The 56,709-nt window shown below is 44.6% G+C and overlaps 2 protein-coding genes across 7 annotated transcripts in view; both read left to right on the top strand.

The window, feature by feature from the left end:
- The first annotated feature begins 11,311 nt into the window (after nucleotides 1-11,311).
- Nucleotides 11,312-52,073, top strand: samd14 (sterile alpha motif domain containing 14). 6 transcript variants are annotated; one of them, XM_060938754.1, is made up of 10 exons: nucleotides 11,312-11,486; nucleotides 34,963-35,016; nucleotides 40,456-40,732; nucleotides 43,529-43,686; nucleotides 43,794-44,397; nucleotides 47,787-47,874; nucleotides 50,454-50,522; nucleotides 50,613-50,751; nucleotides 51,530-51,613; nucleotides 51,703-52,073. In XM_060938754.1, exons 3-10 carry the CDS (start codon nucleotides 40,636-40,638, stop codon nucleotides 51,892-51,894), a joined length of 1,431 nt encoding a protein of 476 aa, XP_060794737.1. In that variant the 5' UTR covers nucleotides 11,312-11,486; nucleotides 34,963-35,016; nucleotides 40,456-40,635; the 3' UTR covers nucleotides 51,895-52,073. The 6 variants fall into 6 exon arrangements, with proteins under 6 accessions (XP_060794737.1, XP_060794735.1, XP_060794738.1 ...); XM_060938752.1 differs by having other exon boundaries at nucleotides 51,527-51,613; XM_060938756.1 differs by lacking the exons at nucleotides 11,312-11,486; nucleotides 40,456-40,732 and adding exons at nucleotides 15,639-15,699; nucleotides 15,827-15,872 and having other exon boundaries at nucleotides 51,527-51,613.
- Nucleotides 52,074-55,228: 3,155 nt separating this feature from the next.
- Nucleotides 55,229-56,709, top strand: part of med24 (mediator complex subunit 24) — a 42,725-nt gene continuing 41,244 nt past the window's right edge. The window contains exon 1 of the mRNA XM_060939328.1: nucleotides 55,229-55,330. The gene's annotated coding sequence lies outside the window, so the exon portion shown is untranslated. The remainder of the gene's footprint in view (nucleotides 55,331-56,709) is intronic.

Genomic DNA, 56,709 nt, shown 5'->3' with positions numbered 1-56,709 from the left:
ATACAGCGACGTAACTGATGTATACAGCGACGTAATGACGTGGCTTCCCTTAGCACCGCGAGCTATGGAAAAGCAAACTGGTTCTCAGCTGGCTCGCAAGTTGAACGAGTTGTGAACCAGCACCAGCACTGGCCCCAAACCAGCCCTGGAACTGATTTGGTGGAAAAGGGGTAACAGACAACCATTCACACTCACATTCACACCTACAGTCAATTTAGAGTCACCAGTTAACCTAACCTGCATGTCTTTGGACTGTGGGGGAAACCGGAGCACCCGGAGGAAACCCACGCGGACACGGGGAGAACATGCAAACTCCGCACAGAAAGGCCCTCGCCGGCCACGGGGCTCGAACCCGGACCTTCTTGCTGTGAGGAGACAGCGCTAACCACTACACCACCGTGCCGCCCACATGTACAAGTTACTTTGACGAATAATTGAAGTTTGCATGCTCTCTTAAACATCACACTGAATTCTTGAATCTCAAAAATATAACATTTATTTAACAGTAGTACAAGTGAGCTTAAACATTGGGTTGTAGTACATCTTAAACATGCCTTTGCACCTTGTTAGCTGTGATTAATACATGGGATCCACATGCACTTTACAATATTGCTTTGTTGGTGTTGTACAACATCATATTTCACCTCCTAACAGTAATTATTGCAAGAATAACACCAACATGATGATAACAAGACAGTCCCACATACCAGTGGAGTCTCTGCGGGGTTGTAGAGGGACAGAGACAGAGGAGTTGTAGAGGGACAGACAGACACAAGGTGACGTTGTAGACAGACAGAGACAAAAGGTGGAGTTGTAGGAAGAGAGAGAGATAAACAAAGGTGGTGTGGGACTGTACAATGAGGCAAATGTCAGACAATGACAACCGGTTCATAAAAATCTTGAAATAACAACAACTATGTTGCACACTGGGGCGGCACGGTGGTGTAGTGGTTAGCGCTGTCGCCTCACAGCAAGAAGGTCCAGGTTCGAGCCCCGTGGCCGGCGAGGGCCTTTCTGTGCGGAGTTTGCATGTTGTCAGTTTGGGTTTCCTCCGGGTGCTCCGGTTTCCCCCACAGTCCAAAGACATGCAGGTTAGGTTAACTGGTGACTCTAAATTGACCGTAGGTGTGAATGTGAGTGTGAATGGTTGTCTGTGTCTATGTGTCAGCCCTGTGATGACCTGGCGACTTGTCCAGGGTGTACCCCACCTTTCGCCCGTAGTCAGCTGGGATAGGCTCCAGCTTGCCTGCGACGCTGTAGAACAGGATAAAGCAGCTAGAGATGATGAGATGAGATGTTGCACACTGATACAGCTTAAACATGCCCTTACCATCCATTATCCATAACCGCTTATCCTGTGCAGGGTCGCGGGCAAGCTGGAGCCTATCCCAGCTGAGTATGGGCAAGAGGCGGGGTACACCCTGGACAAGTCGCCAGATCATTGCAGGGCTGACACATAAAGACAAACAACCATTCACACCTACGGTCAATTTAGAGCCACCAATTAGCCTAATCCGCATGTCTTTGGACTGTGAAGGAAACCAGAGCACCTGGAGGAAACCCACGCAGACACAGGGAAAACATGCAAACTCCACATAGAAAGGCCCTCGCCGGCCACGGGGCTCAAACCCAGAACCATCTTGCTGTGAGGTGACAGTGCTAACCACTACACCACCGTGCGGCCTATGCCCTAACCAGAACAGTTACATGGACTCCACAGATGCTGACAGCTGGGTTTGCTGGAGAAAGGATGACAGATGAGCAGGAACTGTACATTGTGGCAAAATATGAAATAACAGGTTCATAAACTGTCAATATGAACTAGAACAATGTTGTAGACCATAACCACCCAAAAAGCAGATGTATTAATCTGCTGCATCCCACATACGTTGAGAGTGAGAAAGATTGAGAGAGATAAGGTAGCATGAGGATCTGCAGAGACCAAACGTGGGAATCTTTGAGCTTCATAAAACCATACAATTAACTTCCATGTCAAAGTTTCCTTCAGCACAATTCTTAAGCAACACTGCATTTACGCAATACGATGATCAAAACTTCAGTTAAGAACAGTTACGGGTTTCACCTTTTTCATCACCCATTCTTGCTTTGTGCAAACTAAACTGAAAACGTACAATGTTTGTGCAAAGAAAAATGCAAGAGTCCTGAATAACAGCTTGCTCCTGCTATGGGCCTGAGATGTGCATTCATGCGTTTAAAGGCGAAATCTTAGCAGTTTATTTCTGAGCCCATGGATTCTTGCTGAGTACTAGTCTGGTTTTATGTTCATGATGACCCTCTGAAGCAAATTAAAGTATTTCATATCACGGGGGTACTCAAGGTTCAGGCAGTAGATTGTGCCCATTAACATGGAAAAGCCTGGGGGGACATCGCTAAGCTCATGCAGGATGATCCTCTTCTCTACTACCACAGCTACATTAAAGATTCCCAAAGGAAATGCATCATGCAGGAGGCCTTCCTGCCTTATCAACAGTCCAACTTGCATTCCTTTCATCATCACGTTAAGGGTTTCTTCGTGAGCCTGAAGACATGAAAGCATACAATACACTTCATAACTGACATCTCCAAATTTAAAGACTTTAAAATGCTCACTTAGAACTAATTTCAAAGACATCTTATGTAAACTGCAGCCTCCAAATTACCATTAAAGTACAACCCCAATTCCAAAAAAGTTGGGACGCTGTGTAAACTGTAAACAAAAACAGAATGTGATAATTTGCAAATCATGGAAACCCTATATTTCATTGAAAATAGTACAAAGACAACATATCAGATGTTGAAACTGAGAAATTGTATTTTATTTTTTAAAAATATATGTTCATTTTGAATTTGATGTCAGCAACACATTTCAAAAAAGTTGGGACAGGTGCATGTTTACCACTGTGTTGCATCATCTCTACTTTTAACAACACTCTGTAAATGTTTGGGAACTGAGGAGACCAATTGCTGTAGTTTTGAAAGAGAAATGTTGTCCCATTCTTGCCTGATGTACAATTTCAGCTGCTCAACAGTTCAGGGTCTCCTTTGTCATATTTTGCTGTGGCAGCGGGGGCGTGGTCAAGCGCCGGTCTGTGACAGGAGGGCGGAGTCAGGGAAGGTAAGTGGCAGAATCACTACACCTGAGAGCAATTAACCTGTGTTTGTGTCACTGGCGGCTCGTTAATAGGGGCGATTTGGGCGACGCACTCCCAAACAGGGAGGGAGATTTTTTTTTAATCTACTCCTACTACCAACAGTAATGTCATTGTCCAATCAGGCTAAGGTCGCGCCTGGTGTAGCCACGCCCTTTTGGGGCGATTTCTGTCAGGTTCAGATTTGCCCCAAAATCTCCCATTGACACTAATGGTACGTACGTTTTTTTCGAAAATCATGCTCCCAATGCATTTTCTATTAGGTTTTATGTGCTCGCACAAGCAGCGTGCTTACGTCATACGCCTGTTGCGCCGCGCAAGTGTTGCGAGATTGGTTTTAAGTGCATTTTGGCGGGTTTTGAACATAATTTTGGGCTGGAAAACGCAACTTGCGCGGGAAACGTGTGAACATTCTATGAAGATGGCGGCGAGTGTTGAGTGCAACAATACGATAGCGTCTCTGAAAGAAGTTCCCTTTAGTCGTCGTACCAATGAGGAGAAAATGGCAATCAAACAGCTAGGACCTCCTAGACCGAATTTAAACATCAAGCAAGTGTCTACGAAGGGGGAGAAGACCTACTCAAGAGGTTTTAACAAGAACTGGTACCACCGGAAAACTTGGCTAGCTGGCTGTGATGTAGTCAATGCTCTTTTTTGCTACCCTTGCGTTCTCTTCCACCCTGGAAGTAGCACAGCAGACGGTACAGTGATATCTGATATTTGAATTTACTAGGCAAAAGTTGTTTGTGTGTGTTTTACCAATGGCAGTTTAACATTGCCATGCTTGGAATATTTCAGTAGCCTCAAGTTCTCTCTGACTTGGTGTAAATTAAGCATATTTTCAGTTTTTATATATTGTACAGTATGTGTGTTCATTGGAGCCAGCAGCACCTTACCTTTTTTCCAACTTGTTAAGCCAAGTTGCACTGACTACAAAACCTTGTGTAACCTTGTGTGTGTATATAGCTAAATAACTAAAGCCTTTTGTGTTCATTGACAACTTGTAATACTTTAAATTTCCTTTTAAGGCATGGCTTTCTGGAGGAATTCTTGGGAAAAAAACTGCAGAATTTATTTAGAATTATTTGTTGTTAAAATGGTGCAATTCCATATAAAAAAACACATAATTAAGCTGCACATGTTTGTTTGATGGTTATGTTTTTCTTCATCTTTTTCAAAACTTAAATAAACACTTGTTTTGGATTTATATCCTGCCACTTTAATTGCATTCTTTAGAATTGAAGAAATTAGAATATGTTTATAATTAAGAATTTGTGTCTACTTATTATAGAATACTGGAATAATATGAGAAAATAAATGAGTAATGTAATATTAATTGATTGTGATGCCAAATGTTTTGCTTTGAAGGCTTCACAATGAATCTTCCTTAGTTTTAGCCTGGCAAGCCAGACTAAATGTGAATATTTGCCACTCGTAGGCAAAAATATTTTTGGCCGCTAGGCGGGTGGGTCTAGTTTACTAGGCTACCTTAGCTCGCGTTTCGACTACCAAAAAACAGCACGACTCAGCTCGCTTCAGCCCTGCTTAGCCCCTAAAACTCGCACCGTTTTGGAGTGGGGTTGAAGCGAGCCAAACCGTGCCGAGTGAGGCTGGGGGCGTGAGCAGACACTCCCCTGTGCACTGATTGGTGAGGAGGAGTGTCCTCACACGCCCACACATGCCCCACGAGCGCGCTGGGATCTGTAAACACCGTAAACCCGGAAGAAGGAGAATTACGAGAATTATGAAGCCTTATGTGCCTCGCCTCATCTATACGCTCTTGCCAGTATCTGTTGGCGTTGTCGGTGACAACAAGCCACAGCACCAAGACCAGCAACACTAACGACTCCATGTCCTCCATGTTTATTGTTTACTATTCGGGTCGTGAGACTACCGCTTAAAAGCTCACTGATGTCACTGTTTGCGCTGCTTAACGACATCACGTGACGTCCACCCACTTTCGCTAACTCCACCCAATGTGTCCAACCACTTCCAGCCAGCACGGTTCAGCGCGGTTGTAGTCGAAATGCAACTCCAACAGCCCCAATCAGCTCGACTCAGCCCAACTCAGCACGGCACGGCTCAGCCCGACTCAGCCGTGTTTGTAGTGGAAAAGCGGCATTAGTTTGCCACCTTTAACTTTAGTGTTGCCACCTAGTGGAGAGAAGAGATATTGTCTATATTGATATCTGAATTTACCAGGCAAAAACAAGTTCGGCCAATTGACTTGCTACCTAGGTCAATTTACTTCAGTCCTGTGGACATTTACGGTCAGTGTAGACATAACGGGGGGAAATTGCCCCCCCTGAAAAAAAATTCAGGAGCCGCCACTGGTTTGTGTGTCTTCCCAGTGACCGCACCCTATATCAGGAGGGAGAGCGAGAGCGGAAGGAGCTCAGCCCTGAACAAGACGCCAGTTTTGTGTGTGTGTGTCTGTTTGAGTGAGTGAAGTTGTTAAACTGAAAAGTCTAGCAATAAACGCTATTTTGAACCTGATCTCTGTCCTGCCGTCCTCTGTGTCCCACCAATACTGAACCGCTACAGTGGTGCCAAAACACGGGAAAGTGGAGCACCAACCCAGCAGCCCCATGGAATCCTCCCCATTCGCCGACCTGGTCCACGCCCTCGCCACGGCTCAGCAAAGCCAGCACCAGGAGCTCGTCACACTCCGAAAGGAACAAGAGCGGCGCTTCAAAGCCCTGGTGCTGGCCCAGCAGGAAGATCGCGAGGCGTTCCGGCATCTCCTCACGTCGGCGGGGTCCACCAGCGCTCCGGCCGCGGGCCCGTCTCCCCTCACTGTCACCAAGATGGGCCCGCAGGACGACCCCGAGGCGTTCCTCACGTTGTTTGAACAGGTCGCCGAAGCCTCGGGGTGGCCGATGGAGCAGCGTGCGGCGCGCCTCCTCCCCCTGCTAACGGGAGAGGCACAGCTGGCCGCGCTACAGCTCCCCGCCGACCGCCGGCTGGCCTACACGGACCTCCGCCGGGCCATCCTCCAGTGCGTGGGGCGCACACCGGAACAGCAGCGCCAGCGCTTCCGCGCACTGCGATTGGAGGAAGTCGGCCGGCCGTTCGTGTTTGGCCAGCAGCTCCGGGACGCCTGCTGGCGGTGGTTGAGGGCCAACGATTGCGACGCCGAGGGAATTGTCGACCAGGTGGTACTGGAACAGTTCATCGCCCACTTACCAGCAGGAACCGCGGAGTGGGTCCAGTGCCACCGCCCGGCGTCACTGGATCAGGCAGTCGAGCTGGCGGAGGATCATCTGGCGGCTGTCCCGGCGGCAGGACAGCAGATGACATCATCTCTTCTCTCCTCTTCTCTCTCTCTCTCTCTCCCTCTCTCTCTCCCCCTCCTCCTGTGTCCCGTCCTCACCCCATTCCCCCACCGCGGAGGCGGGGGCAGGCACCACCCCAGCCGGCCCGCTGCACCCTCCCGTTTCTCCCTTCTGTGTGTGTCTCTACCCCACCTCAGGTGAGTGAGCCCCAGGTCACTGGTGCAGAGGGAAAGCCCGGGCCGGTTTGCTGGCGCTGCGGGGAGCCGGGCCACCTTCAACAGCAGTGCACAGCAATGGAAGTGGGCGTGGTGGTTCGGATCCCCGACGTGCCAGAGGCCACCCTCGATCGGGCCGGATCGTATCGCATACCGGTGAGTATCCAAGGGGCTACATATCAGGCGTTGGTGGATCCTGGTTGTAATCAGACCTCAATTCGCCAAAGCCTGGTTCAAAACGAGGCATTGGGGGGAGCACAAGGGATTGTTGTGTGTGCATGGGGATGTTCACCGCTACCCTTTGGTGTCGGTCCACGTTATTTTCAGAGGGGAAAAATTTATAGTGAATGCGGCGGTTAATCCTCGCCTTACCCACTCTTTAATTTTGGGGACTGATTGGCCGGGATTTCGGGGTTTAATGACGCGCCTAGTAGAGAGTGGGTCCTGCCATTTGACAGGGGGAGGTCCCGGTGTTGCTTTGGCGGGAGCAGCTGTCACAGAGCCGTCTACGTCATCTCCGCGTCAGAGTGAGGAGCCGCTGGCTCCTCCTCTCTCTTGGGGAATCCCTCGCGGATTTCCCATTAGAGCAATCGCGAGACGAGACTCTGCGGCATGCGTTTGACCAAGTGAGAGTAATCGATGGTCAAACGCTCCAGCCGAACGCCACCCCGTCCTTCCCCTACTTCGCGATTATGAAGGATAGATTATACCGAGTGACGCAGGACACTCAAACTAAAGAGCGAATCACGCAGCTTTTAATTCAGAAGAGCCGCCGGGAATTGGTATTCCAGGCGGCTCACTTTAATCCCATGGCTGGACACTTGGGGCAGGATAAAACACTAGCCCGAATAATGGCCCGATTCTATTGGCCGGGGATTCGCGGCGATGTCCGTAGGTGGTGTACGGCATGCCGCGAATGCCAGTTAGTAAACCCAGCAGCCATTCCAAAAGCGCCTTTGCGCCCTCTACCGTTAATCGAGACCCCGTTTGAGAGAATTGGGATGGATCTCGTCGGGCCATTAGATCGGTCAGCACGAGGGTACCGCTTTATATTAGTTCTGGTGGACTATGCAACGCGATACCCGGAAGCAGTGCCTCTGCGCAATATCTCAGCACGCAGTATTGCAGAGGCACTCTTCCGCGTCATCTCCCGAGTTGGAATCCCGAAAGAGATTCTGACTGATCAAGGCATTACGTTTATGTCACGAACACTGCACGAACTGTATGGGTTATTGGGGATTAAGCCGATCCGCACCAGCGTGTATCACCCACAAACGGACGGTTTAGTGGAATGGTTCAACCGCACCCTCAAAATATTATTAAGAAATTCGTAAGTGAGGACGCACGTAATTGGGATAAGTGGCTCGAACCCTTGCTGTTCTCAGTGCGAGAGGTCCCCCAAGCCTCCGCGGGGTTCTTCCCGTTCGAATTATTATATGGGCGTAAGCCGCGCGGCATCCTGGACGTGCTGTGGGAAAATTGGGGGGAGGGACCTTCACAAAGTAAGAACGAAATTCAGTACATTATGGACCTGCACGCAAAACTCCACACACTCACCCACCTAACTCAGGAGAATTTGCGGCAGGCCCAGGAACGGCAAGCCCGCCTGTACAACAAGGGTACGCGCCTTAGAGAGTTCACACCGGGAGATAAGGTACTCGTACTGTTGCCCACGTCGAGCTCCAAATTGATCGCCAAGTGGCAAGGACCCTTTGAGGTCACACGGTGAGTTGGGGACATCGACTATGAGGTGAGGCGAACGGACAGAGGTGGGGCGCTACAGATTTACCACCTCAATCTGCTTAAACTCTGGAACGAGGAGGTCCCCGTGGCATTGGTGTCGGTGGTTCTGGAGAAGGCGGAGCTGGGACCGGAGGTTCAAAAAGGGACATTGGCATCACGTACCTCTCCGGTCCCCTGTGGAGACCACCTCTCCCCGACCCAACTCACGGAGGTCGCCCAGTTGCAGACCGAGTTTTCGGATGTGTTCTCGCCCCTGCCTGGTCGCACTAACCTCATAGAGCACCACATAGAGACGCCCCCGGGGGTGGTAGTGCGTAGCCGCCCTTACAGGCTACCCGAACACAAAAAAAAAGGTGGTTCGGGAAGAACTTCAGACCATGCTCGAAATGGGCATCGTCGAGGAGTCCCACAGTGACTGGAGCAGCCCGGTGGTCTTGGTACCCAAGGCCGACGGGTCGGTCCAGTTCTGTGTGGACTATAGAAAAGTCAACGCGGTGTCTAAATTCGATGCATACCCAATGCCTCGTATTGATGAGTTGCTCGATCGACTCGGCACTGCTCGCTTTTATTCGACGCTGGATTTGACGAAGGGATATTGGCAGATCCCCTTGACTCCACTATCCCGAGAAAAAACGGCCTTTTCCACACCGTTTGGTTTACATCAATTCGTCACCCTTCCGTTTGGGCTGTTTGGGGCGCCCACTACGTTTCAGCGGCTGATGGACAGAGTCCTCCGCCCTCACGCCACTTATGCGGCCGCGTATTTAGATGACATCATCTATAGTAATGACTGGCAGCGGCACCTCGAACATCTGAGGGCCGTCCTTAGGTCACTGAGGCGAGCGGGGCTCACAGCCAACCCAAAGAAGTGTGCGATTGGGCGGGTGGAAGTACGGTATCTGGGCTTCCACTTGGGCAACGGGCAGGTGCGTCCCCAAATTAATAAGACGGCAGCAATTGCAGCCTGCCCGAGGCCCAAGACCAAAAAGTGGGTGAGACAGTTCCTGGGACTGGCTGGCTATTATCGTAGGTTTATACCTAATTATTCGGACGTCACAGCCCGCTGACTGATCTCACTAAAAAGGGGGCACCAGATCTGGTCCAGTGGATGGAGCAGTGCCAGCGGGCTTTCTCAGAGGTAAAGGCTGCACTGTGTGGGGGGCTACTTCTACACTCCCCTGACTTTTCTCTCCACTTTATGTTGCAGACCGATGCGTCGGACAGAGGGCTGGGGGCGGTTTTGTCCCAGGAGGTGGAGGGGGAGGACCGCCCTGTCCTGTATATCAGCAGGAAGCTGTCGGTGCGTGAGGGGCGCTACAGCACCATAGAAAAAGAGTGTTTGGCCATCAAGTGGGCGGTTCTCGCCCTCCGGTACTACCTGCTGGGGCGCCCTTTCACCCTCTGTTCGGACCACGCGCCCCTCCAGTGGCTCCACCGCATGAAAGATGCCAACGCGCGGATCACCCGTTGGTATCTGGCACTCCAACCCTTTAATTTCAAGGTGGTCCACAGGCCGGGGGTGCAGATGGTCGTGGCGGACTTCCTCTCCCATCGGGGGGGGGGGGGGGGGGGGGGGGGAGTCGGCTGCAGGCCGGACAGCCGCCCGGCCTGAGTCGGCGGTGGGGGTATGTGGCAGCGGGGGCGTGGTCAAGCGCCGGTCTGTGACAGGAGGGTGGAGTCAGGGAAGGTAAGTGGCAGAATCACTACACCTGAGAGCAATTAACCTGTGTTTGTGTGTCTTCCCAGTGACCGCGCCCTATATCAGGAGGGAGAGCGAGAGCGGAAGGAGCTCAGCCCTGAACAAGACGCCAGTTGTGTGTGTGTGTGTGTCTGTTTGAGTGAGTGAAGTTGTTAAACTGAAAAGTCTAGCAATAAATGCTATTTTGAACCTGATCTCTGTCCTGCCGTCCTCTGTGCTCCACCCACCAATACTGAACCTCTACATTTGCGCTTCATAATGCGCTAAATGTTTTAAATGAGAGACAGGTCTGGACTGCAGGCAGGCCAATTTAGCACCCAGACTCTTTTACTACAGAGCCAATTAGGATTTTTTTTTTATTTTTTAAGCATTACACAACTGTTTCAGTCTTTTGTTGCCTCGTTCTAACCTTTCTGAAAAGTGTTGCTGACGTCAAATTCATAATGAGCACATATTAAAAAAAAAACAAAATTTCTCAGTTTCAACATATATGTTGTCTTTCTACTCTTTTCAATGAAATATAGGGTTTCCAATCTTCACATTCTGTTTTTATTTGTTTTACACAGTGTCCCAACTTTTTTGGAATTAAGGTTGTAAATAAAGCCCTCTGTCAAATAGATTCAATAAAACTCAACATTATTATGTTCACTGTTTTGTCCTAGAGTAGGTGTGTGTGCATGACTGAGGGGATTGGTTGTGGCATGATGTTGTTGAACTTGGAAGGACATATACAGTATATGTCAATGCTCATACTACTTATCCTATTGCCATAACTGTCTCACCCACGAATAAGAATTTTTACACAATTTAGTGATGTGTTGCTCATGAACAAGTCAACTCTTTGAGCCAGCTCTTTCAGGTAAACGTTGGGAGCTGATTCACATATCTGAAAAGGAAATGAGGATCCAGTGGCTCTCTCAGTGAAAATTCAAGGATTAAATTCAGGATTATGTGTCACATTGTGCTTTTTTTTGTATTTATTTAAACAGATTATTTGAAAAAAAAAAACTGGCAAGGAGCCATTTGGGAGCCAAAAGAATCGATTCTTTTTGATGAGCCAAGCCAAGTGCAGTAAAAAGAGCAGAGATTCCCATCAGTGAACTCGTCTTTAAGTGGAAATAGAGGATGGACTGATTCATGGACATACATTATGTTACCCCTCCTCCATCTCTCTCTCTCTCTCTCTCTCTCTCTCCCCCATATCATTTGATCACAGCCTTTGGGTGTGAACAGTGCTGCTGTCGTGAACCCTGATGCTCCTCTTGTTTCGGAGATTGTGTCTGTACGTGTGTGTGTGTGTCTTTGTGTGTTTGTGTGTATGATTGTAAATTAATGAATCAATTCAAGATCTAATCAGCATATCAGGCATATAAGCAACTCTGTGGGACAGCGATCCTAACCAGAGGTGGGTTCCCTCACTTCGTTCTCTCTCTCTCTCTCTCTCTCTTTCTTCCATTTGCTTTAATGAAAAATGTATGACTTTGTGGTGCTTTCAGTTCAGTAAAAAGGAACTACATGGGAGCTCTTAACTGTCTCTCTAAAGGTATTTTGAAGAATGAGAAAAAAAGATCTGTACTATCAAAGAAAGCAACACAACCTCTTGATTTGTTCAACACAACTATAGTAGTATAGAGGTTTTGTACCAAAGTAATGCCTTTTGACTCTAATGAAATGTGGCTTTCGATTGTCGTATTGTTTCAGAGCCACTAAATATTGTGCTTGTTCTTTTTGTTTCAGTCGTTGTCACTTTTGTTGTGTTTCATTTGTTTTTTGTCTGTCATGTTGTTGTTTTAGAGCTACTCAACTGTTATATAAAGGTTGTTAAATATTACGATTATTCATTTTGAGATGTTAAATATTGTTTTTCCTGTGTTTGTGTTTATGTCTGTTCTTGTTCTTTTTGTCCATTTATAGTTACATTCAGTGTTTTGGACCGTCCATGAAACAACTTGGTTCCTGTTCTGACTTATGCTGTAGCAGCTATAAACAGTCTTTCCATCACCAGCATCCTTTTTTCCTCACAAGTCCCCGTGAATGAGCTGTTACTACGGAAACAATAACAGAACGTGTGCATTAATACTGTCAGAGCTGCTGTTATAGAAAATGATCGTGTTTATAAGTGCATGTCGTATGCAATGACTTGCGGCGTCACTTGTGTTATTTGCCGCTCATTTTCTTTGTTAGCATTTTTTTTTCAGAGAGAGCAGGAAGAGATTTGCTGACCAATGCAGAAGTCAGTTTTATCTTCGCCCATCTACATATTGATTTGTTTGCTATAGCATTTTCCCGGCTTGTCAGCTACTTAGCAGGGATGCTGTATAGATATATGTGTGTGTGTGTGTGTGTGTGTGTGTCCGGTGTTATGGTCATTAGCTTTGTATCAGAGGTGCACTGATGCATTATGGGGGCTTATTGTAATACAAATTGAGGTGAGTCCCTTGACAGAGAAACACTGTGTAATATAATTTTTTGAAACGTGTCTCCAAATGTGCGTGTGTGTGTGTGGGGGGGGTACATCCTGAATTTCATGAATTTTTTAACTCCCACAGAGTTCCTGATTACTGATCTCGCTCTTGGCTATGGGGAGAGGGGCGATCCCCGAGTCCTGAGAACCCGGCTAACATTTTTATGATAGCCGAACCTTATTTGAGCGTTACACTTCAAACAAATGTACAATACATCCGTAATAATCTTTAAAAACTTTCCTTCAATATTGCTGGAAGATTTCGAGATGATAAAATGTTAACCCAAGCATCCTGATAAAGATATAACCCTGTGTTGAAAACCTTATTTAACAGTGCAGCAACATTATTTTGGTAACGTTACCACCTAATGCTCTGATAATGCTCACAATCTTTATTCCAGTAAAAACAGATGTTGAAATTATACAGAAATATATAGAAATTATATTCTTACAGACAATTCTGTAAGCTAGTTATGACTTAATTGATGATCACTTTGATCTTTAAATTAAGATACATTAAATCCATGGGATAGTCTGAGATACAATGGGCTTTTAATTAAAATACTAAAAAACCATGAGATCATCTGCAATAAAATTGGCTTTAAAATTACAAAACTTTGAGAGCATGAGATAATCTGAGATAGAAGGATATTTAAATGAAGATACTATCAGAGCATGAGATGATCTGAGATAAAAGTGTCTTTAAATGAAGATACTAAGACATCATGAGATAATCTGAAATAGAAGGGTCTTTAAATGAAGATACTATGAAAGCATGAGATAATCTGAGATAGAAGAATCTTTAAATGGAGATACTATGAGAGCATGAGATAATCTGAGATAGAAGGGTCTTTAAATGAAAATACTAAGACATCATGAGATAATCAGAAATAGAATGGTCTTTAAATGAAGATACTCTGAGATTATGAGATAATCTGAGATAGAAGGGGCTTTAAATGAAGATAATATGAGATCATGAGATTATCTGAGATAGAAGGTTCTTTAAATGAAGATACTAAGACATCATGAGATAATCAGAAATAGAAGGGGCTTTAAATGGAGATACTATGAGATCTTGAGCTCATCAGAAATAGAAGGGGCTTTAAATGGAGATACTATGAAATCATGAGATAATCTGAGATAGAAGAATCTTTGAATGGAGATACTATGAGAGCATGAGATAATCTGAGATAGAAGGGTCGTTAAATGAAAATACTAAGACAATTTGAAATAGAAGGGTCTTTAAATGAAGATACTAAGACATCATGAGATAATCTTAGATAGAAGGGTCTTTAAATGAAGATACTATGAGATCATGAGATAATCAGAAATTGAAGGGGCTTTAAATGGAGATACTATGAAAGCATGAGATAATCTGAGATAGAAGAATCTTTAAATGGAGATACTATGAGAGCATGAGATAATCTGAGATAAAAGGGTCTTTCAATGAAGATACTAAGACATCATGAGATAATCTTAGATAGAAGGGGCTTTAAATGAAGATACTATGAGATCATGAGATAATCAGAAATAGAAGGGGCTTTAAATGGAGATACTATGAAAGCATGAGATAATCTGAGATAGAAGAATCTTTAAATTGAAAAAAAACCCTGAGATACAGTGGGATTTTAATTAAGATTCTAAGAGACCATGAGATAATCTGAGATATAATGGGCTGTAAATCAGATACTACTAGACCTTAAAATAATCTGAGATATCATGGTCTTGAAAGTAAGATGTTATAAGGCTATGATATAACCTGACATACAATGAATTTATGCTGAAAATGCTGGAGATGAAGATACAAGACAATAATCAATACAAATAAATAATTTTTAATAAACATACTCTTAGATAATATGGAGTATTCACTAAAAGTGTTTTGATGAAATATATTATGAAATACAATGGGATTTTGCTGAAAATAATCCTTATATAACAGGATATTGTGATATATATTGGACTGATAATAGAGATAATGATTATGAAATAATATGAAGATAAGGATGAGATAACCATTAGGGATTGAGATAGTTTGAGTCAGTAGCAACTGGTGACCACTGAAGTTGGTGTTGCAGGATGACATTAATAATGACATCGCCTCACTCGAGAAGCTATATGCTATAGTTGATAACATACGGTGATCCAGCGTACAGTTAGGAGAACATTTTGGCTGGTTTTAGATGTTCTTTTGTTCAACTCTGTTTGAGTACTTTTGGCCAAATTTCCAGCTTGGCTACATCTCGAAAACCACAATAAAGACCATAATCTAGCATACCCCCCCCCCCCCCCCCCCCAAAAAAAAAAAAAAACCTGGCTTTGGAAAAGGGAGACATAATTGTTCTTATTTTTCTCAGCCTTTGCATGGGGAACAAGTATTCAGGACGTATTTTTGGTGTCTCATGTATCTTACAAATAGACTGGTTCTGTAGGCTGTGTCATAGACACACTGTCTGAACTTACATTTCGCCTTGAATATGGATTTTAAAATTTATTACTGATTATTTGCTATAAAACAAGTATTTTTAAACTTGACCAATTTGCTGTAAAAACTGTGACCTTGACAATCCTTTCAGTTCAGTTTTTTCCTCCTGAGCAGGGAGCAGCATGGTTCCTGCCCCACTGGGTCTCTCTCAGTGCTGGTTGCAGTTCTGATGTTTGATCACTAGGTGCAATAATAACTCCAAGTGTACAGAAATGTGGACTTGAGCAAGCAAATCAACAGAACATAAGCTACATTTCAAATATATAAACCATATAGAATTGTGAATGAGGACTCAAAGATGAATATTTGTCGAATGGCTGATAAACAGTATTTGATAGAGCTCTGCATCACCTGCTCCGAAGTACAAGCCACATTCTGGTTTGAGTTAAACTCAGTTCTAAACTAGAAAAGCACTGGGAGAGCACAGACCTCCGGCAAGAATCCTTTAAAAAAAATCCGGGATCCAGAAGGTGATCCGGATCACCGGCAAAATTTAATGGGTTGTTACTTGTGCCCAGTCACACCTCTGGAAAAAATTTCAGAGCAATCCGTTCATTACTTTTTCCGTAATTTTGCTAACAGACAAACCAACAAACAAACAAACCAACGCTACCGAAAACATAACCTCCTTGGCTGAGATAATGAAGATGATCAGCATGGTTCCAAAAGGTACTATGAGACACTGTTTGGAATTTGGGATTTGATGCTCATTCGGGCTGTGATTTGTTTTCCTTTGTATATTTCTGCAGCATTTGATGTCTAGTTGTACAGTTCATTATTCTTATATATTTGAAAGATACCAGATGGCAAAAAGACTCTGCTGGCCTCTTCACCCTGCCAAAGTAAGTGTGTGTGTGTGTGTGTGTGTGTGTGTGTGTGTGTGTGTGTGTGTGTGTGTGTGTGTGTGTGTGTGTGTGTGTGTGTGTGTGTGTGAGCTTGCCAACCTCTCTGGATCTGACCAAATGGTCAACACTTCCTGTGTGTGTGTATTTGAGAGAGAAGAGATAAGGTGGACAGAAGGACAGAAGTGACATTTATTTTAATATATATCACAGAGTAATCTATCTATCTATCTATCTATCTATCTATCTATCTATCTATCTATCTATCTATCTATCTATCTATCTATCTGTCTGTGTGTGTGTATAAACACACACAGATAGATAGATAGATAGATAGATAGATAGATAGATAGATAGATAGATCTGTGTGTGTGTGTGTATAAACACACACACACACACACACACACACACACACACACACAAACAATGCATATACATTGGTGCTTGAAAGTTTGTGAACCCTTTAGAATTTTCTATATTTCTGCATAAATATGACCTAAAATATCATCAGATTTTCACACAAGTCCTAAAAGAAGATAAAAAGAACCCAGTTAAATAAATGAGAAAAAAATATTATACTTGGGTTTCCTTACATGAACTGCTCGCTTCAGGTCCTTCCACAACATTTCGATTGGATTAAGGTCAGGACTTTGACTTGGCCATTCCAAAACATTAACTTTATTCTTCTTTAACCATTCTTTGGTAGAACGACTTGTGTGCTTAGGGTCGTTGTCTTGCTGCATGACCCACCTTCTCTTGAGATTCAGTTCATGGACAGATGTTCTGACATTTTCCTTTAGAATTTGCTGGTATAATTCAGAATTCATTGTTCCATCAATGATGGCAAGCCGTCCTGGCCCAGATGCAGCAAAACAGGCCCAAACCATGATACTGCCACCACCATGTTTCACAGATGGGATAAGGTTCTTATGCTGGAATGCAGTGTTTTCCTTTCTCCAAACATAACGCTTCTCATTTAAACCAAAAAGTTCTATTTTGGTCTCATCCATCCACAAAACATTTTTCCAATAGCCTTCTGGCTTGTCCATGTGATCTTTACAAACTGCAGACGAGCAGCAATGTTCTTTTTGGATAGCAGTGGCTTTCTCCTTGCAACCCTGCCATGCACACCATTGTTGTTCAGTGTTCTCCTGATGGTGGACTCATGAACATTAACATTAGCCAATGTGAGTAAGGCCTTCAGTTGCTTAGAAGTTACCCTGGGGTCCTTTGTGACCTCGCTGACTATTGCATGCCTTGCTCTTGGAGTGATCTTTGTTGGTCGACCACTCCTGGGAAGGGTAACAATGGTCTTGAATTTCCTCCATTTGTACACAATCTGTCTGACTGTCGATTGGTGAAGTCCAAACTCTTTAGAGATGGTTTTGTAACCTTTTCCAGCCTGATCTGTGGTTGGTAGAAGAGAGCAACTGGACTTGCTTGAAAAGTCTTGAAGACGTTTCGCCTCTCGTCCGAAAGGCATCATCAGTTCTGTCTGTCTAATAGGGAGTATCAAGTATTTATCCTCTCATGGATCATAATAGAATCCAAATCAGAATGCTGATGGCTGCATTGAAGGTGGCTGATAGATGTCATAGACACCCACCTCTGTTCAGTGATGGTCGTTCCAGGCTGACAAAATTGAACGATCCTCTCTGGCTAAGATGTCTGCCAGTTTTCTGGAAGTCCTCTCATACTCCCGCACTAGTCGAAGGGAACTCATCCCAAAGTGTGTAGAAACATATGTTTCTACACACTTTGGGATGAGTTCCCTTCGACTAGTGCGGGAGTATGAGAGGACTTCCAGAAAACTGGCAGACATCTTAGCCAGAGAGGATCGTTCAATTTTGTCAGCCTGGAACGACCATCACTGAACAGAGGTGGGTGTCTATGACATCTATCAGCCACCTTCAATGCAGCCATCAGCATTCTGATTTGGATTCTATTATGATCCATGAGAGGATAAATACTTGATACTCCCTATTAGACAGACAGAACTGATGATGCCTTTCGGACGAGAGGCGAAACGTCTTCAAGACTTTTCAAGCAAGTCCAGTTGCTCTCTTCTACAAACCACAGATTACTATGTACCTGGACGACTGAGTATCTTCACAGATATGTTTCCAGCCTGATGAGCATCAACAACGCTTTTTCTGAGGTCCTCAGAAATCTCCTTTGTTCATGCCATGATACACTTCCACAAACATGTGTTGTGAAGATCAGACTTTGATAGATCATTGTTCTTTAAATAAAACAGGGTGCCCACTCACACCTGATTGTCATCCCACTGATTGAAAACACCTGACTCTAATTTGACCTTCAAATTAACTGCTAATCCTAGAGGTTCACATACTGTTGCCACTCACAGATATGTAATATTGGATCATTTCCCTCAATAAATAAATGACAAAGTATAATATTTTTGTCTCATTTGTTTAACTGGGTTCTCTTTATCTACTTTTAGGACTTGTGTGAAAATCCGATGATGTTTTAGGTCATATTTATGCAGAAATATAGAAAATTGTAAAGGGTTCACAAACTTTCAAGCACCACTCTCTCTCTCTCTCTCTCTCCACATATATATATATATATATATATATATATATATATATATATATATAAAACCCCGATTCCAAAAAAGTTGGGACATAGTACAAATTGTAAATAAAAACGGAATGCAATGGTGTGGAAGTTTCAAAATTCCATATTTTATTCAGAAGAGAACATAGATGACATATCAAATGTTTAAACTGAGAAAATGTATCATTTAAAGAGAAAAATTAGGTGATTTTAAATTTCATGACAACAACACATCTCAAAAAAGTTGGGACAAGGCCATGTTTACCACTGTGAGACATCCCCTTTTCTCTTTACAACAGTCTGTAAACGTCTGGGGACTGAGGAGACAAGTTGCTCAAGTTTAAGGATAGGAATGTTAACCCATTCTTGTCTAATGTAGGATTCTAGTTGCTCAACTGTCTTCGGTCTTTTTTGTCGTATCTTCCGTTTTATGATGCGCCAAATGTTTTCTTTGGGTGAAAGATCTGGACTGCAGGCTGGCCAGTTCAGTACCTGAACCCTTCTTCTACGCAGCCATGATGCTGTAATTGATGCAATACGTGGTTTGGCATTGTCATGTCGGAAAATGCAAAGTCTTCCCTGAAAGAGACGTCGTCTGGATGGGAGCATATGTTGCTCTAGAACCTGGATATACCTTTCAGCATTGATGACGTCTTTCCAAATGTGTAAGCTGTCTATGCCACATGCACTAATGCAACCCCATACCATCAGAGATGCAGGCTTCTGAACTGAGCACTGATAACAACTTGGGTCGTCCTTCTCCTCTTTAGTCTGAATGACACGGCGTCCCTGATTTCCATAAAGAACTTCAAATTTTGATTCGTCTGACCACAGAACAGTTTTCCACTTTGCCACAGTCCATTTTAAATGAGCCTTGGCCCAGAGAAGATGTCTGCGCTTCTGGATCATGTTTAGATACGGCTTCTTCTTTGAACTATAGAGTTTTAGCTGGCAACGGCAGATGGCATGGTGAATTGTGTTCACAGATAATGTTCTCTGGAAATATTCCTGAGCCCATTTTGTGATTTCCAATACAGAAGCATGCCTGTATGTGATGCAGTGCTGTCTAAGGGCCCGAAGATCACGGGCACCCAGTATGGTTTTCCAGCCTTGACCCTTACACGCAGAGATTCTTCCAGATTCTCTGAATCTTTTGATGATATTATGCACTGTAGCTGATGACATGTTCAAACTCTTTGCAATTTTACACTGTCGAACTCCTTTCTGATATTGCTTCACTATTTGTTGGCGCAGAATTAGGGGGATTGGTGATCCTCTTCCCATCTTTACTTCTGAGAGCCGCTGCCACTCCAAGATGCTCTTTTTATACCCAGTCATGTTAATGACCTATTGCCAATTGACCTAATGAGTTGCAATTTGGTCCTCCAGCTGTTCCTTTTTTGTACCTTTAACTTTTCCAGCCTCTTATTGCCCCTGTCCCAACTTTTTTGAGATGTGTTGCTGTCATGAAATTTCACATGAGCCAATATTTGGCATGAAATTTCAAAATGTCTCACTTTCGACATTTGAGATGTTGTCTATGTTCTATTGTGAATAAAATATCAGTTTTTGAGATTTGTAAATTATTGCATTCCGTTTTTATTTACAATTTGTACTTTGTCCCAACTTTTTTGGAATTGGGGTTGTAGATATATATATATATATATATATATATATATATATATATATATATATATATATATATATACACACACACACACTCAGCTGACTCCTCCCATTCAGCTGACTTCTCAAGACCTGCCTTACCCTCTGTAGGTATTTGGTTGTTGTTGTTGTTTTCCTAGCAGCCTCTTCATGGTTGCCATTTGCCTGTGGAATTCCAAGGTACTTGTAGCTGTCTTCCATGTCTCCTATTAAGCCATCTGGGAACACCACCCCTATGTCATTGCTTTACATCCTGGTGGTGTGGATCAGTGAGTCAATGTCTCACTCAGACCTGGCATACAGCTCGATGTCATCCATGTAGAGGAGGTGGCTGATGGTTGCTACATTTCACAGTCTATATCCAAAGCCGCTCTTGGTGATGATCTGGCTAAGGGGGTTCAGTCCTATGCAGAACAGCAGCAGGGACAGGGCATCTCCTTGGTATATGCCACACTTTATGGTGACTTGTGTTATTGGCTTGAAGTTGGCTTCTAGGGTTGTTTTCTACAGCCTCATTGAGTTCTTGATGATGGTTCTTTGAGTCCTGTTGGTTTTGTACAGTTTCAAGCATTCCGAAATCCGTGTGTGGGTCAATCCAGGCGGTGCACAGGTTCTGAGTGGTAGTCTCGAGCTATACTGCACTGTCTACCAGTAGCTGATGCTTTGCTCCTCTAGTGTTCCTAGCAATTCCTTTCTAAGCCTTGCTCATGTATTGAGCCATGTGCCTACTCATCTTATCCTCTGTGATGCCTGACAGGAGCTTCCATGTTGTGCAGAGGCAGGTTATCAAGCAGTAGTTGGATGGGATAGCTCCCTTCTGTGGGTCCTTCAGGATCAGGACTGTCTGACCTTCAGTCAGCCATTCCAGGTGAGTCCCATCCACGAGCAGCTGGTTTATCTGTGCTGCTAAGCCCTCATGTAGTGAGGTTAGCTTCTTTAGCCAGTAGGCAGGGCTTTCCCTAAAGCATGGATATGCATCACTCTGCTGCGCTGTGCGACATTCAGTGCCATGCTATCGCTTGCACACCAAAAAAAAAAATCAATACAGGGCTCAACATTAGCAGTAGTCTGACTGGACAGGACAACTAAATGTTCAGTCTGGACAAGTCAAATCCTCATCCGCTTGTCTGACGGGACAAGTTGAATTATTCCCAACTTTCCCGGAAGTTCTGGGAGTATCTTGCATATTGATAGCGGCTCCCTCAGAGAGAGTGCAAGTGCTGATTGCTCTGCCTTGCTAAGTAGACCAATCGGTTTTCTGTGTGGGTGGGTTTTCCGTCTTCTCTCCCAGAAAGAGAGACACAGAGAGTGAGAGAGAGTGCATGCTGATTGCTCTGTCTTACTAAGTAGGCCAATTGGTTTTCTGTGTGGGTGGGCTTTACCTCTTTTCTCCCAGAGAGAAAGAGAGAGAGAGAGAGAGAGAGAGAGAGAGAGAAAGAGAGAGTGTTAGGACTTGGACTGTTTTGGCCTCTAGAGGCCGCTGTTATTTCCTTTTCGTGTCTTGTTTATTTTGGCCTCTAGAGGCCGCCACTGTTCCTGTGTTTTGTGTTTTTGTTAATTGCCTGTTAGTCCTAATTATCTTCACCTGTGTCCTTAATTAGTTTGTGTATTTATACCCCTGAGTTCAGTCCTCTTGTCACGGAGTCTTTGTGCTGTTATGTTTATCTCCAGTTTCCTTTGTACTGTGTTTTGTGGATCTTCTGAGCTTTTGCATTTTTGCCTTTTTCTTTTTGAATTATACTCTTTGTTTTTGTTTTTTTTGTTTTGCCCTGGATTGTATATAGTGTACATAGTATAAATAAACCTTTTGTTACTTTTTCTACTTCCGCCTCACGCCTCTGCATTTGAGTCATTCCCCTGGTGGCCTAGTGGGGGTTTGCTGGATCATCACACCAACGAACCAGGTTCGAATCCCAGCAAAACCCTAACAGAAAGACTCCGTCATGACCGACTCAGCAGAGGCTGCTTCAACTGTCTACCCGGCCAACCTTCAGGGAATTATGGCAGCTTTGACATGCTTCGGAGCGACCATGGACGCTCATGGACGTACGCTCACCAGCCAACGTGAGGCCCTTGCTCGCCATGAGGAACTGCTTCAGCAAATTGGGAAAACCCTGGCACAGCTGACATCTCTGCCTGCATCTCCTGCTCCTGATCCAGTTCCTGTTCCTGCTCCTGATCCAGCTCCCACTCCTGCTCCAGTGCCTCCTGCCATGCTGCCTTCTTCACCTCGCGAACCCAGCCTTCCTGCACCACAGAGGTATGACGGCAAGCACAGTGAGTGCCAAGAGTTCCTTACCCAGTGTCAACTCACCTTTGAGCTTCAGCCTACCACCTACACTACGGATCGCCGCAAGATTGCCTTTGTGATCACCTTATTAGCTGGTAAGGCGCGAGCCTGGGCTACTGCTATCTGGCAAAGACAGGGACCTGAGTGCTTTGATTTCCAGCTGTTTTCTGAAGAGATGCTTCGGGTCTTCGATCAGGCAGACATCAGTACCGACGCAGCCCGAAAGCTCATGTCCATCCGGCAAGGAGGAAGCGTCGCAGATTACGCCATCTCGTTCCGAACACTCGCAGCAGTAAGTGGATGGAACGAGACTGCCCTGGTGTCAGCCTTCCACCATGGTCTGTCTGACCCCATCAAGGATGGTCTGGCCTCTATTGGATGCCCAAGTGACCTCGAAACCCTCATCTCACATGCTATTCGTCTGGACAACAGGATGAGAGAACGCCACCAAGCCTTGAGCCCCCCCAGCCTCCCTACCTCTACCTGGAGACCGTCTACCTCCTTCAGTGACTGTCCAGAACCCATGCAAGTGGGTCGTACTCGCCTCTCCGCATCTGAGAGGGAGCGCAGAAGGAGGGACAAGTGCTGCATCTACTGTGGCAAGCCTGGTCACTTCCGAGCATCATGTCCCGAACTCTTGGGAAAAGGACCGCCCCGTCCAGCCGAGGGAGGGTTGTGACGGGGCCTACCCTCTCTCCCGGACTCCCTGGCCAAGGAATCTACATCCCGGTCTCCATCTCCTGGGGTGAGTCTGTCCACTCTTGTCAAGCTTTGATAGACTCAGGGGCGGCTGGGAACTTTATGGATATTCACTTCGCCCAAAGCATCAATATACCTACTGCACCTCTTGAAGTCCCTCTGTCTGTGTCTGCCCTCGATGGCCAAGCGTTAGGTGATGGAAGAGTCACTCAAGTTACTTCTCCAGTCTTCCTCCAGTCTCAAGGTCACAAGGAAGAAATATCCCTGCACCTGATTCCTTCACCTGAGTTCCCAGTTATTCTAGGCCTTCCTTGGCTTACTCGCCACAACCCTCGCATAGACTGGGTAACAAGCCAGGTTGTGGAATGGGGCCCTGCATGCCATGCCTCTTGTCTGCTCTCTAGCTCTCCTGTGTCTCCTGCCGAGCCCCCTGATCTCACCGAGTTATCTCAAGTTCCCACAGAGTACTGGGATCTCAAGGAGGTATTCAGCAAGAGCAGGGCCGCCGTTCTTCCTCCGCACCGGGCCTACGACTGTGCCATCGACTTGCTCCCTGGGACTACCCCTCCTCGTGGCAGACTGTTTTCCCTCTCTCAGCCAGAACGCAAGGCTATGGAGGAATACCTCAAAGACGCCCTGGTCTCTGGGTTCATTCGACCCTCCACCTCACCTGCTGGTGCCGGCTTCTTCTTTGTCGGCAAGAAGGATGGGGGGCTTCGACCATGTATTGACTACAGGGGCCTGAACAAGATCACTGTGCGCAACCGATATCCCCTTCCGCTGATGTCCACTGCTTTCGACCTGCTCCAAGGCGCCACCGTCTTCACCAAGTTGGACCTACGGAACGCATACCACCTCATCCGTATCCGACAGGGAGACGAGTGGAAGACTGCCTTTAACACCCCGTCTGGGCACTACGAATACCAGGTGATGCCCTTCGGACTCACCAACGCACCAGCTGTTTTTCAGGCCCTAATCAACGACGTCTTAAGGGACATGATTAACCTGTACGTCTTTGTCTACCTCGACGACATCCTTATCTTTTCCAAGACCGTGCAGGAGCACCGCCACCATGTCCGCCAGGTTCTCCAGAGGCTGCTACAGAACAATCTGTTCGCCAAGGCCCAGAAATGCGAATTTCATGTTCCCGAGGTCTCCTTTCTGGGATTTATTGTACGGACAGGCCAACTCCAAATGGACCCTGCCAAGACCCTGGCCGTCCGGGACTGGCCTACTCCCAAGTCTGTTAAGGAGGTTCAGCGGTTCTTAGGATTCGCTAACTTCTACCGCGAGTTCATCAGGAACTTCAGTTCTGTGGCAGCACCCATGTCAGACCTCACCAAAGGGACAGGTGGATCTTATGGCTGGTCTCCTCAGGCAGAAAAGGCATTCAAAGACCTCAAGGCCTGCTTCTGCACGGCACCCATTCTGGTCCTCCCGGACACCTCCCAACCATTCATCGTGGAGGTGGACGCCTCGGACAGTGGTGTCGGCGCGGTACTCTCTCAACGTTCGGAAGGAAAGCTGCACCCCTGCGCTTACTTCTCCCACCGCCTGAGTCCTGCGGAGTCCCGGTACGATGTGGGGGATCGAGAACTGTTAGCGGTCAAACTGGCCCTTGAGGAGTGGAGGCACTGGCTGGAGGGAGCGCAACATCCATTCCTGGTTTGGACTGACCACAAGAACCTGGAGTACCTCCAGCAAGCCAAGAGACTGAACCCTCGACAGGCTAGGTGGGCCCTGTTTTTCAGTCGGTTTGACTTCACCCTCTCGTACCGTCCCGGCTCCAAGAACACCAAACCTGACGCACTGTCCAGGCTGTTCTCTGCCACTAACAGGGAGAATGAAGTCGGGCCTATTATCCCGGTGTCCCAGATTGTGGCCCCTGTCCACTGGGGTATTGAGGAGACTGTTCGACGAGCCCAACGCCAGGACCCCGGTCCTGGGACGGGGCCACCGGGCCTCTTGTACGTCCCACATCAAGCCCGGGCCAAGGTTCTCCAGTGGGGTCACTCTTCCCCTCTCACCGCCCACCCGGGAGCTCGGAGGACCCTGGACTTCCTGAAAAGATGCTTCTGGTGGCCTAACATGGAGCAGGAAGTAAGGTCATTTGTCCTGTCCTGTGAGGTTTGCACCAGAACCAAGAACCCACGACAGCATCCCCAGGGTCTCCTGCATCCTCTGACCATTCCCCGGCGTCCCTGGTCCCACGTGGCAGTCGACTTCATCACGGGTCTCCCTGAGTCACAAGGTAACATGGTCATTTTGGTCATTGTTGACAGATTTTCCAAGGCCTGCCGCTTCATACCTCTGTGCAAACTCCCCTCTGCTCTTGAAACAGCGAAACTTATATTTAATCATGTCTTCCGAGTCTTTGGTCTTCCACAGGACATCGTCTCAGACCGAGGGCCCCAGTTCTCCTCCCGAGTGTGGCACGGGTTCTGCAAGGTCATCGGAGCCACTGCCAGCCTCTCCTCTGGGTTTCACCCACAGTCCAATGGTCAGACGGAGAGGCTCAACCAGGACCTGGAAACCACCCTGCGAGGCCTGGCTATGGATAACCCGACATCGTGGAGCACCTGGCTGCCATGGGCAGAGTATGCCCACAACACCCTGCAGTCATCGGCCACCAAGCTGTCGCCATTCCAGTGCCAATTCGGGTTCCAGCCACCTCTGTTCCCGGACCAGGAGGAGGATGCGGGGGTGCCCTCGGTCAACCAATATGTGAGACGGTGTCGCAAGACCTGGAGCAAGGTCAGGAAGACCCTCATACAGACCTCCAGAACCAACCAGACTCAGGCCAACCGCCACAGAAGACCTGCACACACTTTCCGCCCTGGGCAGCGGGTTTGGCTGTCCACTAAGGACCTTCCGCTGCGGGTGGAGAACCGCAAGCTTGCTCCTCGCTACATTGGCCCCTTCAAGGTGGTGCGCAGGGTGAACCCTGTCTCCTACCGGCTCCAGTTGCCCCGGACTCTGAGGATCAACCCCACTTTCCATGTTTCCCTGTTGCGGCCTGTACTGACGTCTACGTATGCCCCTGCCCCTAGGAACCCCCCACCCCCCCGCATCTTCCAGGGGCAGACTGTGTTCACTGTGCATCGCCTGCTTGACTCCCGCCGGGTCCGCGGCGGGTTGCAATATCTGGTGGACTGGGAGGGCTATGGTCCTGAGGAGCGCTGCTGGGTTCCTGCTCGGGATGTCCTAGATAAAGAACTGTGTCGGGACTTCCATTCGGCCCATCCGGATCGCCCTGGGAACGTCAGGAGACGCTCCTAAAGGGGGGGGGGTCCTGTTAGGACTTGGACTGTTTTGGCCTCTAGAGGCCGCTGTTATTTCCTTTTCGTGTCTTGTTTATTTTGGCCTCTAGAGGCCGCCACTGTTCCTGTGTTTTGTGTTTTTGTTAATTGCCTGTTAGTCCTAATTATCTTCACCTGTGTCCTTAATTAGTTTGTGTATTTATACCCCTGAGTTCAGTCTTCTTGTCACGGAGTCTTTGTGCTGTTATGTTTATCTCCAGTTTCCTTTGTACTGTGTTTTGTGGATCTTCTGAGCTTTTGCATTTTTGCCTTTTTCTTTTTGAATTATACTCTTTGTTTTTGTTTTTTTTGTTTTGCCCTGGATTGTATATAGTGTACATAGTATAAATAAACCTTTTGTTACTTTTTCTACTTCCGCCTCACGCCTCTGCATTTGAGTCATTCCCCTGGTGGCCTAGTGGGGGTTTGCTGGATCATCACACCAACGAACCAGGTTCGAATCCCAGCAAAACCCTAACAGAGAGAGAGAGTGCATCCTGATTGGTCTGTCTTGTTAAGTAGACCAAACAGTGCTCAGTGTGGGCTGGCTTTACATCTTCTCTCCTGGACTGAGAGAGAAAGAGCACATTCTGATTGGTCTGTCTTGTTAAGTAGACCAACCAATGTTCTGTTTGGGTGAGCTTTACGTCTTCTCTCTCCGAGCGAGAATCCATCAGTTCAGTGTATCCAGGAGCATCATGGCAGAGTGCCCCAAAAAAACAAAATACAAAACACACTTCACCTCAGATTACATGAATGTGTCCCCTTGCCTAATAGGGGTAAAATAATGCCAGTGTTGCGCGCTGTACTGTTTATAACAGTGCCTTTAGCATTGCCCATGGCGGGTTCAACGATTGTAAAAGATATGTTGAGGTGAGTTTAACAGTGTCATGTGTTCATGTGCAGATTATTTATACTCACTGGCTCGTTGCTAAAGCTACATGATAAAGTCAAACTCCTTCAACACTTGTTTAAAGGAATGGAAAATGTAACATACATACATGCATGGGTTGGTAGCTTGTAATACTGAGAGCCTGTAAGAAAAGTTTCAGGCATGTTTGACCATTTATGAGAAAGTTGTGAGCATTTTTGTATCACTGCTCTAATGCCACCAGTAGGCTGCCATGCAGCCTGTTGGAAGGGTGATGCGTGACGTCACCTGGGTGCAAGGCTGAGTGTCGCTCTTCAGTACTGAAGGGGCAAAGCGTTAAGCGGTAATCAACTTCCTCAGACAAGATGGCGGAAAGTGACTTGGAAGGCTGACACATCACTGCCATCAGTTCAGTTTTAGAAGAAAGAAGAAGAAGAAACCTTTATTTGTCACATTCACACTTCAAGCACAGTGAGATTCATCCTCTGCATTTAACCCATCTGAAGCGGTGAACACATGCACACACACCCAGAGCAGTGGGCAGCCAAACTACAGCACTCGGGGACCAGTCAGGGGTTAAGTATCTTGCTCAAGGGCACTTCAGCCCAAGGCTGCTCCACATTAACCTAAGTGCATGTCTTTGAACTGTGGGGGAAACTGGAGCACTCGGAGGAAACCCACGCTGACATGGGGAGAACAAGCAAACTCCACACAGAAAGGCCCCCACTGGCCACTGGGCTCAAACCCAGAACCTTCTTGCTGTGAGGCAACATTGCTAACCACTACACCACTGTGCCATCCACGGCACGGTCTTAAACGAATATACAAAGCGTCCAATACTCTGGAAAGAAATCAAAATTGCTCCTTCAAAAAGGCCATGTGATGTTGTTCATGCTGAGCGATAATAGAGCATCGAGCGATCAGTTTGCGCATTTGGTCTTCCTAAACGTGAATAGATCTGAACAGACAGACTGACAAATTTACTTTTACTAGATAAAAACAATATAAATACCTCTTTAATAATGCCCTCCCTTTCTCGTTTTTGTATCCTTGACGCAGTACTTGCACATTCTTTTGGAGCCTTGCCCTTGCTATGTTCAAATTCTGTTGGCACAACATCTTCCTTCAATCGTCTCTTCTGGCCTTCCACCACATCAACATACTTGACGTACAAATCATCCTTAAAACAGGTATCCAGAAAGTGTGCTGAACACAAGCGGGAATTCGTTGTAGGAACGAAGCCCACCCTTTTCATGTTGATTCGTCATTTCTTTAGCAAGTCTGTTTTTTTTCAACTGAAAGCCATAGAACGTGCGGCCATGCTGCTGACCTGATCCAGTCCTGCATGTGCACCCGACTGCTGCACAACTAGGCATTTTGTTCTCTCTCAGTCGTCGAACAGCCTTCTTGAAAAATTTCCCTGCTTAGTAAGGTCTGTTTGAGACTAACAGTGTCATTTAGTGCAGGAAGATGGTGAAAGAAAAGGTTGATGTAATGGCCTGCAACCCTAATGCTTCAAGTCTTACTCGCCATGCGGAGCTTCCATGTGCTGTGCCCAAGTGACGTCAGAGCATTGCCGCAAACGATCGAGGGGGATTTTTCTGATTGGTTAAAATACTTTCAATGGCAGCATTTATGAAATTGTCGATGATGGGAGAATTCTGCATAGAAACTGACATTTGGAGATGGCTATCTTAGTTGTATGAGCTCCTTATTTTTAATTATTTGCATGAATCATTAGTTTATATCATAATCTAGCTTCATAACTGTATTTTAACCATGTGCTTTCTTTTCCTTTAAAGATGCAATAGAATATAAAATCTGAGTTAAATAATAGTAATAAGTAGTTTACATAAATAGTCCACATATTTTGTCACATTTTCTACATATAGGCCGATCTAATTTGGTTTACAGATGAGAGAAAATTACTCAACAAAGTATTACATATAGCGACCAAAGACAATATAGTAATGATACATTATACTTTTATATCTATTAGGGCCGGGCAGCACGGTGGTGTGGTGGTTAGCGCTGTCACCTCACAGCAAGAAGGTTCGGGTTCGAGCCCCGTGGCCGGCGAGGGCCTTTCTATGCGGAGTTTGCATGTTCTCCCCGTGTCCACGTGGGTTTCCTCCGGGTGCTCTGGTTTCCCCCACAGTCCAAAGACATGCAGGTTCGGTTAACTGGTGACTCTAAACTGACCGTGAGTGTGAATGGTTGTCTGTGTCTATGTGTCAGCCCTGTGATGACCTGGCGACTTGTCCAGGGTGTACCCTGCCTTTCGCCCGTAGTCAGCTGGGATAGGCTCCAGCTTGCCTGCGACCCTGTAGAACACGATAAAGCGGCTAGAGATAATGAGATGAGATCTATTAGGGCCCACATCTTTTAGGGATTTTTGAAAATCACCATTTTTATAGCAATTATTCCAGAGTTACATCAATAATGTTCTAACAAAACTAGTTCAATCCCCTCAGTGATCCGGCCATGTTATTGTTTACGAAATTCCGGGGAAGCCAAGTACAGCAGGTGTGTGTGTAAAAATAACCACGTCGCAATATCTAATTGTAGATTATTAGACTCTGAAGTCACCGAAATTGGAGAAATTGTGATCAAATACCTCAATAAAATAAATATCTGTGGTGAATCGTCATTCCATTTGGACTTTTTATTGTATTTTTCTTTTGTATGATTCACATTAACACATTATTGTAAATTATTTGGGAGCATTTTATGACAGTGACAAACTCATGGTTTGTTTTCATTCACAATGTGATTCTGCCCCCCTTATCATGTCCAACTTGTTTTCTTTCGGTTTCATTTCTTTAAATTAATTTGTACTTCAAGTTTTATTGGATTAATCAAGATATAACTTTATTTCTTCCATAAGCTTTGAATTTGGGTGAGTCTAACTCTTAAAACTATAGATCAGGTAATGGGTTTTAACAACTATAGATCAGGTAATGGGTTTTAACAACACACACACACACACACACACACACACACACACACACACACACACACACCATAATGGGGCATTGGATAGTTTTTTGTTTATTGTTACAGTTAAAGTTTGAGATTACTGAAATATTATAAATCATTAAAGCATAATGATTATCATAATTATACCTGCTTTTTGATAAACTTTGTTAACCACTGTCAGTAAGTGCAGGTTGATTGGAGAGGAGACCGATGTATGTGCAGGAAGAGTGTCTTTATTATAAAAGAAACAAACAGGCATATAGTCCAAAACGGTAGGCTGAATCAATAATGATAAACAGGCAAAAGGGTTGAATGAGGCACAAACAGACTAAACTGGGCAGGTCTAGATCGGAAACTAAAAGACAGAAATGAGAACCAATAACCAGGAAGACAATGCACTAACAACGGCTTGGTAATGGTGATGAACAACACAATATTTCGCACCGTGTAGGTGTGTACAGCATCCTTTTATGTGCGTGCTGATTGTGCTTAATCCAGGGCAGGTGCTTGTCATTAGAAGCGCACGCTGTTTAGAGTGTGCGTGACAGTCCGTTGCGCAGGTGTGACAACCACTTTTATTGAACTAGTAAATACATTGTAATAAAAAGGTTATTGTCAGGACAAGTGAAAAATCTTGCTGCTTGTCTGACTGGACAAGTGGATTAAAAAGTTAATGTCAAGCCCTGCAATACCATAAATTGAACAATGCAGAGTACTTTTCGCACCTAAATATCTCCGATTCCCCTCTGAAAATGAGTAATAACTATAGAAATAGGAAGATATTATAATATATAGGTCTAGACTATCCTGAAACTCAACCCAGAAGTGAAAATAAAGGGTTTCGCTGCATGCACTGACTGCCATTCACAACCATACATAAAACCATATTCTCAGCGCTGATCACTAGATGGCGTTGTTGCGTGATTTTACCTCAATTCTGTTCCTGGCATCCTGGAATGGGAAAATGAAGAGGCGTGCTATGAAGTGTGATCTCATCTAATTATCTGTAGCCGATTTATCCTGTTCTACAGGGTCGCAGGCAAGCTGGAGCCTATCCCAGCTGACTACGGGCGAAAGGTGGGGTACACCCTGGACAAGTCGCCAGGTCATCCACATAGACACAGGCAACCATTCACACTCACATTCATGCCTACGGTCAATTTAGAGTCACCAGTTAACCTAACCTGCATGTCTTTGGACTGTAGGGGAAACCGGAGCACCCGGAGGAAACCCACGCGGACACGGGGAGAACATGCAAACTCCGCACAGAAAGGCCCTCGCCGGCCACGTGGCTCGAACCCAGACCTTCTTACTGTGAGGCGACAGCGCTAACCACTACACCACCGTGCCGCCTGCTATGAAGTGTTTTTATTTCAAATCTAATTTTGCCCTTTAAATTTTACCCCTTGCATATTTGGCAAAATAAGAAACAGCAAATTTTATAATGTTGAATTGTGCCTAAATCAGCCCTAGATGCCACCAGAATACACCAGTTCAAGTTTCTCATCTCATCTCATTATCTCTAGCCGCTTTATCCTGTTCTACAGGGTCGCAGGCAAGCTGGAGCCTATCCCAGCTGACTACGGGCGAAAGGCGGGGTACACCCTGGACAAGTCGCCAGGTCATCACAGGGCTGACACATAGACACAGACAACCATTCACACTCACATTCACACCTACGGTCAATTTAGAGTCACCAGTTAACCTAACCTGCATGTCTTTGGACTGTGGGGGAAAACGGAGCACCCGGAGGAAACCCACGTGGACACGGGGAGAACATGCAAACTCCGCACAGAAAGGCCCTCGCCGGCCACGGGGCTCGAACCCGGACCTTCTTGCTGTGAGGCGACAGCGCTAACCACTACACCACCGTGCCGCCCCAAAATGAAATGTTTCAACATTAAAAAACCCCCACTATAAACAGTAATCAGTAAGCTATAATAAATGAAACAAAGTCAATATTTGTTGTGTGACGACCCTTTGCTTTAAAAAAAATAGTAGTCTCAGGTACAATGAGTGCAGTTTTATGCGGAAATGAGCTGTAGGTTTTACTGAGCATGTTGCAAAACCAGCCACAGTTCTTCTGGACTCTTTGACTGTCACACTTGCTTCTTAATTTTGCACCAAAACCCCAGTAGCCTTCATCATGTTTTCTTTTTTATTCTGAAAAGTGGCCTCTTATGTAATATGCCGCTCAGATACATTTTTTTTCTGTAACATTTAATTTTGTGCTGGAAAATGAACGTTTGTAACTCTAAAATTATTTTTGTACTGACTCGATTTGTAGAAGTCATAAAATAGAAATCTATAAAAAGTTTGTGTGAAAAAAATAATAGGGGGCCTAAGACTTTTGCAGAGTACTGTATCACTGTAAAAAATAGAATTACGCTTTGTTCAAGTAATTCCGTATTCACAATTGAATGGACAAGAAAATATGAATAATTATTAACGAACAGAAAAATCCACATCAAACTGATAGGGTGCACCTCAATGATGTGTAAATATACAATAGTGAATAATCTGAATTGAAAATACATAATTGCCACAGGTGTTTATTCAGCGCATGCTCTTAATGACCAAGACACGGGGTTTCCTCTCCCAAATGCAAGGGCTGGGCAATGTGGTTCTCTCTCCGGTTGAAGTTCATGTTGACATGTTGAACCTTATGGCATTTAGGTTGTGCAGGCCCATGTTCTGAAGCAGCCAGTGTGTATTTAGGCTGTGCAGGGTCATGTTCTAAGTCAATCTGCATCTTAACAGTTATGGCCCTTTTCCACTACCCTTTTTCAGCTCACTTCAGCTCGCTTCAGCTCACTTCAGCCCGACACGGCTCGCGTTTCGACTACCAAAAACCAGCACGACTCAGCTCGCTTCAGCCCTGCTTAGCCCCTAAAACTCGCACCGTTTTGGAGTGGGGCTGAAGCGAGCCAAAGCGAGCCGAGTGAGGTTGGGGGCGTGAGCAGACACTCCCCTGTGCACTGATTGGTGAGGAGGAGTGTCCTCACATGCCCACACACGCCCCGCGAGCGCGCTGGGATCTGTAAACACCGTAAACCCGGAAGGAGAAGAATTACGAATTACGAGAATTTCTGAAGCCTTATGCGCCTCGCCTCATCTATACGCTCTTGCCAGTATCTGTTGGCGTTGTCGGTGACAACAAGCCACAGCACCAAGACCAGCAACACTAACGACTCCATGTCCTCCATGTTTATTGTTTACTATTCGGGTTGTGAGACTACCGCTTAAAAGCTCACTGATGTCACTGTTTGCGCTGCTTAACGACATCACGTGACGTCCACCCACTTTCGCTAACTCCACCCAATGTGTCCACCCACTTCCAGCCAGCACGGTTCAGCGCGGTTGTAGTCGAAATGCAACTCCAACAGCCCCGCTCAGCCCAACTCAGCACGGCACGGCTCAGCCCGACTCAGCCGCGTTTGTAGTGAAAAAGCGGCATTAGAAGGGCCATGTCCCCCCCTTAAACATGAATGTTTTGACATGGATGTAGCTTGTGTTTCAGAGCAGCTAGATTAGAATGACAAGACGCCCCAATTACAAGTGCACTTATTATTGCACTGTAGCTTGGCCTGTGAAACCAAGTTCAAGTACTGAAGGGCCATGTTTTGATTAAAGAAATGAAACCCCATGTAGCCTATTCATGCTTAAAAAGACAGAAAATAGATTGAACTCAGGGGGCATGCGCTGTAATTATACAAATACTTGATTTTGTTCAAAAGTGCTTATTGAAATAAAGTTTTTAAAAAAGTGTGAAGTTTATTGTACATTATTGAAGTTTTGTAATTGTGTAGAACAATGAAAAAAAGGCATGTATAGTCTCATCTCATCTCATCTCATTATCTCTAGCCGCTTTATCCTTCTACAGGGTCGCAGGCAAGCTGGAGCCTATCCCAGCTGACTACGGGCGAAAGGCGGGGTACACCCTGGACAAGTCGCCAGGTCATCACAGGGCTGACACATAGACACAGACAACCATTCACACTCACATTCACACCTACGGTCAATTTAGAGTCACCAGTTAACCTAACCTGCATGTCTTTGGACTGTGGGGGAAACCGGAGCACCCGGAGGAAACCCACGCGGACACGGGGAGAACATGCAAACTCCACACAGAAAGGCCCTCGCCGGCCCCAGGGCTCGAACCCAGGACCTTCTTGCTGTGAGGCGACAGCGCTAACCACTACACCACCGTGCCGCCCCGGCATGTATAGTTTAATGATAAATTGTGATAACCTCAATTGCCTTTTTGTACTACTGTGAATGCCACTGTTCAGCAAAAAGAGAAATCTATGTTGGCAGAATGAGGAATTGAAAATTGACTTAATTAAGAATTCTTAATAAAGATAACAGTGTTATCATAGTTTGGATTATCATGGGCACATCGTTGGCAAAACATAAAATTCTTAATGCAGATGGTTGCCTTGAAATTTCAAGTATTCTCAACTATTCTTTTTTTACAGTGTATAAACACAAATGTACAAAAATGGAGAATTTGTTTTAAAATGTCAGGTGTAATCCACAATATGATTATGATCGTTAATAATAATTAAATATAACTTTTGAAAATAAATAAATAAATACAGTAAGTTAAAATAATACGACCTGATGTAGAAATAAATCAATACATTGAATGTAAACTGGATTATACTTGTGTAAAATGCCTTTTGATTTTTTTTTTTTGGTCTACAGATAACATCACCATGTCCTCCACCCCGCTGGCTGAGACGGAAGAAGATGTGTTTGGTGAGTGACCTCTTCACTCTCTTCCCTTCCCCCTCCTCCATTAGTGCACCATCCCAGCCTTTAATTTACACACACTCACTACGTTTCAGCCCGAGAGTAGATCAGCCGACCCAGAGCACTGATACGACCATGAAACAGGATCCCATACACGTGTTCTGTTTTTCCTGCACTGCTCCACTTGAACCTTCTTCACTGTTTAAATCGATGCTGTCGATCTTCCGCTTGTCGTCCGTAGCTGTGGCTAATTTCCTTAATTGAGTTTGTGAATGGACTTTGTAGATTTCAGAATCTATGTCAGCTTTTATTTGTGAGTTGAGCATTAAAGGTTTGTAAAGATTGCTCACGGCTTTATTGTTATCATCATTTTTCTTCATCTCTGCTACATTACTCAGACCTCTTAGGCTTTTCGTCTGCATTGAGTTTGACAGCAAGCAGTTTCTACATATTGATTTCACTGTCTGGGTTTGGTGTTATCCTGAGTGGTAGCTTCCTTTTAGCATGAACACACGTGTAACAAAGTATTTGTGCTGTATATACTTTTTTTCCTTTTTGCCTTTTTAGGGAAAAGTTACCTGTGTACAACTGAAAATTCATTCTTTATTCCACTGACATTTTCATTCAAACCTCGCTTGAGATCATCATAGATCATGAGTCAAATACACTCACTGGCCACTTTAATAGGAACTTGCTGTTGATTCTAAGATTGGCTTGTTACCTCCGCCAAGGAGGCTATGTTTTCGGTAGCGTTTGTTTGTTGGTTTGTCTGTTAGCAACATTACGGAAAAAGTAATGAACGGATTGCTCTGAAATTTTTTCCAGAGGTGTGACTGGGCACAAGTAACAATCCATTAAATTTTGGCGGTGATCCGGATCACCTTCTGGATCCCCGATTTTTTAAAAGGATTCATTTTTTTCCCCATTGAAATGAATGGGCGCGCGACGCAAAAAACAGATTTTTCCTTCTGTAGGCCAAACCGTAAGGCAGGGGTCATCAAACTACGGCCCACGGGCCGACTCCGGCCCGCCACCTCCCTTTGACCGGCCCCCCAGCCCCTCTGCCACCCACCACTTGAACCGGCCCTATGAGGCAATCCCCAAAAGTGGTCATGGCCTATTTTTTTAAATTGCTTTTTGGCAAATAATAACATGTCTGCATCTTGTATTTTGTTGATTTTATCAATTAAAATTAATATTTAGTTATAAAATGAACTATTCATATTTTCCGAATTTTCATCATATGCTTGCGATCAAGCAGTGACAGGCAGCGCACGTGCAGAAAACTGTCAGTGTTCAGGACAGCAAAATGGCTAGCGGTCAGCGAAAAGCTGACAGAGAGTGCAGAGTTTTTAAAGAACAGTGGACCACCGATTATTTTTTCATTCAGTGTAAGGACCGTGCAGTTTGTCTTGTATGTAAAGAAAGTGTGTTGGTTTTCAAAGAATATAATCTGCGTCGTCACTACGAAACCCGCCACAAAGAGTATGCTAGTTTGCGAGGGCAAACAAGAGAAGACAGGATTCGGAGGATGAAATGCGGACTGGCTGCACAACAGAATGTATTCCTTCGCCAAACCCATATGGCTGCTGTCCGAGCTAGCTATAAGGTAGCTCACCTACTAGCTACCCATGGAAAGCCGTTTACTGATGGGGACTTTGTTAAAGTATGCATGCTTGCTGTGGCCGAGGAGGTGTGTCCCGACAAGAAGTACAAATCAACAAGTACAAATCCAGCTCACCTACATATACTACTGATTTTGATTCCCATTATTCTGTATTATGCTTTAGTTTTGACCTGTAAATGGCCTACTGCTCATTTCATTTTCACCTTGACCTTAAAAAATTTTCAGACCTGAACATGCTCAAATGGATAGGCATAAGAGCTGGTTAGTTGATCTCATCTCATTATCTCTAGCCGCTTTATCCTTCTACAGGGTTGCAGGCAAGCTGGAGCCTATCCCAGCTGACTACGGGCGAAAGGCGGGGTACACCCTGGACAAGTCGGCAGGTCATCACAGGGCTGACACATAGACACAGACAACCATTCACACCTACGGTCAATTTAGAGTCACCAGTTAACCTAACCTGCATGTCTTTGGACTGTGGGGGAAACCGGAGCACCTGGAGGAAACCCACACGGACACGGGGAGAACATGTAAACTCTGCACAGAAAGGCCCTTGCCGGCCACGGGGCTCGAACCCGGACCTTCTTGCTGTGAGGCGACAGCGCTAACCACTACACCACCGTGCCGCCCACGGCTAGTTGATCTATTGCTCATATTATTATAATTTCACTGTTTTTTAAAATGTATTTATTTTATAGGCCTATTTATTTGACCTTTATTAAATGCTGCACACAATTATTATTAATATTATTAATAATATCAACAGGCCTACCTACAATTTATAATTTTCCACTCACCTTTGCCAGTGTCAATCACCTCAAATAGGCAGATGTTTCTTACCTTGACAGCTTTGATGTTATTTTTATTCAAAAATAAATAAATGGAATATCTGTGGTATTTCAAATTAAAACAAAGTGTGAAGACTCGATTACTACTTTTGCAAACCACTAGTAAAGATGTGCCAGGAATCAAGTGTTGATATAGTAGTGTGGATATAGTAGTGTGGATATAGTAGTGGGGATGGCTGTGCCAGGCTAGTAATCTCTACTACACAATGAGGCCTGCTGGTGGTCATATTTGTCTGGGTCATACAATTCTATGTTATATAGCTGACCCGACCCCGGCCCCCCATCACAGTCAGGAACGACAATGTGGTCCCCAGAGAAAAAAGTTTGGTGACCCCTGGTGTAAAGTCATGAAACTTGGTACACTGATAGAGGAGTGGACCCTGATTGATTTCATCAAGTTTCATGTTGGTACGTCTCACGCTTTAGCGCCACCAACTGATCACAGTCTTACATGTGTTCATGCACGTAACTTTTGATCCGTAGCTATGTCCAATTTTCATAAGTCTGGTGTCGTTGGAATCCTTGGAGCTAGACGATTCCAACGCACCCTATGACGTCATTCTCCGCCTCATTAGATTTTCTGCCATTTTGAATTTTGTCCAAAGTGAAGGTAGAGTGACCCTGGCCGCAAGTTTTGTCCGATCATCACGAAACTTGGCAAACATAATCTCCAGTCCATGCCTAATGAATGATATTCGTTTCGCTCTTATACGTCAAAGCGTTCGCCCGTGGCAGCCAATCAAAATCAATGGCGAAGCCACCAAACAGGAAGTGAGCTCATATCACGGAAACGCTTTGACATATCAAGACCATATTTAGTGGCATGGGCGGCACGGTGGTGTAGTGGTTAGTGCTGTCGCCTCACAGCAAGAAGGTCCTGGGTTCGAGCCCCGGGGGCCTTTCTGTGTGGAGTTTGCATGTTCTCCCCGTGTCCGTGTGGGTTTCCTCCGGGTGCTCCGGTTTCCCCCACAGTCCAAAGACATGCAGGTTAGGTTAACTGGTGACTCTAAATTGGCCGTAGGTGTGAATGTGAGTGTGAATGGTTGTCTGTGTCTATGTGTCAGCCCTGTGATGACCTGGCGACTTGTCCAGGGTGTACCCTGCCTTTCGCCCGTAGTCAGCTGGGATAGGCTCCAGCTTGCCTGTGACCCTGTAGAAGGATAAAGCGGCTAGAGATAATGAGATGAGATGAGATTTAGTGGCATGACTTTGGACACCATCCAAACTACCCTCATCAAATATGGTGCCATTAGGCCACTAGGGGGGCGTCACAATTAGCAAAAACGTATTTTTGCTCATATCTCAGAAACGCTTTGATGCATCAAGACCATATTTCTTGAGATGAATTTCGGCACCACTTCATGTACCCTCATCAAATTTGGTGTCATTTGGCCACTAGGGGGCGCCATAATGAGCACAAACGTGTTTTGGGTCATATCTCTTTACGGATTTAGAATTACATCTAAATTTTCATGTTAGTGATGCTCTTGGATGTCCGTGTAAAGAACCTAGCCAGCCTGTCATCTCCGTATGAGAATCCGCCTTGTGTCTTGGCCAAACTTTTGCGTGTTGACACAAAACTTGTCGTGTGGGCGTGCGGTCGCCTCTCTTGCCGGGTCGCCATGGCGGCGCACCTGAGCAAGCACACTTTCGCATTTTCTCTGGAAATGCATTCTAGTTATTATTACCTCCGCCAAGGAGCTTATGTTTTCGGTAGCGTTGGTTTGTTTGTTTGTTTGTTGGTTTGTCTGTTAGCAACATTACGGAAAAAGTAATGAATGGATTGCTCTGAAATTTTTTCCAGAGGTGTGACTGGGCACAAGTAACAATCCATTAAATTTTACCAGTGATCCGGATCACCTTCTGGATCCCGGATTTTTTTAAAGGATTCTTGCTGGAGGTCTGCACTCTCCGAGTGCTTTTCTAGTCTTGTCTTGTCTTCTGTTGTTGCATGCTGAGATGCTTTTCTGCTCACCACGGTTGTAAAGAGTGATTTATATGAGTTATTATATCCTTCCTGGCCAAAAAGCTTGACCCAATTTGCATTTTCCTCTGACCTCTCTTATCAACAAGGCATTTGTTTCCACCCACAGACAGGGGCATCACTAGGCCTTTTTTACTGGGGCACGTGCCCCAGTAAAAATCAGCTGTGCCCCAGTAAGAAAGTGTTGAAAGATTTTCATAACAAACTAGTTTCTTTGGCAGATCATTCATCTACTGTAAGTTGTAGGACAGAGTGTGTTTCAAACTTCTATCGCCTCTTCTTTCTAACTAATTTTCTGATTGGTCTGGGAGATTCTCACTAACATAGCGTGCGTGCGGCGTGCCATGAGTCCATTTAGCCTACTGGAGAGATGAGTCTACTCTTTGGATGAGTCAGAGAACGGGCTCTGGATAAGTTAAGGTAGCGCGAAGTTTTTGCAACAAAACTAAGCAAACCATATTCTAACAAACCCATTAAACTACATCGAATTAAACGATATTAAATTACTTTTCCAGATGGATATCAGACAATTCTTCTCACGAAGCAGAGACAGGGGCAGGGAAACAGTGACAGATGAGGAGGAGGGTGAGAGAGGTAAGATTAAGGTTGTAGGCTATGTGCTAGTCAGTCATAACTAACCAGCTAAGTTCGTGAATCGTGAGAGTTGAGGTGACACGTTTAACATCAGCATGCATTAAAAGCCCAAATGTCAACAATAAATTTTTTGGGGACTGGGATGTGTTTTCCATCTCGTTGACCTATTCCTCGCATAACTTCATCCACGAGAGCATGAGAATTATCCATTTTGCATAGTTTGGGGACAGGAACGTTAAGGTGCATTGTGCGGGGGAGGGGGCATTTTGTGTGTGTGTTGGGGGGGGCAGTGACCCAGTAAAGCTTAATTCCTAGTGACGCCCCTGCCCACAGAACTGTCGCTCACTCACTCAGTGTTTTTTGTCTTTCTCACCATTCTGTGTAAACTCTAGAGACTGCTGTGTGTGAAAATCCCAGGAGATCAGCGGTTTCTGAAATACTCAAACCAGCAGTCCATCTGGCTCAAACCAACACCCATGCCACAGTGAAAGTCACACTTTGAGATCACAGTTTTCCCCATTCTGATGTTTGAACATTGTGAACATTGATTGAAGCGCTTGGTTTGTATCTGCATGATTTTATGCATTGTGCTGCTCTTAAGGGATCGGCTGATGAGAGAACTGCAGAAAACAGCAGGTGGATGTAGAGGTGTTCCTAATAAAGTGACCAGTGAGTAGACATAAATCTACTATAAAGAGCAGTAAACAGCACTAAGCTACTCATCTCATCTCATTATCTCTAGCCGCTTTATCCTGTTCTACAGGGTCGCAGGCAAGCTGGAGCCTATCCCAGCTGACTACGGGCGAAAGGCGGGGTACACCCTGGACAAGTCGCCAGGTCATCACAGGGCTGACACATAGACACAGACAACCATTCACACTCATATTCACACCTACGGTCAATTTAGAGTCACCAGTTAACCTAACCTGCATGTCTTTGGACTGTGGGGGAAACCGGAGCACCCGGAGGAAACCCACGCGGACACGGGGAGAACATGCAAACTCCGCACAGAAAGGCCCTCGCCGGCCACGGGGCTCGAACCCGGACCTTCCTGCTGTGAGGCGACAGCGCTAACCACTAGCCTACACCACCGTGCCGCCCACTAAGCTACACAAACTGAATATTTGGTGTGATAATCCTTTGCCTTAAAATTGCCTCAGTAATCTCAGTAGTCTACACTTCGTACAGTTTCATGAGAATTTTCAGCACCTTGACGAATCTGTTAGTGGTCAGTGTAATTTGAATGGAGATTTGTTTGTTCCGGGCGGCATGGTGGTGTATTGGTTAGGACTGTCACCTCACAGCAAGAAGGTCCGGGTTCGAGCCCCGTGGCCTTTCTGTGTGGAGTTTGCATGTTCTCCCCGTGTCCGCGTGGGTTTCCTCCGGGTGCTCCGGTTTCCCCCACGGTCCAAAGACATGCAGGTTAGGTTAACTGGTGACTCTAAATTGACCGTAGGTGTGAATGTGAGTGTGAATGGTTGTCTGTGTCTATGTGTCAGCCCTGTGATGACCTGGTGACTTGTCCAGGGTGTACCCCGCCTTTTGCCCGTAGTCAGCTGGGATAGGCTCCAGCTTGCCTGCGACCCTGTAGAACAGGATAAAGCGGCTAGAGATAATGAGATGAGATGAGATTTGTCTGCTCCACTTGCTTCTGTTTTTTTTTCCAGTCAATTTTGAGAAGTGCTCTACTGTGCCTTTTGATATTATTTTCTTTCCTTACAATTTTTTTTTTCTGTAAAATGACATTTTGGTTGGAAATCTTTTATTTTACTGAGGCAATAATGTAGAAGTCATGAAATAATCATGCAAAACAAAATGTGTCAGTAAAACATTAGGTGCCTCAGGTGTTTGCAGACTGTGCTCTTCCTCACAACAGCTTGTAGGTGGATCTCGTGAATTAACCTCATTTAAATTCTGGAATTATCGGTCCACTGTTACAAGATCGAGTGTTTAATGTGATCTCTGGTGTAGGACCCGTCCATCCATCTTCTTCCACTTATCCAAAGTTGGGTTGCGATGGCAGCAGGCTAAGCAGGGAATTCCAGGTGTCCCTCTCCCCAGCAACGCTTTCCAGTTCCTCCTGGGGGATCCCAAGGTGCTCCCAGGCCAAATGAGATATATAATCTCTCCAGTGTGTCTTGGGTCTACCCCAAGGTCTCCTCCCAGTTGGACATGCCTGGAAAACCTCCAAAGGGAGGCGCCCAGGAGGCATCCAGATCAGTTGCCTAAACCACCTCAGCTAATTCCTTTTGACATGAAGGAGCAGCGGCTCTACTCTGCGATCCCTCTGGATGTCTGAGCTTCTCACCCTATCTCTAAGGGTGAACCCAGCCACCCTATGGAGAAAGCTCATTTCAGCCGCTTGTATCTACAATCTCATCCTTTCGGTCACTACCCAAAGCTCATGACCATAGGTGAGGGTTGTAATGTAAATTGACTGGTAAATCAACTGTGGGTGGTAAAAGAGAGCAACTGGACTGACAAACTGACAGTTTGACAGAACTGAAGAAGCCTTTCGGATGAGAGATGAAACGTCTTCAAAAATCTTCAAGCAAGTCCAGTTGCTCTTTTTTACCACCCACAGTTTACTATGACCTGGACGACTGAGAATCTTCACAGACTGGTAAATCAAAAGCTTCACCTTCCTGCTCAGCTCCTTCTTCACCATGACGGACTGGTACAACACTCACATAACTGCTGACGCTGCCCCAATCCGCCCGTCCATCTCATGCTCCATTTTACCATCACTCATGAACAAGACCCAGAGATACTTGAACTCCTTCACTTGGGGCAGCAACTCACTCCCAACCCGGAGGGAACACTCCACCATTTTCCGGCAGAGAACCATGGCCTCAGATATGGAGGTGTAGGACCTATTTAATCAAATAATTAAGCATGATTAACCCACTACTTAGAACATCACAGTATAATGTTGACAATGTTAAATAATGTGCTCTTGTATAATTAGTACCTTTTGAAGAAGACAAGAAGACATATAAGCAGTTTGGGCTCGTCGACTTTTGGATCTTATGGTTGCTTGAGGCTGAAAAGTAATAAGGCTCGAATTATGGAGGAACAGCTCTGATGCTTTATGAGTTTGCATAGAGGGCAGATGTTGGGTCTTCACATTCCTCAGCTCTCAGCCGCAATTTCTTCTTGCTCTTGTGTGTGTGTGTGTGTGTGTGTGTGTGTTGAGAATATCGTTACATCATTCACTTTAGTAATCTGTGGCTGCTGACAGCTTAATAGAGCTCCAGCCTGGCTTTACGACATCACTGTGTTTTACGCCTGCTAAAGTGTGTGTGTGTGTGTGTGTGTGTGTGTGTGTGTGTGTGTGTGTGTGTGTGTGTGTGTGTGTGTGTAAGAGAGACAGAGAATCAGCCATGCTCGCCGATGCCCGAAGAGTTGAACATATTAAGGTTGTGCTTCTACAGTAATGATCCTAAATCATTACATTTCTGTAAGATTTGACAGATGCAGTGCCTGAGACTGAGCGCCTGGACAGCAGCCTACAGAAAGCTAAAGCTCAGCTGTCTATCAAAACCAGGAGGCACCGCCCCTCCAGGTCCCGTCTCCGGGACAGTCTGAGCTCCACAGAAGGAGAGGACGGCCTTGATGGAAAGGTAGGTGTGTGTGTGTGGGTGGTTTTTTTTTTTTCAGTTTTACTAATAGTTTACTAAATTATTGTTAAATGTGGCTAACAAAAGTTTTGTGTATTTATGTGCACCAGAGCTACAGTGGCCTGTTGTCTGGCTCCTGCTCGCCTCTCCATGTGTCCCTACACTGCCCCTCTCCTTTCTCTGACCTCCATCCTTCCTTCTCTCCCGCAAGGAAGGACAGAGCCTTCACCTTTGAGACAGGTGAAAGTGAAAAGAAAGAACAAAGACGAAGAAGTGCATGCTTGTTGAATCCCTCCTCTCCAACCCACCTCCTCAGGCAGCGCCAGGAGGACCATGCCCATATGCGCCACAGGGACCATGTTGAGCAGCGCCAGGAGGACAGTCTGCAACCATGCCAAGGGGATCAGCTGAAGCTACATCACAAAGAGAACCCCCACCTACAGCAAAAGGACCATCCCCAACTGCGCCAGGAGGACCATACTAATCTGCGCCAGGGTGACAATCTCCCACTGCATCAAAAGGACCACATCCATCTGCCCCAGAGGGACCTCATCCACCTGCACAACAGGGACCATCTCCATAATGACAATACACACCTGCGCAAGAAGGACCATCTCCAGAAGAACCAAGCCCATGTGCGTGAGAAGGACCAAGTCCAACTACATGAGGAGAATCGTTCTCTCCTGCACCAGAGGGAATACTCTCAGAGTGAAGGTAGACATTTTGAATAAGCAAGGTTAACTTCCTAGGCCTAATGCTTCTGAAGCAGTTGTTAACAACCTAATATACTTTAATGTACACAACTGACAGGTAGTGCTGTAGAGCTCAAGACTGGTCTGAAGACCACTTTTTGAAGATCTTGGTCTCGTCTCGGAATCGACCACATTTTACTCTGTCTTGTCTCAGTCTCAGACACAGAGGACTCGGGATTTTATTTCAAGACCGATCAAGACCACAACTGTGGGGATTTCACTAAATTGCCTGTGCACTGTCTGATTTATTTGTTAACATCGTTACTGTGATTGGATGTAAAATTTCCTGCTTCAAATGTGACCAATAACGTGACTCATCGCGAATTCAAATTTTTATTCCCATTAACAGTTGTCACCCCTCCCCTGCCCCCCTTCACACACACTGGTCTGGTCCTGGTCTTGACTCAGTCTCACCCTGCCTTGGTCTTGGTCTTGACTTGATCTCAACCCCTCAACGTCTTGGTCTTAATACACTCTGGTCTCAGTCATGACTTGGTCTCAGTTTAGGTGGCCTTGAATACAACATTAGTGACATCTAGAACACAATGGGATGAGGATAGAGCACTTACAGTATTTTTGAACTGTGACATGTTTAAACCTTTGGCGTTAAGAATCATTTTGGTAATTTGCTCTGCTAGGAAATTTGTACACATGGCATGTGCCACTCACATGAGGAGCAGCTGGTCTTGTAAAACCCAATTTCAACACTTGTTTTCCTGATGACACTTCTAAACAGATGTGTTCACCAATTTTTAACCCAAACCCACCTGGCTGTGTTCTGCTTCTGAAGTCTACTGACATGGTCTCATGGATTTCAAATGAGTCATTCATCCAAACAAACAATCTCTGGCATGGATTTAAGGGGGAGTGCCCCTGGTGTGCGCCCCCCCCATCAAAAAAAAAAAAAGTTTTAGTATTGCAGATACTGAGATATGCCTGCTGTTTTTTGTTTAATTCATAAGGTTAAAAAAATAAACAAAATAAATCAGTCTGTGCAATTGAGCCAAAGAGTTTATGGTATACATTAATAGTAGGTCTGAGCTTAGGTTTTTTTTTGCTTGTGACACGAATGCAGTGAAAAGCAAGCTGGATGAGTCATGTTGGATTTTAACAGGGTGCAGGAACTTTGTACATCGACATAATAACATACTGTATTTTTGGACCTGCACCCTTGTACAGGTAAAGGGTGTGCGCCATCCTTTTATGTTTATGGTATCATTAACGCGCATGTTCTCATCTCATTATCTCTAGCCACTTTATCCTGTTCTACAGGGTCGCAGGCAAGCTGGAGCCTATCCCAGCTGACTACGGGCGAAAGGCGGGGTACACCCTGGACAAGTCGCCAGGTCATCACAGGGCTGACACATAGACACAGACAACCATTCACACTCACATTCACACCTACGGTCAATTTAGAGTCACCAGTTAACCTAACCTGCATGTCTTTGGACTGTGGGGGAAACCGGAGCACCCGGAGGAAACCCACGCGGACACGGGGAGAACATGCAAACTCTGCACAGAAAGGCCCTCGCCGGCCATGGGGCTCGAACCCAGAACCTTCTTGCTGTGAGGCAACAGCGCTAACCACTACACCACCGTACCGCCCCTAATGCGCATGTTCACAAGCCAAAATGATAAGATGCTGCAGCAGGCTTACTGCGTACACACACATGTTGGCTGTCTGGCTACTGCTCGTATTCATTAATAGGGTAACCCTGTACTTACTATACCTTGTGTATGTACATGGGACTCGTGCCGTTTTGGGCTGAGCCTCACTTTGATTTTGATGACTGCGGCTGGACAGGTCTGTGAGAGATGTTGATTTTTGCAACGGCTCTGAAGAAAATCTGCTTGAAATCCCCTGAGTCTTGAGATCTAAGACTTATTATAGGACTTGTTCACATGCAACTCACACAATCGTTGTATCGTTCTCTCAGTCTATTAGACTCAGGAGCTCAGATTGCAGTTACTGACTTTGTATTATAGACATACAACTATTGCAGTCTTTGTTTATAGTTATCTCGGTATTAAGCTCTGTCTTAAGTGGCCACTTCCATTCCCTCAGTTTCCCTGGGTATATTCACTGTCTGATGTGTACATTGAATTTCCTGAGCAAGAGCTCGGATTGCAGTTGCTAAAATAGTAATAATTTATTGATATAGGTGTTTTGTCGTGCACTTTACACAGTAGTGTGTCATGTGGTAGTGCATCATATGACAATGCAACTTTCATAAATATTACCATATCCATCTATCCAGCCATTATCTGTCGCCGCTTATCCTGTTCTACAGGGTTGCAGGCAAGCTGGAGCCTATCCCAGCTGACTATGGGTGAGAGGTGGGGTACACCCTGGACAAGTCGCCAGGTCAAAATATTAGCATATATCAGTTGTAATTATCTCATCTCATTATCTCTAGCTGCTTTATCCTGTTCTACAGGGTCGCAGGCAAGCTGGAGCCTATCCCAGCTGACTACGGGCGAAAGGCGGGGTACACCCTGGACAAGTCGCCAGGTCATCACAGGGCTGACACATAGACACAGACAACCATTCACACTCACATTCACACCTACGGTCAATTTAGAGTCACCAGTTAACCTAACCTGCATGTCTTTGGACTGTGGGGGAAACCGGAGCACCCGGAGGAAACCCACGCGGACACAGGGAGAACATGCAAACTCCACACAGAAAGGCCCTCACCGGCCACGGGGCTCGAACCCGGACCTTCTTTCTGTGAGGCGACAGCGCTAACCACTACACCACCGTGCCGCCCCCCCTGCAAACTGATAAGGTAATAGAACAGCCTGTAAAATGGTAGAAGTGGTCCAATCAAGGGGAAGTGGAACAGCTAACAGCAACAGAAGACAGGGCTAATGTGGTTTCATTTTTTGATACATGCAAAAAAAAAAAAAAGTCAAATTGATTTGACTCATTTTTGGTAGAAGGTGTTACTAGGCTTTGACATGAAGGTGTTCTAGTGTGTGCGTGTGTGTGGGGGGCCATATACATGCGGAAGCCATGGCCTAATGATTATGATGAGCAGCCTGGGGAGCAGTTGGGGGTTAGGTGCTTTGCTCAAGGGCACTTCAGCCATTCCTGCTGGTCCAGGGAATTGATCCAGCAACCTTTTGTTCCTAAAGCTGTTTCTCTAATATATTCCCTGTGTAGTTCATTAGATGATGCACTGTGAAGCTTACGCACAACTAATTACCACAATACGCAGCGATTAGTGATGGGAATTCTGACTCTTTTGAAGAAGTTAGCTCATTTGGTTCAGCTGATCAGTAAGGGTTGACAAATTGGTAACATTTCGCCCAGTGATTGTTCTTTCTTTCTTTATTATGTGTGTTCAGATGACAGTCGTGATGTTGGTTCAGATGAGCCGAGCAGCCCGACAGTCCTGCTGGACAAGAAGACCAGGAGACGTTTCCTTGATCTCGGGTCAGTACAGACGATTTTTTTTTTAATCAAACACAATGTCTAGTACACAATGTGAGGGTTAAGAATGTTTATACCACAAATATTCTGAATTCTGTCTTCCTAAATGAGCACTTGTTTTGTGGCTGTTTTGTAAATATAAACAGATAAAAAGAACACTTCAGAATGTGGTGTTATAGAAAAACAATCATCTTTAAGGTGGTAACAGAAAGTCAAGTTAAGTCAAGTTTATTTTTATAGCGCTTTTAACAATAGACATTGTCGCAAAGCAGCTTTACAGAAAATTAAAGACTTCAAACATGAGCTAATTTTATCCCTAATCTATACCAGGGGCGTCACTAGACCCAAGACCATACTGGGGCACAAAAGGGGCACAGGAAATGTATGCGAGCGCGCGAAGCGCGCGAGCTAAAAATTTTGCACTATATTTATATTTATATTTATATTTTTTATATAATATATATTACATTTTATGTAATATATATTATATTTTATGTAATATATATTTATATATTGATATTTATATTTAGAAACAGCCTGCTTAAAACTAGTCACTAGAGCTGTAAAACTCAAAATGATTACGAGGACACTGAATCCAGGTCAATCATTTAATAATAACAGTATGAATATTTGCAACATTTGTGATAATAGCAATGTAATACTTATACTGTTGGTAATATTGTAAAAGAACATATTAACATACAATACAACACCGCCGAGTTTTTAAACTCAACCAAGAGTACTTAATGGCCAACAGTATTCATACTTGATACCTTTTAAATCACCAAACATATCTTTGTAAGCACACGCATTTTCAGCATTGAACATCTCTAAACACAATCCAAAAGCCTCTAAAAGCACCACTGTGTGTGTGTGTGTGTGTGTGTGCGCGCAGAGCGCGTGCATGTGCAATTGAAATTCGGTTCAATAATTCAATTACAATACTCAACTGGACGTAGCCTCCAAAACAACAGTTGTGTGTCATTACGTTAGGTGGCTATCTTCACACAGTCCATCACAAAACTATCAACACGATCTGGCAACACGCAAACTGAGGGCTCGCGGCTTGCCACGTTGCAGACGACGGAATGAATGCAAACTTTTCAATATCCCTTCGTTTCAAACAAAAAATCAAGACAACACGAAAACAATGTCCCAACACATATTAATTCTACAGCGTTACAAAAATGACAGTGGAATTACTGTCTACTAACCTGTAAACAGTTGAAAAACACGGAGAGATGGTTTCCCCTGCTCTGAATTTCATTGCATCTGAGGGCTGCTGGAGTCTGCGGTCCCCATAGCAACCAAGATGTTACTCATGTCACGCGCACACTTTTTTCACATTGCTTAGTGTGCGCGAGGCCAGCCAAAACTACCAATGTAAAAGCATTGTAGATGGTCTTCTTCGCGCATCGGTTAGCCTACCCCACGTTATGAATTAATTAAATTGCAGCTATTCCCAAGTTTAAAATTCAGAGCGTTTCGTCACTGGATTTTTTTTACTGGGGCACTACAGATCTATACTGGGGCACGTGCCCCAGTAAAATACCCCTGGCGACGCCGATGATCTATACCCCATGAGCAAGCCTGTGGTGATGGTGGCAAGGAAAAACTCACTCAGACGACATGAGGATGAAACCTCAAGAGGAACCAGACTCAAAAGGGAACCCATCCTCATTTGGGTGATAACAGACAATGTGATTATAAATAACTTGCTTCTATAACAGTGCCCTATATAGTCACAAAGTAGAACTGTGTAACCAGGAAATTCATTATAGTTTTAACATGAAGTCTGTTTTGTTGAAGTTATCAACTGTTCATTGATGGAAACTTGAGTGCAAAACTGTTCATAACAACTGAAGTCCAAACGTTAGCAAGTCCTCAGCCATAAAAGCATTACTGTAAGTGTCCAGAGCCATCTTCCAAGTGCGACTTTCGACTGTCCATATGGGGCCGTCCCCCACAGGAGCAACATGATGAGACTCCAGCCAGAAGTAGGGGATCAGGATGGATCAAGCAGGTCCGAGGAGCAGAAGAGGTCAGCATCTCGGTCTCAGGATCGACGTGCAACTCAGAGGTACAGGCAGAGTGAAGGAGAGGAGAGAGAGAGAGAGAAAACACAGGTTGGTAGGTATGCCCAATGTCACCTAATGAGTAAGAACAGTATACATTTTGTGCTGACTGCAAGCAGGGACTCCGGCAAAACTATGCCAGCATAACTCAAAGGGGAGAACTAGAAGGTAACACAGGCATGAGGGAGCCCCAGGACATAAAGCTGCCAGCCACTAGACCATCAACAAATCCGAGTGAGCGAGTGATGGGGGGCTGACAGCATCCATACATCCCAGTTTACCAAAACACTATGTCTGAGGACCCTCCAGATCTACTCCTTTACCTAATAAAACTATTAACAAAAGGCTTGACTAAACAGATATGTTTTCAGCCTAGACTTAAACCCGGAGACTGCGTCTCAAAGTCCACTTCATCCGATCACCCAGCCGCTCAGTATTTTACTATAACAGTTGTTGTGTTCCTGATTTACTGATGTGCAGTACTACTTATTGTGCTTGTTTGCACAGGGTCACATTGCGTCGCACATATGGGAAGGTCAGGAGGGAGCGAGCCAAGAGACACGCCGCAGGAAACCGGTACAGAATCTACGTGCTACAAAACATCTATGAATACATGCATGTGCATTTACATGGACTCATTCAGATCACGTACTTGGTTGGTTGTAGGGAACCTGATGGAGCAGAAAGCCGTTCCTCGCGTTCCTCTGGCCCCCCGTTTGTGCCTTTCTCCTGGTTGACTGAGCGAATAAGGGGCTCTAGTTCTCCCAAGAACTCCAGCCAATCCCCAGCCAAGTCTCTATCAGAGGTTATCTTGAAACTATTTCAGTGTTTACTTTTTTCTAAGATTAGTGTTTTGTACTGTTGAGTAGTTCAACATTTTCTCTATAGTTAGGGGGCTAAGCACTGAAGTTCATTAGACACTTTATTAGAATTCGTATGATTTCTTCTTCTTCTTACTATTATTATCATCTCAGCCAACTTTGTTGGCGGAGGTTATGTTTTCATCTCCATTTGTTTGTTTGTCTGTTCCCAATGTAACTCAAAAAGTAATGAATGGATTTGGATGAAATTTGGAGGAAAGGTGAGCCATGGGCTGAGGAACAACTGATTATATTTTGATGCAAGTCCTGATATGTATGCGGAGCCAGGATTTTTTTGTGAATATTCTAAAAGGTAGCTTGATGGAGGTCTGGACTCTACCGAGTGTCCTTCTTGCTGTTTTTGATGTTTTTGTTTTTGGTTCCCATTTGATGGAAATGAAACTTAACCATTCAACCATATCTACAACATTTTACAGTGCTGAATTAATACTGAACACGATTGTCGAGTTAACACCTACCCAATCCAATTTAAGAAACTGATGAATAAGCATCTTTGCAGTATTGAATAGAAATCCCCAGTATAACACATACTCCACATTGTTACATGGAATCTTTCCGTAATGTGTAAATCCTCCAACACACAAACACAGCTTGTTAGCTCTGAAATCAACATGATGAGAGTTCATTCTGAGTTTAAGTTGACACAGTCGGTGATAATCCAGTATTTAGTGTAAGACTGTATTTCTCTTTTGCTTTCAGAAGGATGAGGAGTTGAAAAATGACAGCAGGTCCAACAGGAATGAAGCGTCACAGCCATATCAGAGCCTTTCTGATCACTCAGATGAGGTGTGTTTTATATTGTTTCTTCTCAGGTATATTTTCAATCCTCTTTCTGAGCTTTGAGGAAAGTGCATGAGTGATGGTGTATTTTTCAGGGATGTGACGAGCACGTAGAACCCCGCGTTGTGAAAAAGAAGACCATCCTGCCGTTCTCATCGGGTGGAAGAAAAGCAGACCGGACAGAAAAGCAGAACGGTGTCCAAAGGGACAAGAGAGACAATGGGCACGATGGAGACAGCCAAAAATTACTGACCTCTCAGTCGCAGTGCAAGCATTTAGATTTATGAATACTTTTTTCCCCTTTTTTCAGCTGTAAATACTGTAGGCACTGATATTATTGTAACTTATTCAGACAGCTTAATACATTTTTGGAAAAATTCCAAAATACAAATAAAAAAAATGTGCAATTTTGTTGGAGTTATAATAAGGACATGTTTAGAAAGCAAAATAAAATATCCAGCGGTGATGCGTATTCATCCTTATTGCATTTTATCTATTTTGAAACAGTCATCTTCACTTTGTGTTTAATTTTGCAGTCTAGTGCAAAAGTTTGCTTACCCTTTAAACAAAATGTAGAAGACAAAGAGGTTTTGTTTATTCCAACAAGTTCAGTGTTATGGATGTTCCTTCATGATGATAAATACCAAAAATTGTCAAATAGATATTAATACTGAAATAATTAAAAAGGTTATGAATTTAAAAGTTTCCATTTATTATTCTAAATGTAATAAAATAATAAACGACAGAGAGATATGATGAAGCAGAGTGACTGTTACAAGCCAGAAGTTGGTTATTTTCCAATAGCAACACTGCCTGAAGTGTTTTATTCCTCTTATACCACAGCAATTTGCCAACATCAAGTCAAATCAACTTTATTGTCAAATATGCTATACATGCTCGACATACAGCACAGATGAAATTTCAGTCCTCTCTGACCCACGGTGCAAACAGGCAATGCAATAAATAAAAATAGAATAATTGAAAAAAAACCAAACAATATAAACAGTATAAACACTAGATAGGAACTAGACATAGACTAAAGACTCAAACAATATAAACAGAATAAATAAACAGTATAAACACTAGATAAGAACAAGACATAAACTAAACACTCAGACAATATAAACAGTGTAAACACTAGATAAAAACTACACACAGACTAAACACTCAGACAATATAAACAGTATAAACACTCTAGATATGAACTAGACGTAGACTAAACACTCATACACACACACACACACACATACACACACAGTGGTGCTTGAAATTTTGTGAACCCTTTTGAATGTTCTATATTTCTGCATAAATATGATCTAAAATATCATCAGATTTTCACACAAGTCCTAAAAGTAGATAAAGAGAACCCAGTTAAACAAATGAAACAAAAATATTATACTTGGTCATTTATTTATTGAGGAAAATGATCCAATATTACATATCTGTGAGTGGCAAAAGTATGTGAACCTTTGCTTTCAGTATCTGGTGTGACCCCCTTGTGCAGCAATAACTGCAACTAAACGTTTCCGGTAACTGTTGATCAGTCCTGCACACCAGCTTGGAGGAATTTTAGTCCATTCCTCCGTACAGAACAGCTTCAACTCTGGGATGTTGGTGGATTTCCTCACATGAACTGCTCGCTTCAGGTCCTTCCACAACATTTCGATTGGATTAAGGTCAGGACTTTGACTTGGTCATTCCAAAACATTAATTTTATTCTTCTTTAACCATTCTTTGGTAGAATGGCTTGTGTGCTTAGGGTCGTTGTCTTGCTGCATGACCCACCTTCTCTTGAGATTCAGTTCATGGACAGATGTCCTGATATTTTCCTTTAGAATTCGCTGGTATAATTCAGAATTCATTGTTCCATCAATGATGGCAAGCCATCCTGGCCAAGATGCAACAAAACAGGCCCAAACCATGATGCTATCACCACCATGTTTCACAGATGGGATAAGGTTCTTATACTGGAATGCAGTGTTTTCCTTTCTCCAAATATAACGCTTCTCATTCAAACCAAAAAGCTCTATTTTGATCCCATCCATCTGCAAAACATTTTTCCAATGGCCTTCTGGCTTGTCCACGTGATCTTTAGCAAACTGCAGATGAACAGCAATGTTCTTTTTGGAGAGCAGTGGTTTTCTCCTTGCAACCCTGCCATGCACACCATTGTTGTTCAGTGTTCTCCTGATGGTGGACTCATGAACATTAGCCAATGTGACAGAGGCCTTCAGTTGCTTAGAAGTTACCCTGGGGTCCTTTGTGACCTCGCTGACTATTACACGTCTTGCTCTTGGAATGATCTTTGTTGGTCGACCACTCCTGGGGAGGGTAACAATGGTCTTGAATTTCCTCCATTTGTACACAATCTGTCTGACTGTGGATTGGTGGAGTCCAAACTCTTTAGAGATGGTTTTGTAACCTTTTCCAGCCTGATGAGCATCAACAACACTTTTTCTGAGGTCCTCAGAAATCTCCTTTGTTCGTGCCATGATACACTTCCACAAACGTGTGTTGTGAAGATCAGACTTTGAGAGATCCCTGTTCTTTAAATAAAACAAGGGTGCCCACTCACACCTGATTGTCGTCCCATTGATTGAAAACACCTGACTCTAATTTCGCCTTCAAATTAACTGCTAATCCTAGAGGTTCACCTACTTTTGCCACTCACAGATATGTAATATTGGATCATTTTCCTCAATAAATAAATGACCAAGTATAATATTTTTGTCTCATTTGTTTAACTGGGTTCTCTTTATCTACTTTTAGGACTTGTGTGAAAATCTGATGATGTTTTGGGTCATATTTATGCAGAAATATAGAAAATTCTACAGGGTTCACAAACTTTCAAGCACCACTGTAAATTGGTTCAAATAACCAAACAGTCAAGGGCACTTGAGGTATAGCAGGTAAACATGAAACATGAAATAAGCAGTATAAACAAACTAGCAGCTGTTAAGATGAGGTAGTGCGGAATAGTGCAAATGAGTGCAAATGCAAACATATACATTTTATTAACAGCATGTAATAATTGTATCCATTTATAGCTACATTTAGTGTTGTTTGATGTCGAGTTAGTTCCTGTTATCACTTATATTATAACAGCAATTTTGGATTGCGCAAAAATTGATATTAAAAAAAAAACAAAAGAAGTTTTACTTTTTATATTCAAAAGCCAATGGGGATGCAAACATTTGGACTCAACTGTAAATAAATCAGACAAACAAATGTGTTTCTAATATGGTGGACACAATATGAAAAAAACCCACCTAACTTGGTTAAACTGTACACACACAGACACACTGAAATCTCACAAACAACAGTATTGAATGAACAGTAACCAATCAGGCGAGGCGCAGTTTGAGCTGGCCAATAGCATTTACGAATACTGATTCCTCAGCTGTACAACTCCTGACCAATCAACTCGCATGGTATTACTTTCAAAATGGCGACTGTTGAAAATAGTTAGTGCGAGTTCTTATTCCTACCCATATTCTGAGAAATCCCGCCTTCCACTCCAGGATGGGCTAATACGACTGAGTACTACAATATCATTGGATAATTGCAGAACCTTATCAAAGTGACAACCAATCATATTAAAGAAGGCGGGCTTTGTCCGAATACGGGTGAGGAAAACTATGACTATAATGTTTGTCTGAAGGAAGTAAAAAGCTTGCCATCAAGCGCATTATTATTACTATTTAGGAATAGAAATACGAGTAGGTAAGTATATTCTACATAATACAAGCCTACTATAAATAAAAAGTATAATTATATTGTGTTGATTCTGAAATGTATTCCTTTTATCACGTTAGCCGGCTAATGCTAAGGGAACAATAAGGTTTAAAGTTGATGAGGTTTGATCGGGTTTAATACATCCAGCTAACTAGATGAGTTTAAACCTAAAAACTAAAATCAATGTTAATAAAGCATGGATGCAGTTATGCCTAAATAACAAACAAATGCTACACTGTGGCCACCAATTAGCATCATGCTGCTACCATTTAGTTAACCATTACACACTACAAACAAACAAACAAACAAACAACAACTGTTTACATTTCAGACTATTATAAAGAAAACCACTTAATCAGTAAACATTTTATCACTTGTAATTTTAAAACGTGAGGTGTGTTTTGATAGTAATATCACTTTATAGATATTTATTTATTTATTTATTTATTTAAAAAAAAAAAAAAGTGTCCCAGTTATCAGCATAGCATAAGTTTATTAAGTTAATTTCACTGCCATTTTGTTGCCCTGTTTTCACTTTGGGGAACGGTTTACTACATTACCCACAATGCTGTTCGACTACATTATGGTGAGTGGGATTTGACCCTCACTTTTGGCCCTTTTCCACTACCCTTTTTCAGCTCGCTTCAGCTCACTTCAGCCCGACACGGCTCGCGTTTCGACTACCTCAGAACAGTACGACTCAGCTCGCTTCAGCCCTGCTTAGCACCCAAAACTCGCACGGTTTTGGAGTGGGGCTGAAGCGAGCCAAACCGAGCTGAGTGAGACTGGGGGCGTGAGGAGACACTCCCCTGTGCACTGATTGGTGAGGAGGAGTGTCCTCACATGCCCACACACGCCCCGCGAGCGCGCTGGGATCTGTAAACACCGTAAACCCGGAAGAAGGAGAATTACGAGAATTATGAAGCCTTATGTGCCTCGCCTCATCTATACGCTCTTGCCAGTATCTGTTGGCGTTGTCGGCGACAACAAGCCACAGCACCAAGACCAGCAACACTAATGACTCCATGTCCTCCATGTTTATTGTTTACTCTCCGGGTTGTGAGACTACCGCTTAAAAGCTCACTGATGTCACTGTTTGTGCCGCTTAAAGACATCACGTGACGTCCACCCACTTTCGCTAACTCCACCCAATGTGTCCACCCACTTCCAGCCAGCACGGTTCAGCGCGGTTGTAGTCGAAATGCAACTTCAATAGCCCCGCTCAGCTCGACTCAGCACGGCACGGCTCAGCCGCGTTTGTAGTGGAAAAGCGGCATTTGTCTCTGGCTAGAGAGCGTGATGCAGCGGTGCTTTAATCCTTTAGTCTGTCCACTCTGCTCAAACAGATCACCTTCCAAAGCCTGACT

Source organism: Neoarius graeffei, chromosome 14 (assembly GCF_027579695.1).
Source record: "Neoarius graeffei isolate fNeoGra1 chromosome 14, fNeoGra1.pri, whole genome shotgun sequence".
Classification (NCBI taxonomy): domain Eukaryota; kingdom Metazoa; phylum Chordata; class Actinopteri; order Siluriformes; family Ariidae; genus Neoarius; species Neoarius graeffei.
Note: the sequence above shows the minus strand (reverse complement) of the source record. Positions and strands in the feature narration are given on the sequence as shown.

Coding starts and splice junctions, on each gene's coding strand:
- samd14 (XM_060938752.1), top strand. CDS start 40,636: ATGATTTTATGCATTGTGCTGCTCTTAAGGGATCGGCTGATGAGAGAA. Junction 40,733..43,528: donor TGTTCCTAATAAAGTGACCA/GTGAGTAGACAT, acceptor CATTTCTGTAAG/ATTTGACAGATGCAGTGCCT. Junction 51,614..51,702: donor TTTCTGATCACTCAGATGAG/GTGTGTTTTATA, acceptor TGTATTTTTCAG/GGATGTGACGAGCACGTAGA.